The sequence below is a fragment of the Haematobia irritans genome, chromosome 1, assembly GCF_050003625.1.
Source record: "Haematobia irritans isolate KBUSLIRL chromosome 1, ASM5000362v1, whole genome shotgun sequence".
NCBI lineage: Eukaryota > Metazoa > Arthropoda > Insecta > Diptera > Muscidae > Haematobia > Haematobia irritans.
The window spans coordinates 25,763,335-25,835,423 of NC_134397.1; the positions used below are offsets into that span (position 1 = coordinate 25,763,335).

At 32.3% G+C, this 72,089-nt stretch overlaps 1 protein-coding gene across 1 annotated transcript; it reads right to left on the minus strand.

Moving 5' to 3' along the window:
• Positions 1-27,010: 27,010 nt before the first annotated feature.
• Positions 27,011-39,210, minus strand: LOC142237910 (synaptic vesicle glycoprotein 2B-like). Its single transcript, XM_075309371.1, has 10 exons — positions 38,690-39,210; positions 38,072-38,441; positions 37,819-37,997; positions 32,896-33,077; positions 32,592-32,830; positions 32,010-32,175; positions 27,731-27,848; positions 27,498-27,657; positions 27,298-27,425; positions 27,011-27,214 (listed from the first exon to the last, which is right to left on the minus strand). The coding sequence occupies exons 1-10, from the start codon at positions 38,751-38,753 to the stop codon at positions 27,165-27,167; spliced, it is 1,656 nt and encodes a 551-aa protein (XP_075165486.1). The 5' UTR covers positions 38,754-39,210; the 3' UTR covers positions 27,011-27,164.
• Between the last annotated feature and the right edge of the window lie 32,879 nt (positions 39,211-72,089).

A 72,089-nucleotide genomic window follows, 5' to 3' on the forward strand; every position in this document is an offset into this window, starting at 1 on the left:
TCAATTAATTTTTTAATTAAACATTTTAAAAATTTCAATCATTGACTTAATTAACTAAATGTTTCTATCATGATTAAAAAGTTAATTGTATCAATTAATTTATTAATTGAAAAAATTTTCAACTTCAATTAACTTTTTAATTGGAAATATTTTGGTGATATTTTTTTCTGTGTAGTTAAAATAAAGAACGTCTTTGGGAGGACATTTTTGTCCTCCCAAAGAGGACCGAAGCTGTTTTTTCGCCGTCGCCGAAGCCGAAGTCGATGCAAGAAGATCAATAATCGGCCGCTTGCTTGATTGGCCAGCAGAACTCAAGTGCCGCCGTTGATAATGGTGCCGTAACGTTAAATAGTCGCTCCCCGCTCATATTTATTGTCCTTGGATTAAAAATAAATACTGTCAAGGGTTTCAATACGAGTACTTCTAAAGACAGTATTGAAACCCTGGGCAGACAAATATTTCGGACGCAGGACATGTACATTCCAACAATGCTCAGCGCCATTGCACTAAACACGCGTTAACCAAGAATGGATTAAAAAGGAGGTTCCTCATTTAATTTCTACTGCACAATGTTTACAAACATTTTTTATGGAAATAAATTTTTTACAAAATTTTTTATGGAAATAAATTTTTTACAAAATTTTTTATGGAAATAAAATTTTGACAAAAATTTCTTTAGAATTAAAATTTTGACTAAATTTTTTATAGAAATTAAATTTTGACAAAATTTTTTATGGAAAAAAAACGACAAAATTTTCTATAGAAATAAAATTTTGACAAAATTTGCTATAGAAATAAAATTTTGACCAAAATTTCCTTACAAATAAAATTTTGACAAAATTTTCTATAGTAATAAAATTTTGACAAATTTTTTTATAGAAATAAAATATTGATAAAATTTTCTATAGATATAAAATTTTGACAGCATTTTCCCTCTGTTGGTTAAGCTGAAATCAAAGCAATACAATTTGGTAAAAATTTTATATTGAAATCATTTTTTTTTTGGTTTTGATTTCAGCATAAAACCATGCGTTGACTAATCTACAAGAGTAGCTTAACCAGGTAGAATATGTTTGGTACAAGTGCCAACCGTAGGCCTAATTCAATAAATTGTTACATTTTGTTCCCATTTATCATTTTTCACCAAAAACTTATCACTTAAAATATTATCTAAAACTTTTGATTTCATTGTTTACTTTTGATGTTTCCATTAGAAATTTTAAAATGTCTTTTCAGAGTTGTTACGATGGTTAACCGAAAATACTCAATTACCTCTACTTGATTTCCTTCAGCTTCCTTTACAAAATCATTTAAGGTTAAACAAACACAGAATACAGATGAGTCATGTGGGCAGACACATCTTAAGGAGAAGCCACAAAATAGTCACGTTCTTAAAAATGGCATTGTTAAAAATTTTGTACACAACGAACGTTTGTTTTCACTTCATACAATGTGACTACAAATGATTTTTTGAGGTGTTTCACATTTCATAAAAAATAATGAAAATTATTTGACAAATGGTTTATTCACAGAGAAATAGGTGCGCTAAGAAAGAGCAACATTGTGTTTAGCCATAGGTCAACCAATTTAAAAAATATTTTTTTTTTATTTAAGCCGATAGTCTTGGTAGCAAATGCTTTAAAATTTACTATTGTTTTTAAAATTCTAATAAATAATAAATGATTTAATAATGTTTTGAAATGTTGGGAAATCGCATGTCCAAATAGCAAACAAAAAAAAAACAATTTTGTTATAATAATTGTGATTTCTCGAAGCCGAAAAGCTCATCAACTACAACATAAATTTCTTACCAAATGAATCTATTGACTGTAAATATTATATATGGCATCGAGCATTTGATATCTTTAAATTACTTTTTTGTTAATCGAGAAGCTTGAAATGGTTTCGCTGTCAGTGTTCATAGATCTCAAGCCAATTATAGTAATGCTGTCGGTGTTTTTTTTCTTTTGCTAATTCGCAGAAAACCTCATTGAGTTTAGAGTACAATGGTGTCTCAATGTCTTTATTACCTTGGGACATCTTCGCACCTACAAAAGCCAATAACCGTGGTGCCAGGACAGTTATATGGTTGTTTTAAAAAATTAAGCACCTAAAATGTTATTGACATTTCTATAGAAATTTAAAACATCGGCGGCACTTTTTTCTTGGTAAATAATACCATGTCAAAAGATATAAACATTTTCTATAGAAATAAAATTTTGACAAAATTTTATTCGAAATAAAAATGTGACAAAATTTTCTATAGAAATAAAATTTTGACAAATTTTTCTGTAGAAATAAAATTTTGACAAAATTTCCTATAGAAATAAGATTTTGAAAAAATTTCCTATAGAAATAAAATTTTGACAAAATTTCCTATAGAAATAAAATTTGTACAAAATTTTCAATAGAAATAAAATTTTGACAAAATTTTCTATAGAACTAAAATTTTGACAAAATTTTTCTATAGAAATAAAATTTTGACAAAATTTTCTATAGAAATAAAATTTTGACAAAATTTTCTATAGAACTAAAATTTTGACAAAATTTTTCTATAGAAAAAAAATTTTGACAAAATTTTATATAGAAATAAAATTTTGACAAAATTTTCTATAGAAATAAAATTTTGACAAAATTTTCTATAGAAATAAAAATTTGACAAAATTTTCTATAAAAATAAAATTTTGACAAAATTTTCTATAAAAATAAAATTTTGACAAAATTTTCTATAGAAATAAAAATTTGACAAAATTTTCTATAGAAATAAAATATTGACAAAATTTTCTATAGAAATAGAATTTTGACAAAATTTTCTATAAAAATAAAATTTTGACAAAATTTTCTATAGAAATAGAATTTTGACAAAATTTTCTAAAGAAATAAAATTTTGACAAAATTGTCTATAGAAATAAAATTTTGACAAAATTTTCTATAGAAATAAAAATTTGACAACATTTTCTATAGAAATAAAATTTTGAAAACATTTCTGTAGAAATAGAATTTTGCCACAATTTTCTATAGAGATAAAATTTTGACAAAATTTTCTATAGATATAAATTTTGACAAAATTTTCTATAGAAATAAAATTTTGACAAAATTTTCTATAGAAATAAAATTTTGACAAATTTCCCTCTAAAAATAAAACAATTTTTTGTATAGAAATACAATTTTCTATAGAAATAAAATTTTGACAAAATTTTCTATAAAAATAAAATTTTGACGAAATTTTCTATAGAAGTAAAAATTTGACAAATTTTCTATATAAATAAAATTTTGACAAAATTTCTATATAAATAAAATTTTGACAAAATTTTCTATTGAAACAAAATTTTGACAAAATTTTCTATAGAAATAAAATTTTGACAAAATTTTCTACAGAAATAAAATTTTGACAAAATTTTCTATAGAAATAAAAATTTGACAAAATTTTCTTTATAAATAAAATGTTGACACATTTTCTATAGAAATAAAATTTTGACAAAATTTTCTATAGAAATAAAATTTTGACAAAATTTTCTATAGAAGTAAAAATTTGACAAATTTTCTATATAAATAAAATTTTGACAAAATTTCTATATAAATAAAATTTTGACAAAATTTTCTATTGAAATAAAGTTTTGACAAAATTTTCTATAGAAATAAAATTTTGACAATATTTTCTACAGAAATAAAATTTTGACAAAATTTTCTATAGAAATAAAAATTTGACAAAATTTTCTATATAAATAAAATGTTGACACATTTTCTATAGAAATAAAATTTTGACAAATTTTCTATAGAAATAAAATGTTGACAAATTGTCTATAGAAATAAAATGTTGACAAATTTTCTATAGAAATAAAATTTTGACAAAATTTTCTATAGAAATAAAATTATGACAGATTTTGTATATAAATAAAATGTTGACAAAATTTTCTACAGAAATAAAATTTTGACAAATTTTCTATAGAAATAAAATTTTGACAAAATTTTCTATAGAAATAAAATTTTGACAAAATTTTCTATAGAAATAAAATTTTGACAAAATTTTCTATAGAAATAAAATTTTGACAAAATTTTCTATAGAAATAAAATTTTGACAAAATTTTCTATAGAAATAAAACAATTTTTTGTATAGAAATACAATTTTCTATAGAAATAAAATTTTGACAAAATTTTCTATAAAAATAAAATTTTGACGAAATTTTCTATAGAAGTAAAAATTTGACAAATTTTCTATATAAATAAAATTTTGACAAAATTTCTATATAAATAAAATTTTGACAAAATTTTCTATTGAAATAAAATTTTGACAAAATTTTCTATAGAAATGAAATTTTGACAAAATTTTCTACAGAAATAAAATTTTGACAAAATTTTCTATAGAAATAAAAATTTGACAAAATTTTCTTTATAAATAAAATGTTGACACATTTTCTATAGAAATAGAATTTTGACAAAATTTTCTAAGAAATAAAATTTTGACAAAATGTTCTATAGAAATAAAATTTTGACAAAATTTTCTATAGAAATAAAATTTTGACAAAATTTTCTATAGAAATAAAATTTTGACAAAATTTTCTATAGAAATAAAATTTTGACAAATTTTCTAGAAATAAAATTTTGAAAAAAATTTCTGTAGAAATAAAATTTTGACAAAATTTTCTATAGAAATAAAATTTTGACAAAATTTTCTATAGAAATAAAATTTTGACAAAATTTTCTATAGAAATAAAATTTTGACAAAATTTTCTATAGAAATAAAATGTTGACAAGATTTTTTATAGAAATAAAATTTTGACAAAATTTTCTATAGAAATAAAAATTTGACAAAATTTTCTATAGAAATAAAATTTTGACAAAATTTTCTATAGAAATAGAATTTTGACAAACTTTTCTATAGAAATAAAATTTTGACAAAGTTTTCTATAGAAAATATGGAAATAAAATTTTGACAAAATCTTCTATAGAAATAAAATTTTGACAAAAATTCTATATAAATAAAATTTTGACAAAATTTTCTATAGAAATAAAATTTGGCAAAATTTCTATAGAAATAAAATTTTGACAAAATTTCTATAGAAGTAAAATTTTGACAAATAGAAATAAAATTTTGACAATATTTTCTATAGAAATAAAATTTTGACAAAATTTCTATAGAAATAAAAATTTAACAAAATTTTCAACAGAAATAGAATTTGTAAAAAGTTTTCTATTAAACTAAAATTTTGACAAAGAAGCTTTTTTTTATTAAAAACGACAAAAATATGATCAAACACTGCAAAATATAATTATAATAGATTACTTTTGGATTGGCTGATAACCGTTTTTGCAACACCCAGAAGGAGAAAAGAAAGAGACATTGTGAAAGAAATCGGTTCAGATTTAGAATTAGCTTCCATATAAATCTTTCGCCCGATTTAAATTCATATGACCCCAAGAAGCAAGAGCTTTACTCTAATTTGCTTCAAATTTCGTACAAGAACTACAAGTAATAGTTTTGCGAAAAGTCTCAAATTTGAATGAAATCGGTTCAGATTTATATATAGCTCCCATATATATCTTTTGCCCGATTTAGACTCCTATGACCACCGGAGGCCAAAGTTTCACTCCGACTTACTTGAAATTTGGCACATGCAATACTAGATATACACCTACATGACCACAGAATTCACAATTTTATTTAAAAATATTGTTTTTTTTTTTTCGCTACATGTGCCGCCATCGCTTGAAATCTACACAGATGAAGATTCTTGTCCCCTATGCATATCTCCTCCTATTCGTTGTATGACTCCAGGCGACAAATTTTCTTTACGCTTTTCTAACCAGTATGGAATGTACAAAATTTTTTCGAAATTGGGTCAGATTTTAACAGATGAGAATATTAGATCTATTAAATATATATACTATATGTATATATAATAGATCTAATGTTCTATTATATCATAAGCAAATTTGAAGGACCTTATATGCTATCGAATATTTTGTTCTACAGTATTGTGCAGGCCACCGACCGACTTTCCTTATTTATTTTATAATGATGAATCCACATATAAGTATTCTTCATTGAACATACTCATAAATCACAATTATCTAAGTGCAATCAATTACTATGGGAATAGGCTACATTTAATTCATCTATTAAATGTTTAAATCACTCGATTAAAAAATCACTTATAGTCCATAATTAAAATAATTGTGTTATTATATACGAGTATTTTAAACATTACACATCTTTGTAAAAAATTTAATTATTTTTTCACATTTTTTATCTTCTCATTGCATTCGTTATCACATTCATTATGCATTGTTTTCACATTCAACAACACAACTAGTCACATGCTATTGTCCTCTTCCCATTTTTTTTATTACCATGAATGCAATAGCAAGTATCTACGTGGATACCGGGATTACCACAACAGGAAGCGGAAAATATGCAAAAACATTCATTTTTTGTTATTATCATTGTGTTGAACAAATTACGTCCATACACACACACAGCAATGGGAAAACCTATATATTAAGGTGTGCAAAAAAACTATTTAATTTTATGTAATAAATACGCAATAAATCAGACAACTTTTCGAGTAGTAAACAAATATATTTGTTTATATTTAAAGGCAAAACATCCATATTCCACACACTCATAGAAGGAATATGATCACCCCAAACAAGTTTCAAGACCGAAATGTTATTTTGCTTGTCACCAAATCCACGTGAAATCTGTATATTTTCAAGTAACCCGACGAATTTCGTAAATGGTAGTAAAAATCCAAAAATGTCAGTAAATGTTCGTTACTTTAAATAATATCACAATTTGGAAATATAGTTTTGACAAAATTTTCTATAAAAATATATAATTTTGACAAAGTTTTCTATAGAAATAAACTATGAATGAACAAAATTTTCTATAGAAATAAAACTTTGACAACGATTTCTATTGAAATAATATTTTGGCAACATTTTCTATAGAAATAAAATTTTAACAAAATTTTCTAAGGAAATAAAATGTTGACAAAATTTTCTATAGAAATAAAATTTTGGCAAAATCTATATATATTTCTATAAGGAGCCACCGTGGTGCAATGGGTAGCATGCCCGCCTTGCATACACAGGGTCGTGGGTTCGATTCCTGCTTTGATCAAACACCAAAAGGTTTTTCAGCGGTGGATTATCCCACCTCAGTAATACTGGTGACATTTCTGAGAGTTTCAAAGCTTCTCTAAGAGGTTTCACTGCAATGTGGAACGACGTTCGGACTCGGCTATAAAAAGGAGGTCTCTTGTCATTGAGCTTAACATGGAATCGGGTAGCACTCAGTGATAAGAGAGAAGTTCGCCAATGTGGTATCACAATGGACTGAATAGTCTAAATGAGCCTGATACATCGGGCTGCCACCTAATCTAACCTTTCTATAGAAATAAAATTTTAAAAAAATTTTCTATAGAAAATAAATTTCGCAAAATTTTCTAAAGAAATAAAATATTGCCAAAATTTTCTATAGAAATATAATTTTGACAAATTTTTCTATAGAAATAAAATTTTGACAAAATTTTCTATAGAATTAAAATTTCGACAAAATTTTCTACAGAAATATAATTTTGACAAAATTTTCTATAGAAATAAAATTTTGACACAATTTTCCATAGAAATATAATTTTGACAAACTTTTCTATAGAAATAAAATGTTGACAAAATTTTGTAAAGAAATAAAATTTTGAAAAAATTTTCTATAGAAAAAAATTTAGACAAAATTTTGTATAGAAATAAATTCGAATAAAATTTTCTATAGAAAAAAAAATTGACAAAATTTTCTATAGAAATAGAAATACAATTTCGACAAAATGATCTATAGAAATATCATTTTGGCAAAATTTTCAAAAGAAATCAAATTTTGACAAAATTTTTTTAAAGAAATAAAATTTTGCCAAAACGATTTATAGAAATACAATTTTGACAAAATTTTCTATGGAAATATAACTTTGACAAAATTGTCTATAGAACTATAATTTTGACAAAATTTTCTAAAGAAATAAAATTTTGACAAAATTGTGTAAAGAAATAAAATTTTGCCAAATAAAATAAAATTTTGACAAAATTTTCTAAAGAAATGAAATTTGGCAAAATTTTCTATAGAAATAATATTTTGACAAACTTTTATATAGAAATAACATTTTGACAAAATTTTCTATAGAAATAAAATATTGACAAAATTTTCTAAAGAAATAACATTTTGAAAAAATTTTGACAAAATTGTCTATAGAAATAAAATTTTGACAAAATTGTCTATAGAAATAAAATTTTGACAAAATTTTCTATAGTAATAAAATTTTGACCATATTTTCTATAGAAATACAATTTTGCAAATTTTTTTAAAGAAATAAAATTTTTACAAAATTTTCTAAAGAAATAAAATTTTGATAAATTGTTGACTACATTTTCTATAGAAATATTGAAAAATCTTTCTATAGAAATAAAATTTTGACGAAAATATCCATAGAAATAAAATTTTACAAAATTATTTAAAGAAATTATGACAACATTTTCTATAGAAATAAAGTTTTGACACAATTTTCTATAGAAATATTATTTTGACAAATTTTGCTATAGAAATATAATTGTGACAAAATTGTCCATAGAAATAAAATTTTGCTAAATTTTTTAAAGAAATATAATTTTGACAAAATTTTCTATCGAAATAAAATTTTGACAAAATTTTCTATAGAAATAAAATTTTGACAACATTTTCTATAGAAATTGTATTTTGACTAACTTTTCTATAGAAATAAAATTTTGCAAAATCGTCTAAAGAAATACAATTTGGCACAACTTTCTACATAAATTAAACTTTGACAACATTTTTTACAGAAATTAAATTTTGACTAAATTTTCTATAGAAAAAAATTTGGACACAATTTTCTGTAAAAATAAAATTTTGAAAAATTTTTTAAAGAAATAAAGTTTTGTCAGAAGAAAAAAAATTTTGGCAACTAAAATTTTAAGAAAATTTTCTATAGTAATAAAATTTTGACAAAGTTTTCTATAGAAATATAATTTTGCCAAAATTTTCTAAAGAAATAAAATGTTGACAAAATTTTATATAGAAATAAAAATTTGCCAAAAATTTATATAGAAATAAAAATTTGCCCACATTTTCTAAAGAAATAAAATTTTGCCAATATTATCTATAGAAATTAAATTTTTGACAAAATTTTCTATAGAAATAAAATTTTGACAAACTTTTCTATAGAAATGACATTTTGACAATTTTTTCTATAGAAATAAAATATTGAAAAAAATTTTTATAGAAATAAAATTTTGACAAAATTGTCTATAGAAATAAAATTTTGCAAAATTGTCTATAGAAACAAAATTTTGACAAAATTTTCTATAGTAATAAAATTTTGACCATATTTTCTATAGCAATACAATTTTGCAAATTTTTTTAAAGAAATAAAATTTTTACAAAATTTTCTAAAGAAATAAAATTTTGATAAATTGTTGACAACATTTTCTATACAAATAAAATTTTGATAAATTGTTGACAACATTTTCTATACAAATAAAATTTTGGCAACATTTTCTATAGAAATGTTGAAAAATCTTTCTATAGAAATAAAATTTTGACGAAAATGTCCATAGAAATAAAATTTTACAAAATTATTTAAAGAAATCAGATTATGACATTTTCTATAGAAATAAAGTTTTGACAAAATTTTCTATAGAAATATAATTTTGACAAATTTTTCTATAGAAATATAATTGTGACAAAATTTTCCATAGAAATAAAATTTTGCTAAATTTTTTAAAGAAATATAATTTTGACAAAATTTTCTATTGAAATAAAATTTTGACAAAATTTTCTATAGTAATAAAATTTTGACTAAATTTTCTATAGAAATTGTATTTTGACTAACTTTTCTATAGAAATAAAATTTTGCAATATCGTCTAAAGAAATATAATTTGGCACAATTTTCTATATAAATTAAACTTTGACAACATTTTTTACAGAAATTAAATTTTGACAAAATTTTCTATAGAAAAAAATTTGGACACAATTTTCTATAAAAATAAAATTTTGAACAATTTTTTAAAGAAATAAAATTTTGTCTGAAGAAATAAAATTTTAGCAACTAAAATATTAAGAAAATTTTCTATAGAAATAAAATTTTGACAAAGTTTTCTATAGAAATATAATTTTGCCAAAATTTTCTAAAGAAATAAAATTTGACAAAATTTTATATAGAAATAAAAATTTGCCAAAATTTTATATAGAAGTAAAAATTTGCCAAAATTGTATATAGAAATAAAAATTTGCCAAAATTTTATATAGAAATAAAATTTGCCAAAATTTTATATAGAAATAAAAATTTACCCACATTTTCTAAAGAAATAAAATTTTGCCAATATTATGTATAGAAATTAAATTTTTGACAAAATTTTCTATACAAATTAAATTTTGACAAACTTTTCTATAGAAATAAAATTTTGTTGTTGTTTTTTATTTCAGCTTAAAACCATACATTGACTAAACTACATGAGTAGCTTAACCAACAGAGGAAAAGAATGTTTGTCAAATTTATTTGGGCAAAGCCCTATAGACTGCAAGATGGTTGGATGGACGCACGTTTCGGAATTACCACATTCCTCATCAGCATCCTCTACTTGCAGCAAAACTATCAACCAATTATCAGAATAAATTCAGGCAGTTTATTAAACCCAAAAAAACCACACTTGAACCCTCCGAAAAAAGGTTTTACATTGATAGCCGGCTTATGCCGAAATAAATTCGAAACAAACATATCTCTTTTCCTATGCCACTGTCAAATCATCGATTTGAATTCACATGGCTGGGTTTATTTTGAGCGTGCCTCCTCTTCTTTTTCCATTTGTTTTGTTTTGTTATTGTTGGTTTTGTTCTTTAAGCATTGTTGTTGTTTTTTATTTCAGCTTAAAACCATACATTGACTAAACTACATGAGTAGCTTAACCAACAGAGGAAAAGAATGTTTGTCAAATTTATTTGGGCAAAGCCCTATAGACTGCAAGATGGTTGGATGGACGCACGTTTCGGAATTACCACATTCCTCATCAGCATCCTCTACTTGCAGCAAAACTATCAACCAATTATCAGAATAAATTCAGGCAGTTTATTAAGGAGGGTTCAAGTGTGGTTTTTTTTGGGTTTAATAAACTGCCTGAATTTATTCTGATAATTGGTTGATAGTTTTGCTGCAAGTAGAGGATGCTGATGAGGAATGTGGTAATTCCGAAACGTGCGTCCATCCAACCATCTTGCAGTCTATAGGGCTTTGCCCAAATAAATTTGACAAACATTCTTTTCCTCTGTTGGTTAAGCTACTCATGTAGTTTAGTCAATGTATGGTTTTAAGCTGAAATAAAAAACAACAACAATGCTTAAAGAACAAAACCAACAATAACAAAACAAAACAAATGGAAAAAGAAGAGGAGGCACGCTCAAAATAAACCCAGCCATGTGAATTCAAATCGATGATTTGACAGTGGCATAGGAAAAGAGATATGTTTGTTTCGAATTTATTTCGGCATAAGCCGGCTATCAATGTAAAACCTTTTTTCGGAGGGTTCAAGTGTGGTTTTTTTGGGTTTAATAAACTGCCTGAATTTATTCTGATAATTGGTTGATAGTTTTGCTGCAAGTAGAGGATGCTGATGAGGAATGTGGTAATTCCGAAACGTGCGTCCATCCAACCATCTTGCAGTCTATAGGGCTTTGCCCAAATAAATTTGACAAACATTCTTTTCCTCTGTTGGTTAAGCTACTCATGTAGTTTAGTCAATGTATGGTTTTAAGCTGAAATAAAAAACAACAACAATGCTTAAAGAACAAAACCAACAATAACAAAACAAAACAAATGGAAATAAAATTTTGAAAAAATTTTCTACAGAAATAAAATTTTGACAAAATTTTTTACAGAAATAAAATTTTGAAAAAATTTTCTACAGAAATAAAATTTTGACAAAATTTTCTAATTCTAATTTTAACAAAATTTTCTAAAGAAATAAAATTTAGAAAAAATTTTCTACAGAAATAAAATTTTGACAAAATTTTCTACAGAAATAATATTTTGACAAAAAATCGTCTTTTTGCAGTTTTACTTTTGTTTCACTTAACAGTGGCAGTTTTACAAGGAAAATGTAGGTATTTTGGCTATATTAGCCCAATTAGGAAAAACATAAATATGGAACAATATCTAAATCTGAACCGATTGTAGCATACTTGGCGATACTACAAATTGTACTCCTTGTGCAAAATTGAAAGCAAATCAGGGTAAAACTCTGGCTTCTGGGGCCATGCGTATCGGACGAAAGATATGGAATATATATGGGAGCAACATCTAAATCTGAGCCGATTTCAATCAAATTTAGCACACTTGACTATACTACAAATTATACTCCTTGTGCAAAATTTCAAACAAATCAAGGTAAAACTCAATAGGGTTCTATTCTGATCCAAAACAGAAACTTGTGCCAAATTTTGAGTCGATTGGACTAAAACTGCGTTCTGGACTTTGATTATAAAAATGTGTTCAGTGACAGACGGACATGGCTATATCGACTCAGATACCCGCCCTGAGCAATATTGCTAAAGACGTCATGTGTCTATGTCGTCTCCTTCTGGGTGTTGCAAACATATGCACTAACTTATAATACCCTGTTCCATAGTGTGACGCAGGGTATAAAAAGCTATAATAGTCAAAGAGACCAGTTAATTGCAAACCTAGTCTCCTTGAATATTATATTATTGATTAGTTTTTACATATTACGATTTAATTTGTTTTAGAAAAATATATGGAGAATATTATTCGGAACACTCACATATAAATTAAACATAGTTAAACCTGTTTACATTTGATCTATTTAATATATATAAATTTTTTATGTGCCATTTAATTTTACTAAAAATTTTTTCTCGCATATGAATATTAGTTTAATTTTTTTTTCGTTGAACTTTGTCTATAGCTTCCATATGGACTTTAAAACTTTTTTCTTTGGATTTTGGTATTTGTCTTTGGCTTCTATATGGACTAGCTGGTAAAACTTTAATCTCATTTTTGGGAAATGCTCGACAGAAGAATCATATCTGTGATCAGTAGCGTGTTTATCATTTTAAATTAATGGTGAAAATATTAATTGCAAAAAAATATTTTAACAATTTGTTTAAACATATTTGTGCACATAGTATTTCCCAATTAAAATCCTTAAGTGTTTTAATTACCTTCATCATATAAAAAACCATGTTTGTCTTCTCTCCACTTTTCGCAAATAACATACAATATCATACCAACCACTCAAAATTCGTCATACATCGCCATTTATATTCTGCACGCATTAAAAATAAGAAAGAGTTTCATAACACAAAATATTTAATATGCGAGACGAAATTAGAACACAACGCTATTTGTCATGACTACATGGCTTCTTAAAATATTTTACTGTTTCCCTTCTAAGGTAGCATATGAATAAGAATTCTTTAAGCTTTCCTCCTAAGAAAACCATCATTTGGTATGCAACAAAAGATGCCTTATGTTACTTGTGACTGTGGCTTCCTTAGTCGTGTTGAAAAGCAAAAAAAAAAAAACTTTTTCATAATATGGCACCATAATGAATTACCTACCAGAGGTTTTAGCCTCTGTAACTAAATGGCTAAAACCATTCTAATGCATATCCTTGTGATTTACTAAAAATGTGCACAAGAATATTAAGTTTTGTTTTTGTCTTTATTCCATATTCTTGGATTTCAAAGAGCAAACTTGGCATTGTGCCTGAACAGAAGAAGAAATCCCACAAAATGAAGGCACATAATTATCTTAACAAAGACTTGAATAAATAAACCACGCAGATTGACACAAGTGGAATTATATCCATAGAGAAGAATACGAAGAAACTAAATAAACACAACAAATTATTGGACAATATTTCACAAAGATAGTTGGTATGGAGTTGTGGGTAAGTTCATTTAGCACTACCAGAGATCATAAAGGAGCATGAGGCTCCGGGAGGCACCGTGGTGCAATGGTTAGCATGCCCGCCTTGCATACACAAGGTCGTGGGTTCGATTCCTGCTTCGACCGAACACCAAAAAGTTTTTCAGCGGTGGATTATCTCACCTCAGCAATGCTGGTGACATTTCTGAGGGTTTCAAAGCTTCTCTAAGTGGTTTCACTGCAATGTGGAACGCCGTTCGGACTCGGCTATAAAAAGGAGGTCCCTTGTCATTGAGCTTAACATGGAATCGGGCAGCACTCCGTGATAAGAGAGAAGTTCACCAAATGTGGTATCACAATGGACTGAATAGTCTAAGTGAGCCTGATACATCGGGCTGCAACCTAATCTAACCTAACCTATGAGGCTCCGGAAATCAAATCAGGGGATTGGTTTATATGGGAGCTATATAAAAGGTGATATGGTCAATATAAACTTGACGTAAAAGGTGATATGGTCAATATAAACTTGACGTATTTCTTTCAATTTTGCATTTAAAAAACCTGAACACCCCTCATTTTGAAGGTGTGTGTGTGTAGAATGTTGCTCATATTTTGATTTAGGAATTCACTCTTCAGTTGTCAAAATGCCGTCCAAGCAAGAAGAGCAGCGTATCAAAATTTTGCTCGCGCATCGCGGAAATCCGAGCTACCCGCACGCAAAGCTGGCAAAATCGCTAAAAGTTGCCAAATTAACCGTTACAAATGTAATTAAAATGTTTGGGGAACGTTTGTCGACAGCCAGGAAGTCTGGATCGGGGGGAAATCGAAAACCGGAAGCCGCTGAGACGACAAAGAGAGTTGCCGGTAGTTTCAAGCGAGACCCTAACCTCTCTCTCCGAGATGCCGCAAATAAGATGGGTGTATCGTCTACAACCGTGCATCGAGCCAAAAAACGAGCCGGACTATCGACTTACAAGAAGGTAGTGACTCCAAATCGCGACGATGAACAAAATACGACGGCCAAAGCGCGATCCCGGAGGCTATACACGACGATGCTGACGAAGTTTGACTGCGTGGTAATGGACGACGAAACCTACGTCAAAGCCGACTACAAGCAGCTTCCGGGACAGGAGTTTTATACGGCAAAAGGAAGGGGAAAGGTAGCAGATATTTTCAAGCACATAAAACTGTCAAAGTTCGCAAAGAAATATTTGGTTTGGCAAGCCATCTGTACTTGTGGCTTGAAAAGCAGCATTTTCATAGCTTCCGGGAATGTCAACCAAGAAAATGACGCGAAAGAGTGTTTGAATAAACGTCTGCTGCCTTTCCTGAAGAAACACGGTTGTTCCGTACTGTTTTGGCCGGATTTGGCATCTTGCCATTACGGTAAAAAGGCCATAGAGTGGTATGCCGCCAACAACGTGCAGGTGGTTCCCAAGGACAAGAACCATCCCAACACGCCAGAGCTCCGCCCAATTGAGAAACAATGGACTATTGTCAAGCGGAACCTAAAGAAGATCAAAAAACTGCTAAGGTCGAGCAGCAGTTCAAGGCAAACTGGCTTTCTGCGACGAAGAAGGTGGACAAGGCGGCTGTACAAAATCTGATGGCAGGTGTCAAGCGTGAGGCCCGGCAATTCGGATTTGGAAAGGAGAAAGCCTAACTGAATATTTTTCCTGAATTTTATACTAATTGAACTTGAAAAAGAAATTTCATTTGATTTTTTAAATAAACGATTTCACCGATTTACACGCGTTTTCCCTTGACCAAATTTTGACCGTATCACCCTTTATAGCTATGGACCGATAAGGTTTTTAGAAGACATATAATAACCAGAGAATAGACCCTGTACACCATGCGGCATACCCCCATAAAGTATATATATTCTGGGTCGTGGTGGAGTTCTGAATCGATCTGAGCACGTCCGTCCGTCCGTCCGTCTGTTGAAATCACGCTAACTTCCGAACGAAACAAGCTATCGACTCGAAACTTGGCACAAGTAGTTGTTATTGATGCAGGTCGGATGGTATTGCAAATTGGCCATATCGGTCCACTTTTATGTATAGCCCCCATATAAACGGACCCCCAAATTTGGATTGCGAGGCCTCTAAGAGAAGCAAGTTTCATCCGATCCGAATGAAATTTGGTACATTGTGTTAGTATATGGTCTCTAACAACCATGCAAAAATTGGTCCACATCGGTCCATAATTATATAGCCCCCATATAAACCGAACCCCCGATTTGGCTTGCGAGGCCACTAAGAGAAGCAAATTTCATCCGATCCAGCTGAAATTTGGTACATGGTGTTAGTATATGGTCTCTAACATCCATGCAAAAATTGGTCCACATCGGTCCATAATTATATATAGCCCCCATATAAACCGATCCCCCGATTTGGCTTGCGAGGCCACTAAGAGAAGCAAATTTCATCCGATCCGGCTGAAATTTGGTACTTGATGTTAGTATATGGTCTCTAACAACCATGCAAAAATTGCTCCACATCGGTCCATAATTATATAAACCGAACCCCCGATTTGGCTTGCGAGGCCACTAAGAGAAGCAAATTTCATCCGATCCAGCTGAAATTTTGTACATGGTGTTACTACATGGTCTCTAACAACCATGCAAAAATTGGTCCACATCGGTCAATAATTATATATAGCCCCCATATAAACCGATCCCCCGATTTGGCTTGCGAGGCCTCTAAGTGAAGCAAATTTCATCCGATCCGGCTGAAATTTGGTACATGATGTTAGTATATGGTCTCTAACATCCATGCAAAAATTGGTCCACATCGGTCCATAATTATATATAGCCCCCATATAAACCGATCCCCCGATTTGGCTTGCGAGGCCACTAAGAGAAGCAAATTTCATCCTATCCGGCTGAAATTTGGTACATGGTGTTACTATATGGTCTCTAACAACCATGCAAAAATTGGTCCACATCGGTCAATAATTATATATAGCCCCCATATAAACCAATCCCCCGATTTGGCTTGCGAGGCCTCTAAGTGAAGCAAGTTTCATCCGATCCGGCTGAAATGTGTTACATGGTGTTAGTATATGGTCTCTAATAACCATGCAAAAATTGGTCCACATCGGTCCATAATTATATATAGCCCCCATATAAACCGATCCCCCGATTTGGCTTGCAAGGCCACTAAGAGAAGCAAATTTCATCCGATCCAGCTGAAATTTGGTACATGGTGTTAGTATATGGTCTCTAACAACCATGCAAAAATTGGTCCACATCGGTCCATAATTATATATGGCCCCATATAAACCGATCACCGGATTTGAGAGGCTCCGGACTCTTGGAAGACCAAAATTAATCTGATTCAGTTGAAATTTGGTACGTAGTGTTGATATATGGCCTCAAACTCCCATGCAGAAATTGGTCGGTATCGGTCCATAATTATATATAGGCCCCATATAAACCGATCCCCAGATTTGACCTCCAGAGCCCCTTGGAAGAGCAAAATTCTTCCCATTCAGTTGAAATTTGGTACGTGATGTTAGTATATGGTATCCAAAAACCATGCAGGAATTGGTTCCTATCAGCCCATAATTATATATAGCTCCCATATAAACCGATCGCCTGATTTGACCTCCGGTGCCTTTTGCAGAAGCAAAATTCATCCGATCTGCTTGAAATTTGGTACGTGGTGATCGTATATGATATTTAACAACCATGCCAAAAGTGGTCCATATCAGTCCATAGTCATATATAGCCCCATATAAACCGATCCCGAGATTTGGTTTTGGAGCCTCTTGTAGGAGCAAATTTCATCCGAGTGAGTTGAAATTTGGTACATTGTGCTACTATATGGTTGTTAACAACCATGCTTATATATACCCCTTAGATAAATCATACATAACTTTTATGTCTAATATATACAACGTATGGACTAACTCACAATTTAGAAAACGATGTTAAGAAGTTTTAATATACCACAACCCAAGTAATTCGATTGTGGATGACAGTCTTTCGTAGAAGTTTCTACGCAATCCATGGTGGAGGGTACATAAGATTCGGCCTGGCCGAACTTACGGCCGTATATACTTGTTTTTTCATTAAATTGAAGACACACATTTTGAAAATTTGCGTCCCTTCGTTAAAGTTGCATTCTTTAAACAAAGGCAAATTGCCATTAAAGTAAAGAAACACATTTTTGATTTAATAAAATCGTCCTTAAATTAACTGAAATATTGAAATATTTAGTTTAAGGATAAAAACGCTTCAAATTTAGGCTAAGTCTTATTTTGAGGATTTAGCATCTTTGGTTTAAAGTTTACTTCAAAGTATCCGTCATAATTTGGATTTTTAGCATTCAATAAATGAGATCTGTATCCTAATTTTAATTTTATAGATCCTAGATTTAAAACCAAATAGGTCGACAAAAAATTTCCTTATTTTAAAGAACGCGCATCTTTGGCTCGGAATCAATACCAAAATCCTGAAAGGAAGGTCAAAATCTTTGGTTCCAAGTAAACTTTTTTTATACCCACCACCATAGAATGGTGACGGGGGTATAATAAGTTTGTCATTCCGATTGTAACACATCGAAATATCGATTTCCCACTATATAAAGTATATATTCTTGATTGGGGAGAAATTCTAAGACGATATATGTTAAGCATGTCCGTCTGTTGTAATCACGCTACAGCCTTCAATAATTGTGCTATCGTCCTGAAATTTGGCACAGAATCGTCTTTTGTCTGCACGCAGGCCAAGTTCGAAGATGGGCTATATCGGTCCAAGTTTTGATATAATCCCCATATAAACCCACCTGCCGATTTGGGGTCTTGGGCTTATAAAAACTGTAGTTTTTATCCACTTTGCCTGAAATTGGAAATCTAGAGGTATTTTTGGACCATCAAAAAGTGTACCGAAAATGGTGCCTATCGGTCCATGTTTTGGTATAGCCCCCATATGGACCGATTACCCGATTTTGCTTCTTGGGCTTCTAGAAAGTGTATTTTCTATCCGATTTGCCTGACATTGGAAATCTAGAGGTATTTTAGGATCACAAAGAGGTGTGCCGAAAATGGGGTGTATCGGTCCATGTTTTCATATAGCCCCCATATAGACCGATCTCCCGATTTTACTTCTTGGGCTTCTAGAATCCGTAGGTTTAATCCAATTTACCTGAAATTTGAAATCTAGAGCTACTCTAGGACCCTAAAAACGAGTGCCGAAAATGGTGATTATCGGACCATGTTTTGATATAGCCACCATATAGACCGATCTCCAGATTTTACTTCTTGGGCTTCCAGAATCCGTAGTTTTTATCCAATGTGCTTGCAATTGGAAATCTAGAGGTATTTCAGGACCATAAAGAGGTGTGCCGAATATATTAAGTAACGGTACAGTTTTTGATATAGCCCCCTTATAAACCGGCCCTCCTATTTGGGGTCTAGATTCTAGAACTACAAATAAATGTGCTGAATACTGTGTGTATCCTTCCATGTTTTGGTATAGCCCCCATCACACTGAACCGGGAGTTCGGTGTAATGGTAATTTAACTCCTAGGGTAATTTAACTTCTAGAGATTGTAGTTTTTACTCGAATTGCCACAAATTGTCTCAATAAATTGAACTGAAATTGAAATTGAAAATATATTGGCATTTTAGACCCATAACAAAGTGTATATGATTTAGTTTTATCGGTCTATTTGGTAAGGCCTCTATATAAACCGATTTCACTTATTGAGGGTATAGAAGGCGCACTGATCTGCTTGGGAAAATATCTGTCATCACACCCCCCTGAAATTTTCAAAGGAAACTATTATATTTAATTCATGGTGGAGGGTATTTAAGATTCGGCCCGGCCGAACTTACTACTGTATATACTTGTTTCTATATCCAATACCTCATTTATTAGCATAGACCTATGTCCTGGAATAAAGTGTTTACCTATTGCAGTATTGTATATTTTCTACTCATTAATTTCGATCTTTAGAAAATTATTCATAACACTGCAGGAGGGATTAAGAATTCAAATTTATATTAAAAGCTGAAATTCGATCCAACTTGTCGTTATACGTACCCTTGTTTTTTTTTCCAAAATTTAAATATTATCATCTGTATAATTTAATTCATCTGCACAGGAGACATCAACGCAATACCGACTAAAAGTGAAAATAAACACACATTGCCAAAAGACTCCATCCAAGTATAACCTTGTTTAATGATTTCCAAGAAAAACAATGTCAAAATGAATGCCATCATGCTATCATACGATATGACAATCATGTGTAAATAAATTAATTTATTTTTCCCACAATGATGGAAATCAATTCCAAGTGTAACACAACATGAATAATGAATCTCTGGTAGACTTATCCATAAGACAAGGACATAATTAAAAATCTCCCATAATGATAACAGAAAAAAAATCCATTGGAAGTGTTGTTAATTAATCTATAGTCCAGTCCAAATCAAATGATTGACAGTATGATACTATAGGCAATTGACAAAAATAATTTCCTCGGAAAGTGGTATAAAATTTGCCACATAAAGTAGCAGGGTTTTGAAAGGCAATCGGTACCAATTGGTACACTGAAAAAATATTTACGTCATATTAAAGATTACGCAACCTTAATTTTCGAATGCGAAATTTACAAAATATTAAGGACAAATTACTTTGAAAGAATGAAATTTTAATTAAAATAAAGTTTATAGTCTTTGCTTCAATTTTTTTTTTTTGGAATTAAGAAAACATATTTTACTTTGAAGAATTCGTTATAATTGGGATTTTTAAATTGACATTTGTTTGTACGTGAGTACCTTTATTAATAAACCGCGAAAAGAGAATGACAATTTGATAAATGCGATCTGTATCCTAATATAAATTTTATTGGTCCTAGATTTAAAGCCAGATAGGTGGCGAAAAATTTCTTTATTTTAAAGAAGCCGCATCTTTGGCTCGCAATCAATACCAAAATCCTTAAGGGAAGGTCAAAATTTTTGGATCCAAGTAATTTTTTTTTTTTTTTTTTGAGTGTAGGATGCCATTCACTATAGTGAATTCTTCAGGCCAATTGACATAATTTGAATAGCAAACAAGTATATACAGTCGAAATTGCACCTGGGGGAAATTTTTTCTAGCCATCACCAGGGATTGCGTACAAAATTCCTATAAGGACGACAATAGCTTTACGGTAAATATGGGCTAATATTAAATATACTTTTGTGGTTGGAAGGGGGTGAGGGGATAAAACTGGCACTATGGACTAAATTTCAGGCGACATGAATGGAAACGAATAGTGTTTTCTTTGAAGAAAAAAGTGTTTTACCTTCATTTTTATACCCACCACCATAGAATGGTGATGGGGGGTATAATAAGTTTGTCATTCCGTGTCTAACACATCGAAATATCGATTTCCGACTATATAAAGTATATATATTCTTGATCAGGGAGAAATTCTAAGACGATATAAGCATGTCCGTCCGTCCGTCTGTCTGTTGTAATCACGCTACAGCCTTCAATAATAGCACTATCATCCAGACATTTGGCACAGATTCGTTTTTTGTTTGCAGGCAGGTCAAGTTCGAAGATGAGCTATATCGGTCCAAGTTTTGATATAGTCCCCATATAAACCGACTTCCCGATTTGGGGTCTTGGGCTTATAAAAACCGTAGATTTTATCCAATTTGCCTGAAATTGCAAATCTAGAGGTACTTGAGGACCATAAAAAGGTGTGCCGAAAATGGTGCCCATCGGTCCATGTTTTGGTATAGCACCCATATAAACCGATCTCCCGATTTTACTTTTTGGGCGTCTAGAAACTGTATTTTTTATCCGGTTTGCCTGAAATTGAAAATCTGGATTGAAAATCTGGTATTTTAGGACCATAAAGAGGTATGTCGAAAAAAGGGTGTATCGCTTCATGTTTTGGTATAGCCGCCATATAGACCGAACTCCCGATTTTTATTCTTGAGCTTCTATAAACTGTATTTATTACCCGATTTGCCTGAAATTGGAAATCTAGAGGTATTTTGGGACCACAAATAGGTGTGCCGAAATTGAGGTGTATTGGTCCATTTTTTGGTATTCCCCATATCCCGATCTCCCGATTTTACTTCTTGTGCGACTATAGACTATATTTTCTAGTCGATTTGTTTGAAATTGAAAATCTGGAGATATTTTAAGATCACAAATAGGTGTGTCGCAAATGGTGCTTATCGGTCCATGTTTTGGTATAGTCCCTATATAGACTGATCTCCCGATTTTACTTCCTGGGCTTCTAGAATTCGTAGTTTTCATCCAATTCGTCTGAAACTGGAATTCTAGAGGTATTTGAGGAACATTAAGAGGTGGTGAGTATTGGTCCATGTTTTGATATAGCCCCATATAAACCTCACTCCCGAATTTATTTCTAGGACTTTTGGAATCCGACTGACCACAAATAGGTCAGCCGAATATGGTGTGTGTCGACCCATGTTTTAGTATAGCCTCCACATAGACCGATCCCCAGTTTTAACTCCTTGGGCTTCTAGAAACCGTAGTTTTTATCCGATTTGCACAAAAATGTAAATACACTGGTATTTTAAACCCTCAAAAATCTGTATCGCTTTTTTGCCAGTCAATTTGGTAAGGCATCGATATAGACCGATTTAACTTCTTGAGGGTATAGAAGGCGCACTGATCATGAAAATTGTTTGAAACTGAATGTAAAATTTCCAGATTTTACTTCTCGTAATCATTTAAATAATGGGGATGAACATCTAGATATTTAAAATTTCAAATCAAGGCGTTATTTCATCATTTTCTTGCACACCTACAAGAGATGTTAATGATTCCTCTAAAACACAAACAAAAATTAGAGTAGTACATTGTAATTCGTTAATTTGGCCTTTTAAAGGCTTTGAAGTGCTTAAATAAATGGAAATAAAAGGTTCTTATAAATCCAGAGTCTGATATAGTCTTCATAGGTAAAATCTTATCTTCGGAAAGTGTACTAGTTGAACTGATCTATTTGGGAGAATGTCTGTCATCAAACCTCCCGAAAATTTCAAAGGAAACTATAATATTTGATTCATGGTGGTGGCTATTTAAGATTCGGCCCGGCCGAACTTACTGCTGTACATGTACATAGTGTATATATTTAAAATGCTGACAACAACCTAAAAATACTAATCAATTTAAAGGACAGAAAAGAATTGAAAGGAGTAAACAGGACGAACGTAAAATGAACTAAAAAAGGTAATAAAAAACCCTTAAGCCAAAAGACGCCCAAGTAGGCAACTTAAATCAAGTTTCAAGCAGATATATTAATTAGCGTGAATACAACAGACGACCACATGGACGGACAGAGATGGATAATAGATCGTCCCGGAATATAACCACCACCAGGATATATAGCATTATCACTTTAAATGAAAATTTTTATACCCTCAACCATATGGTATATTAACTTTTTCATTCCCTTTGTAATAGAGGTGTGCATGTGAGTAATATTTTACTCACGCACACTCTCGACGGAAAAATCGTGCTCAAGCACACTCTCGCACTATATTGTCTTTTAGTACTCACGATCACACACACTCAAGAAAACAAAATTTGTACTGACGCACACTCACGTACGAAAATGTCGTGACTCACGCAAAATACCATCACTCACGAATAATTTTATGAGTAATTTACCTGAGGAACGTGTCTGAAAACATGAACATGATTAAAATCGAGAGCGTTATTACACTTTTAACATTGTACGTGTCACTAAAATTGTAAATGAATCCAACTGGTAAGCCTTTTGTGTTCGTGAACGGAATTAATTTCGTGAGCTTATTTTACCGAAATTCGTTACTCACGAACACTGACGAAGATATTATTTTCGTGGCTCATGCTCACGCACGGCATTTGGTTTGTTAATCCCGCTCACGCACACTTACGTGAGTCATGAGAATTTTCGGGAGTCACGACAATTTCGTGTCACGTACACACCTCTAGTTTGTAACACATCGAAATATTGCTCTAAGACCACATAAAGTGTATATATATATATATATATATATATATATATATATATATATATATATATATATATATATATATATATATATATATATATATATATATATATATATATATATATATATATATATATATATATATATATATATATATATATATATATATATATATATATATATATATATATATATGCGTCCGACCCTCCGTCTGTTGAAATCACACTAACTTCCGAATGAAACAAGCTATCGACTTGAAACTTGGCACAAGTAGTTGTTATTGATGTAGGTCAGATGGTATTGCAAATCGGCCATATCGGACCACTTTTACGTATTGCCCCATATAAACCGCCCCAGGCTTGTAGATCCTTATAGAGAAGCAAATTTCATTTGATCTGGCTGAAATTTGGTACGTCGTATATGTATATGGCCTCTAACATTCATGCAAACATTGCTCCATATCGGTCCATAATTACATATAGCCCCCATATAAACCGATCCCCAGATTTAAACTCCAGAGCTTCTTGGAGTAGCACAATTCATCCGATCCAGTTGAAATTTGGTACGTACTTTTAGTATATGGTCTCTAAAAAATATGCAAAAATTGGTCCATATCGGTCCATAATTATATATAGCCCTCATACAAACGGGCCCACAAATTTAGATTTCAGTGCCTGTAAGAGCATCAATTTCCATCCGATCCGGGAGAAATTTGGTACGCGGTGTTACTATATGGTATCTAATAAACATTCAAAAGTAGGTCCATATCGGTCCATAAATATATATAACAGGTTGGCTGATAAGCCCCCGGTCTAACAAAGAAAAACACATTTTTTTTGTCAAAATTCGTTTTTATTATTCCCTTCCCTTCAAGAGCGATACAACGATTATAACGACCTTCCAAGTTTTTGATACCATTTTGGTAGTACTCCTTCGGTTTTGCCTCAAAATAGGCCTCATTTTCGGCGATTACCTCCTCTTTGCAGCCAAATCACCTTCTCTGCGAGCATCCTTTTGAGGTCTGAGAACAAGAAAAAGTCGCTGGGGGCCAGATCTGGAGAATACGGTGGGCGGGGAAGCAATTCGAAGCCCAATTCATGAATTTTTGCCGTCGTTCGCATTGACTTGTGGCACGGTGCGTTGTCTTGGTGGAACAACACTTTTTTCTTCTTCATATGGGGCCGTTTTGCCGCGATTTCGACCTTCAAACGCTCCAATAACGCCATATAATAGTCACTGTTGATGGTTTTTCCCTTCTAAAGATAATCGATAAAAACTATTCCATGCGCATCCCAAAAAACAGAGGCCATTACTTTGCCAGCGGACTTTTGAGTCTTTCCACGCTTCGGAGACGGTTCACCGGTCTCTGTCCACTCAGCCGAGTCGATTTGACTCAGGAGTGTAGTGATAGAGCCACGACGGATAAACTCGGGTGTATTACGAGTTAACAGCTGCAAACACAGCTTGACCAAAAACACGTTGTTGTTTTTGGTCAAATGTGAGCTCGCGCGGCACCCATTTTGTACAGAGCTTCCGCATATCCAAATATTGATGAATGATATGACCAACACGTTCCTTTGATATCTTTAAGGCCTCTGCTATCTCGATCAACTTCATTTTACGGTCATTCAAAATCATTTTGTGGATTTTTTGATGTTTTCGTCGGTAACCACCTCTTTCAGGCGTCCACTGCGTTCACCGTCCTCCGTGCTCATTTCACCACACTTGAATTTTGCATACCAATTAATTATTGTTGATTTCCCTGGGGCAGAGTCCGGAAACTCATTATCAAGCCAAGTTTTTCATTCCACCGTATTTTTTCCTTTCAGAAAACAGATTTTATCAAAACACGAAATTCCTGTTTTTCCATTTTTTCACAATAACAAAAGTTGCTTCACAAAAGACGCTCTATCTCATAAACTAATTGACTTACAGACGTCAAATTTTGGTACGAATCATTCGAAGGATGGTACTATATAAAAATAATATGCATTTAATACTAGCGACGCCATCTATGTGTCAGACCGGGGGCTTATCAGCCAACCTGTTAGGGCCCCATAAAAACGGATCCCCAGATTGGGCTTGCGGAGCCTATTAGAGAAGTAAATTCCATCCGATCCGGTTGAAATTTCGTACGTGGTGTTAGTATATGGTCTCTAATAAACATGCAAAAGTGGGTCCATATCAGTCCATAAATATATATATAGGCCCCATTAAAACGGATCCCCAGATTTGGCATTCGGAGCTTCTTGGAGGAGCAAATTTAATCCGATAAAGCCTAAATTTTATACGTTGTGTTAGTATATGACCTCTAACAATCAATTGAATGGTTGTTAGACACCATATACTATATATCGGTCGATAATTATATATAGCCCCCATATAAACCAAACATCAGATTTGACATCTGGAGCCTCTTGAAAGAGTAAATTCCATCCGATGCGTTTAAAAGTGTGTACGTTGTGTTAGTATATGGACTTTAATCACCATGCAAAAATTGATCGATATCGGTCCATAATTAAACGGACCACATATTGTACTTATTGAGCCTACTGGATAAGCAAATGTCATCTGATCTTGCTAAAATTTGATACTAATCACGCAAAAATTGGCCAATATCGGTTCAAAATAATATACAGCCCCCATATGGCTCTCTAATTATTATTAATTTTTCATAGACTCTCCTATATACACCGGTCAATAACTAAATTATATAGATATTTAATCTGCCTTTTATGAATCGAAATTTTTAGTTTCTACGCAATCCATGGTGGAGGGTACATAAGATTCGACGTGGCCGAACTTACAGCCGTATATACTTGCTTCAAATGATTTGTTTCATAGCGGTGGGTTTTTAAAATTCGGCTCCGTCGCACAACATTTCCGATGGTTAGGTTAGGTGGCAATCCGATGTATCAGGCTCGCTCACTTAGACTATTCAGTCCATTGTGATACCATATTGGTGAAATTCTCTCTTATCACTGAGTTATGTCTGATTAAGCTCAATGACATTTCCGATGGAAAAATTTTATGCGGATCAATGATACACATAATGTTGTAGGACATAAAATAAATTTACTTTAAATTTAAGATAAAAGATCCTTCTCAATACATTATTGAATAAAAATATCAAAGTAAACTGCACAAAAATTATGATAAAGAAAAAAAATATATTTTACAAAAATTTCCTAGAATAAGTTAATAAATCGTAAAGCAAGATTCTCTTTTAACCGTTAAATCTAAGTAAACGTTGACTTTTTGGGCAGTATAAAGGACAAAGCTCCAGCGACTATAAAATATTAAAAAAAAAAACAAAAAATATATTAACTCAATATCCCAATTCATAAATTCTCCCCCATTGCTTTAACTTACATATTAATACCGATCCGACCATGGCAAAAGGTGGTATACATCCCAATTCCATTAAAATTGGGAACATTAAATTTCCCGATAATGCCCCAAGACGACCAAACATCATTACCATTGACACAGTTATAGTTCTACAAAAATAAAAATGCAAACACAATTGCTTTCAAAAGTTTTCGGATAAAAATCTTCCCTTCCATACAAACCTTAGAGTTGTTGGAAATAGTCCAACTACCATTCCCAATAATGATGATGTTGATATTCCGCACAACGTTATAAATAATGATGATATTATCAATGTGATTAGACCACTACTGGACCAATATAAACTAAAACCCAAGCATCCCGATATGAAAAGACCACTGACTAAAGGGGGAAAGAGCCAAAGAGATAATGTGATTTTTTTTGTTATTGAGCAATTTGGTGAATTCACACTTACTCAATAATCTTTTAGTACCCACCACACGAACTATCGCACCAGCAAAGCAATATCCCACAATACCTGCAATGGATACGATGATGTTGTTCATGTACATGTCCATGGAAATATTTTTATTCTGAAATAAAAACAAATTTCATATTATAGAAAAATATCGGCCAAGCGGAATTTTAGATACCCTCCTGCTCCACTTACAGCGTTGATTTCGCCCTAGCGGTCCTTCCGTATGGACGAATTTATTTATCTCAGAACAAGTCGACCAGTTGCACACAATTTTCTTTTATATAAAAATACCCATTTTTTAAGTCCAATCACGGGAGCCACCGTGATGTGATAGTTAGCATGCTCTTCTTGCGTACAAAGGGTCATGGGTTCAATCCCAGTCTCAACCGAACACCAAAAAGCTTTTCACCAGTAAATTATCTCCTCTCACTAATGCTGGTAACATTTCTGAGTGGTTTCATTGCAATGTGGAATGCTTTTCTTACTCGGCTATAAAAAGGAGGTCCCTCCTTCTAAGTCGAAATAGTCGGAATAGAGATGTCCGTCCTATGCCATCCGTCTTTTACAATCACGCTAACTTCTGAACAAAACAAGCTATCGTCATGAAACTTGGTACAAGCAGTTGTTATTGATTAAGGTCGGACAATATTGCAAATAGGCCATAGCAGATCACCTTAAGGTATAGTCCCATATAAACCAATCGCCAGGTTGAAATTAGGTGAAAGTGATGTTATAGTATCACCAAAATTTTCCCAATTAAAATTTTAATTGAATTCTAAAAATGCCATCATTTTTTTTAATTGAAACAAAAAACAATTACTAAAATTGAAAGATTCAATTAAATTTTTTGTAATTGACGATTGTTATTGATACTATCATATTTATTGTATCAATTAATTTCTTGATTGACGACAAAATATTTTTTCTGTTTTGGTCAATATCGACCAAAACAGACTACACAGAAGAACATTTTAATTAAAAATTTAATTGATTCAAAAAAAAATTTTATTGAAACAAAAATCAATCACAAAAATTAATAGTATCAATTAATTTTTTAATTGGACCAATAAATTTTTATTATTGATATTTCTGTGATTGAAGACATTTTAATTAAAAAACAAGTATATACGGCCGTAAGTTCAGCCAAGCCGAATGGATTGCGTAGACACTTCTGTGAAAGACTGTCATCTACAATCGAATTACTTAAGATACCTTACCGATGGCAAAGGTATTTTAAAACTTCTTAACATCGTCTTCTAAATTGTAAATTAGTCCATGCGTGGTATATATTGGACGTAAAAGTAAGTAAGTCTACAAATAATTACGAACCGATAAGGACTTTTGCGCGGTAATTAGAGAGCCAGAATTGAAAAATGGGGGTGGCTTTATATGAGGGCTATATACAATTATGAACCGATATGGTCCAATTTTTGTGTGATTGGGCAACGATTTATCTGTGGGCTGTATATAACTATAGACCGATATGGACCTAGTTTGGCATGGTTGTTAGAGGCCATATACTAGCACAATGTACCGAATTTCAAATTTCCACGTACCAAATTTGATGAATTTTCCTTCTCCAAAAGGCTCCGGAGGTCAAATCTGGGGACCGTTTTATATGGGGGCTATATATAATTATGAACCGATACGGACCAATTTTTGCATGGTTATTAGAGACTATATACTAACACCACATACCAAATTTCAACCGAGAGAAGTAATGCTCCAAGCAATAGCGGCATTAATATATACTCAGACAGTCAACCTGCAATAAAATCCTTGGAATCTGTGTTCCTCAACTCGAAAACGGCCATCGACTGCCGCAAATCTCTCAATGAGATGGCTGAGCAGCACAATATTCACCTAATATGGGTGCCTGGCCATAGGAACATACCGGGGAACTGCGAAGCTGATGAGTTAGCAAGGCTAGGAACTACCTTACATATTCCAGGGGAACTAGAATCTGTTGCTATGCCTCTGGCTACACGCAAGCTCTTACTGCGTCAGAAGGCTGTCATGATGGCAAATGTTCGATGGGAGGATTGCAAGGGTTGTAACGACACCAAGCAAATATGGCCCCATTTAAACTTAAACCGCACACTAGATATGCTAGTGTTCTCGAGGCGCCAGATATCACTCCTGATATAACGGGTCGCTACCTGATAGACGATTTTGCAAAAACTATTGGCGCGAAATATAATGACTATTGTATGAACTGTCATGATGCGGAGGAAAAGGAATCAATAAAACACCGCTTGTGCGAGTGTCCTGCATTTTGTGCAAGCGTGGGCAAATTTTAGGGGCATATAGCTTTAGATTACTGGGGGACCTGGAAAACTTTAACTTAAGCGTCTGCTAATGTTTTTGAAGAGATCAAACCATTTACGGTGTTAGTTTCATACTCGAACCAAACGCGTATACGACAAGTATTGACATAGCATTAAAATACAAATAAAAAGAAATTAAGTGCACAAAATAAACAGGGGAAATTTTTTTTTTTTGTTCTTGCCTAAAATTTAACATTGTTTCAAGAAAATTAAGTTTTTCATTTAAAAAATAAAAACGAAAAACAAATAAAAACAAGTAAGTAAAGTCTATAGTCGGGCGGTGCCGACTATATTATACCCTTCACCCCTATGTAGGCCAAAAACTACTTCACATTTGCTGGAAGCTATATAACATAAAGGAGACAATTTTTTTTACTTCTACAAAATCTCTAGAATTAAAATTTAAATCGGCTAACGCTATCCAGTTAATTGGAGGACACTTCCATTGAAAATGGGTCTAAAATGTGTAACAGTCTACCATATTTCCCCAACTCTGGTGTACGTATATATGGGAGCTATATATAATCTCAACTGATTTTGACTAAATTTTACATATATAGTTAGAATAATAATTCTGCTATCTATGCGAAATTTCACGTAAATGGCAGTATAACTTTGGTCCCCTGGTCATATGAGTGCAAATCGGGCGGAAGATATATATGGGAGCCATAACTAAATCTGAACCGATTTCAACCAAATTTGGCACAATTACCGATACTACCAAACGTACTCCTTGTGCGAAATTTGAAGCAAATCACGGCAAAACCCTGGATTTTGAGGCCATATAAGTTCAAGTCGGACGAAAGATATATATGGGAGCTATATCTAAATCTGTATAGATTTTGACCATATTTGGCACATACAATAGTATCGTTAAAAGTACCGCTTGTGCAAAATTTGAAGTAAGTCAGGGTAAAACTCTGGCTTCTGGGACCGTATTAGTCCATATCGGGCGAAAAATATATATGGGAGCTATATCTAAATCTGAACCGATGTCAACCAAATTTGGCGCGCATAGCTACAATGCTAATTCTACTCCCTATGCAAAATTTAAACTAAATCGGAGCAAAAAATTGGACTCTGTGGGCAAATGAGTGTAAATCGGGCGAAAGCTATATATGGGAGATATATCCAAATCTGAACCGATGTCAACCAAATTTGGCACGCATAGCTACAATGCTAATTCTACTCCCTGTGCAAAATTTCAACTAAATCGGAGTTAAAAATTGGCCTCTGTGGTCATATGAATGTAAATCGGGCGAAAGCTATATATGGGAGCTATATCTAAATCTGAACCGATTTGGCTGATATTTGCAAGTTTTTCGAGACTCATAAAATATTCGGATGTACGGAATTTGAGGAAGATCGGTTGATATACACGACAATTATGACCAGATCGGTGACAAATATATATGGCAGCTATATCTAAATCTGAACCGATTTTTTCCAAAATCAATAAGAATCGTCTTTGAGCCGAAACAGGATCCTATACCAAATTTTAGGACAATTGGACTAAAACTGCGAGCTGTACTTTGCACACAAAAATACATCAACAGACAGACAGACAGACGGACATCGCTAAATCGACTCAGAATTTAATTCTAAGACGATCGGTATACTAAACGATGGGTCTCAGACTTTTCCTCCTTGGCGTTACATACAAATGCACAAACTTATTATACCCTGTACCACAGTAGTGGTGAAGGGTATAAAAATTACAAACATATATGGAACTAACATGGTAAATGCAACATTTGGTATGACGCAAGCCAATTTCCTATCTTCCTTAAGTTTATTGTCTTTGGCCTGCACCACCGTGGCTTTAGTCCACGTGAAGCAACACTATTAATATCACGATAACGAGCAATGGTACGATGAACAAAAGATTTATTCAGGGAATGTTATTTTCAGGCTCTCGACAATATTTTTTTTTTTTTCAGTATACTTACCGCTGTACATTCTCCATTATGATTGGCTATTACAGCAGCTGTTTTATTAACACTGTAGTCTAAAATAGCGCATAGGTTAGATGACACATCTGTATCAGCGTATTCGTGCTCAAATTCTGCTATGGAAGCAAATAATTGAGGTAACCACAAACGTATGGTATTGTAACTGAAAAACAAGGACATTTTAAATATTTAATAATAATAAGAAAAAATTGAAACCTTAAGTCGAAGAAAAATCTTTCCAAGAAAAGTGTTCACAGAAAAACAATTTTTTCTGATTCAATCATGCAATTCATTGATTTTTTAATTAAAATGACTTTAATCACAGAAATGATAGTATCAATTAAAAAATTAATTGAAGGTCAATTAAAAAATAATTGATACTATTAATTTTTGTGATTGATTTTTGTTTTAATTAAAAAATTTGATGAATCAATTAAAATTTTAATTGAATATTTTTTAAAACTCAATTAAAATTTTAATTGGAAAAATGTTCGTGAAATTTTCTTCTGTGTTTATAGCCATAAAACTTGGAATATTCCTAGCATTTAAAGTATCGATATACATACTTCCGTAGCTTACCCCAATAAAATGGAGAACTGCAATAAGTACACATGCAATGATTTGGTAAGTAATGGTTTTCGAAACATGGGCTTTGTTTGTATCCAGCCCTCTTGTAAGCTCTGCGATATGGTTCGATGCTTAATTCCAGGCATTTCTTTATATTGATCGTCGTTATTGGCAATTTTATGGTCTATGGTAAAAATTGTTTTGTCACCAGGTATCTCACGTGTTGGAACTTCCTCTACCAAATTATAGATCTGAGGAACGCTTATTAAAATTTGAGTTAAATTTACCCATATAAAAATCTAAAAGTTCAACTTACCGGATATGAGGATTTAGGTTTTCTAGTATTATAGGCATAGATTGCCTGAAATGCTTGCAGCGCCTCTTGATTTCGACCCTGAGACATAAGAAATTTTGGACTTTCTGGTAAAATTATTAGAATAAGGCTACTCAGGAAACTGGGTAATCCACAAAACAGGAGAAAAATTTGCCAGGTATGAACTAGAAAAGGTGTTAGCATGAAATACAAAAAAAGAAGTAAGAATGAGCTTAAGGGTTGGTAAAAAATAAAATTTTGTGTTCCGTTTTAAGAAACTTTGCACCATAGATATATGGGCGAAAGTTCAGTCAAATCATAGTCCATACGTGGTATATATTAAACTAAAAAGACCGATTAAATACGTATATAATTAAGTTTAAAGTTTCTATAGAAATAAAATTTTGACAACATGTTCTATAGAAGTAAAATTTGGAAAAGATTTTCTATAGAAATAAAATTTGGAAAAAATTTTCTATAGACATAAAATTTGGAAAAAATTTTCTATAGAAATAAAATTTTGACAAAATTTTCTATAGAAATAAAATTTTGACAAAATTTTCTATAGAAATAACATTTTGACAATGTTTTCTATAAAAATAAAATTTTGGTAGGTTATTTTTGGCTCGAGTGGCAACCATGATTATGAACCGATATGAACCAATTTTTGTGTGATTGGGGATCGGCTATATATAACTATAGACCGATATGGACCAATTTTGGTCCAAATTTGGTTTCAACCGGATCGGATGAATTTTGCTCCTCCAAGAGGCTCCGGAGATCAAATCTGGGGATCGGTTTATATGGGGGCTATATATAATTATGAACCGATATGGACCAATTCTTGCATGGTTGTTAGAGACCACGTACCAAATTTCAACCGGATCGGATGAATTTTGCTCCTCTAATAGGCTTCGGAAGTCAAATCCGGGGATCGGCTTATATGGGGGCTATATATAATTATGGACCGATATGGACCAATTTTGGCATGGTTGTTAGAGACAATATACTAACACCACGTACCAAATTTCAATCGGATTGGATGACTTTAGCTCCTCTAAGAGGCTCCGGAGGTCAAATTTGGGGATCGGTTTATATGGGGGCTATATATAATTATGGGCCGACGTGGACCAATTTTTGCATGGTCATTAGAGAACATATACCAACACCATGTACCAAATTTCAGCCGGATCGGATGAAATTTGCTTCTCTTAGAGGCTCCGCAAGCCAAATCGGGGGATCGGTTTATATGAAGGCTATATATAATTATGGACCGATGTGGACCACTTTTTGCACGGTTGTTAGAGACCCTGTACCAACACCATGTACCAAATTTCAACCGGTTCGGATGAAATTTTGTTCTCTTAGAGGCTCAGCAAACCAAATCGGGGGATCGGTTTATATGGGGGCTATATGTAATTATGGACCGATATGGACCAATTTCTGCATGGTTGTTAGAGACCATATACTAACACCATGTACCAAATTTCAGCCGGATCGGATGAAATTTGCTTCTTTTAGAGGCTCCGCAATCCAAATTTGGGGGTCCGTTTATATGGGGGCTATACGTAAAAGTGGACCGATATGGCCCATTTGCAATACCATCCGACCTACATCAATAACTACTACTTGTGCCAAGTTTCAAGTCGATAGCTTGTTTCGTTCGGAAGACGGACATGCTCAGATCGACTCAGAATTTCACCACGACCCAGAATATATATACTTTATGGGGTCTTAGAGCAATATTTCGATGTGTTACAAACGGAATGACAAAGTTAATATACCCCCATCCTATGGTAGAGGGTATAAAAATTGGAAGGTCGTTATAATCGTTGTATCGCTCTTGAAGGGAACTATGTTGAATAATTTTTTTTTTTTTTTTTGTTTATTTAAGCAATTTCTACAATCATACTATGCTTATATTAACTACAACTAGTCTCTTTATACAGCAGTGACTAACCAGTAGTTTAGTTAAGGAATTTTGTAATGTTAATTAATTAACGATTCATAAATTAAAAGCAAAATTTAACTGGTTGGAAAGCGAGTAATAAGGTCATGCGGCTTAAATCTTTGTAATCTTCTTCTCATGTTGCCGATTTGAGAAAGTTCTGCTGCTCCCATGTTTACATGTTGTTGCAGTCTTTCATTATGCCTCTTTGCGAGGTTTACTATTTCTTCCTTTACGGTTTTTACTTGCAGGTCCCGATGCAGATCGCTATTCCTAATATACCATGGCGCGTTTACCGCGTTTCGTAGAACTTTGTTTTGGAAGCGTTGTATTTTCTCAATATGGGTAGCTTTTGCACATCCCCAGAGTTGTATGCCATATAACCAGACAGGCTTTAGTACTTGGTTATAAATCATAAGTTTGTTGTCAAGAGATAGGATGGAATTGCGTCCAAGTAGCCATTGGAGTTCTCGGTATTTTGACTTCAATTCTACTAGTTTTTTGTCGATATGTTCATGCCACTTGAGTTTGGAATCTAATGTAATCCCGAGATATTTTGCTGAATGCGAATGAGGAATCTGGTTTCCATTTATGAATAGAGGATTATATGTTATTTGATTTAGAGCGAAATCTATGTGAATTGATTTGTTACTGTTTAATTTTAGATCCCAATCTGTCGTCCACTTATATAAGCTATTCAATGTTAATTGCAAGTTTTGTTTGGTTTCTACAGTGTTTAAACCAGTCGACATGATGACCGTATCATCCGCAAAGGTACCTATGAAACAGATTTCGCTCGTCGGAACGTCGTGGGTATACAAAAGGTATAACGTGGGGCCCAGAATGCTTCCTTGTGGAACACCAGATGTAATTTGATGTAACTCACTATATGAATTTTCGTAACGAACTCTAAAGTATCGATCTTCCAAGTACGATTGAAGAATATAACAAAATTTAAGTGGTAGTAGCGTACTAATTTTTTGAATAAGGCCAGCATGGTTCACTCTATCAAAAGCTTTGGAAATATCTAAGAATACTGCAGAGCAGACTTTTCTATGTTCAAAAGCCTCTTCTATGTAACTTGTTACCCTATGAACTTGATCTATCGTTGAGTGTTGTTTTCTGAACCCAAATTGATGATATGGAATAATATTCTTCGAAGTTATAATGGTTTCCAATCGGTTGCATAAAAGTCTTTCAAACAGTTTTCCAAGCACGGGTAGTAATGAAATTGGTCTATATGACTGTACATCGTGGGGATTTTTTCCAGGTTTTGGGATCATAATAATTACGGCAACTTTCCAACAAAGCGGAAAGTAGTTTAACTTCAAGGCGGCATTCATGATGGATGTTATGTTTGCTACACTTATGTATGGCAAGTTTTTCAGAATTTCTCCGCTAATTAGGTCGAATCCTGGTGATTTTTTGTTTTCGAGTTTATTTATAGCATCCCATACTTCCTTAAAGGTAAATCTTTCCAGGGACATTAGACTGTTGTTTTGAAGAGGATACGTTGGAGTCGTATAATCAGCGCCATTCGATTGTGAATTAGAAAAAGTTGTTTTAAGATGTTCGGCAAAATGTTGGACTTTCTCAGAGTTACTTTTTAACCATATTCCGTTACTATTGCGTAGTGGAGCTTTCTGATCAATTGGTCTGTTAGTTTGTTGTTTGGTAGTTTTCCAAAGAGAATAGTTAGTTTTACTATCATAGGTAAGATTGGATATAGTTTTATAAAAACATTCTTCATTATATTTTTTAATTATTCTGTTTAATTTCTTCGACGCATTGTTGAAAATTCTCTTGTCTGCTGGAGAACGTGATATTTGCCAGCTTTTGCGGAGTTTCCGTTTGGATTTTATTAGATTTATTATGTAGGAGGGATAAGTTCGTGTATTTGTTTGGAAGTTTGATGGTGGAGTACTTTTCCAAGCAGCTTGTTGGATGTTATTAGAAAATTTGAGCACTTCATCTTCGATTTCATCGATGTTTGTAATTTCAGAAATCATTGTCGAATTTCTAACTAAAAATTTGAAGTAGTTCCAGTCTCTTTTCTTGTTTGTCAGGGGGAGATTGTAGTTTTGGTTTATGTTTGCACTTTTGTAAGTTAAATATATTGGTGTATGATGAATAATAGAAACGAATTTTGACAAAAAAAAAAAAAACAAGTGTTTTTCTTTGTTACACCGGGAACTCATCAGCCAACCTGTTATGTGGCGCGGATATATCGAATAAGACCTATTCATATATTAATTGAAACTTCTTCATTATCTTTCCAGCGAAGTATGTTACAGATATGTGTGTACATGATGGTTAGGTAGGTTAGGTGAACTTCTCTCTTATCATCTTATCACCGTGGTGCAATGGTTAGCATGCCCGCCTTGCATACACAAGGTCGTGGGTTCGATTCCTGCTTCGACCGAACACCAAAAAGTTTTTCAGCGGTGGATTATCCCACCTCAGTAATGCTGGTGACATTTCTGAGGGTTTCAAAGCTTCTCTAAGTGGTTTCACTGCAAGGTGGAACGCCGTTCGGACTCGGCTATAAAAAGGAGGTCCCTTGTCATTGAGCTTAACATGGAATCGGGCAGCACTCAGAGAAGTTCACCAATGTGGTATCACAATGGACTGAATAGTCTAAGTGAGCCTGATACATAGGGCTGCCACCTAAACTAACCTAACCTAACATCTTATCATTGAGTACTGCTCGATTCTATGTGTACATGATGTACAACCGGTTTTATAAACGATTATTTACTTACACTTTAGAACCGAATAAACTGTTATCCGATTACTTCTGCCAGACTGTTTATCGTAATCTTCTTTTTTAGTTCTACAAACTATGAATTTTTTGAAAAAATTTAAGAAGTATGACTAAACCAGAGTTTAGCCGCATTCGTATTTTGGGGACAAGAAATATTTTTGCTTAAGGCGAAAATTAAGAATTGAAAAATGAAAAAGGTACACTGTATACTCACCATTAAAATCTCTCCACCGAAATTCCCAATCGTTTGGTAAAATCAACCATGCCATTACAGGTAAAAGTAAAGTACCAAACGATGTGATTACACCCAAAACCATTAGAACCCTAGGTCTATGTTTCGAGCCATGTAATTCTGTTAAATATGTAATCAATACAGCACTGGGACCATTTACTCTATGGGGGGAAAACACACACACAAATAACTTTTTATTTTTTCCTTGGCATTAAATATTTTTGAAATTACTTACATTAATCCTCCTAGAAATTTAAATGTTACTAACATGGCAAAATTTTGACTTATGGAACTGCAAAATACACATATAGCATCAGCTAATAGACCCCAGGCTAGAATTTTCTTCCTTCCTTGGGTATCGGCTAAATATCCCCATACTATAGCTGAGGAAATCATACCACCAAATGTGACTGCATTTAGAACGCCTTTATTAAAGAGTGACAATTTCAAATCACATTCTGCTATTGGTAAAATATACGCCATTGTTGTTGTGGAAAAGACAATTGCCAATTTAGCGGGTATTGCTGCCAAAAGCAGAAGAAGATTGAATGAACCAAATCCAGTTGCTTCGAGGGCTTTTTCAAAATCAGCCGGTTCAATGACATCTGAAATAAAGGCAAGTGACATTTTTCAAATCAAATGACAGTTAACACTACAAAGGGTATTAATTTAAAGTTTTCGGTCAAAAACCTTTGTTCTTAGCACCTAATTTTTTTAATACTTATTTTCATAATTTATTATGTTTGTAAATCTTGTAATAAATAAATAATAAATTTAAAGGTAGTGCAAATGTAAAAACGTCATAGGAAATTTATATGAGGATTTTCCAATATATACATAAATATATGCTTACTTCCATTTTTATTTTCAAACGATGAGTTTTCAATTTCATCATTTTTTATAGCTTTTGACTGCATTTTCAAAAATGTTCCTTTTGTATTATAATAATTAAAACGTCAAATATGTTCTAGACATATTCTAAATTAATTTCCCAATATAGAAAACTAATGAAGATATTGTGGTAGACTATTGATATTATTAATATTCGTCTATTTATTCCAAATCAAATGCTTCGATTTTCAAAACCATGTCCTTTTTACTTTGTTTAGCTTCACCACAAATGATTAATACATCAGATATGTTCTTGACATATTCTCAATTAATTTCTTAATGTAGATAATCAATGAAGTCAATTTTAGTGAAATAATAGTAGTAGAGTACACTAATTATGTTATTTGCATATAAATTAAATATTCTCGGTGTTTATCAATTGAAACTCATGCAACCGACACACGATGCTGTACACATATGGAACTGTGAATATTTAAGTGTTTGGCGCTAATTTTCTTATCTTTCTCACTAGATTTGTATCGGTTTGAATGTCACACGTTAACTGAATGCTGATGCTAATCCTCAGCAAGCTTTCACACCCACACTCAACAACATGAAAAACAACTAAATAAAGCCGAAACTCGGGCGAGACCGAATATGTTGTACCCTCCATTATTCTATATGACAACTTTGATCAAATTTTTGTGATTATTATAAAAAAAATATTTCTTCGGAAGAAAGAAATAATTTTTATTTCTTTAGAAAATGTTCTCAAAATTTTATTTCTATAGAAGATTTTGTTAAAATTTTATTTCTATAGAAAATTTTGTCAAAATTTTATTTTTATATAAAATTATGTCAAAATTTTATTTCTATAACAAAATTGACAAAATTTTATTTCTATGAAAAATTTGTATTTCTTTAGAAAATTTTCTCAAAATTTTATTGCAATAGACAATTTTGTCCAAATTTTATTTCCACAGAAAATTTTGTCAAAATTTTATTTCTATAGAAAATTTTGTAAAAATTTATTTCTATAGAAAATTTTGTAAAAATTTATTTCTATAGAAAATTTTGTCAATTTTTTTTTTGTAAATACTTTATTTCTATACAAAATTTTGTTAAAATTTTAATTCTATAGAAAATGTTCTCAAAATTTTATTTCTATAGAAGGTTGTGTCAGAATTTTATTTCTATAGAAAATTTTGTCAAAATTTTATTTTTATATAAAATTATGTCAAAATTTCATTTATATAACAAAATTGACAAAATTTTATTTCTATGAAAAAATTGTATTTCTTTTAAAAATTTTCTCAAAATTTTATATCTATAGAAAATTTTGTAAAAAATTTATTTCTATAGAAAATTTTGTCAAAATTGTATTTCTGTAGAAAATTTTGTCAAAATTTGATTTCTATTGAAAAGTTTTGTCACAATTTTGTTTCTATAGAAAATTTTGTCAAAATTTTATTTCCACAGAAAATTTGCCAAAATTTTATTTCTATAGAAAATTTGCCAACATTTTATTTCTATAGAAAATTTTGTCAAAAATTTATTTACAACGAAAATTTGCCAAAATTTTATTTCTATAGAAAATTTTGTAAAAATTTATTTCTATAGAAAATTTTGTCAAAATTTTTTTTATAAAAACTTTATTTCTATACAAAATTTTGTCAAAATTTTATTTCTACAGAAAATTTTGTTAAAATTTTAATTCTATAGAAAATGTTCTCAAAATTTTATTTCTATAGAAGATTTTGTCAGAATTTTATTTCTATAGAAAATTTTGTCAAAATTTTATTTTTATATAAAATTATGTCAAAATTTCATTTATATAACAAAATTGACAAAATTTTATTTCTATGAAAAAATTGTATTTCTTTTAAAAATTTTCTCAAAATTTTATATCTATAGAAAATTTTGTAAAAATTTTATTTCTATAGAAAATTTTGTCAAAATTGTATTTCTGTAGAAAATTTTGTCAAAATTTGATTTCTATTGAAAAGTTTTGTCACAATTTTGTCAAAATTTTATTTCCACAGAAAATTTGCCAAAATTTTATTTCTATAGAAAATTTGCCAACATTTTATTTCTATAGAAAATTTTGTAAAAATTTATTTCTATAGAAAATTTTGTCAAAATTTTATTTCCACAGAAAATGTTGCCAAAATTTTATTTCTATAGAAAATTTTGTAAAAACTTTACTTCTATAGAAAATTTTTTCAAAATTTTATTTCTATAGAAAATTTTGTCAACATTTTATTATACCCTAAATCACATAGTGGTCAGGGTATAATAAGTTTGATCGGCCAAAAAATGTGCCTACCAGAAATATTGATTGTATACCCCATAAAATATATACCGATCGACTCAGAATCACCTCCTGAGTCGATCTAGCGCTTGGTGTCCGTCCGTCCGTCCGTCTGTCCATGTTTTTGTTATTCACAGGATTCCGGTCGCAATTATTAACCGATTTGGATGAAATTTGGTGCAGGGTGTTTTTTGGGCACAAGGACGAACGCTATTGAATTTGGAAGAAATCGAATCAAATATATATGTATCGCCCGATTTCTACAAATGTAGTCACGTTGCGCTTTTTTACAAACCGATCGTCATCAAATTTTGCACATAGTAAACTTTTTCATCACCCTTTAAGTCTGCAAAATTTAATCGAAATCGGTTCAGATTTAGATATTGCTCTCAAATATATGTATCGCCCAATTTTCGCAAATTTGGCCATAAAAACCTTATTTATTAAGCGATCTTGCTCAAACTTGGCTTACTCTAATCTTTTATGGTACTGACAATATGTGGCAAAAATAATCGAAATCGGTTCAGATTTGGATATAGCTCCCATATATATGTATCGCCCGATTTTGCCAAATTTGTTCGTAAAACCCTTATTTATCAACCGATCGTAACCACGGTTGGCTAAATGTAATCTTCTATAGCTCTAACTGTATGTGCAAAATTTCATCGAAATCGGTTCAAATGTAGCTCCCATATACATGTATCGCCCGATTTTGAACAATTTGCCTCTAATAACCTTATTTTTGACCATAGGGGCCTCATTTATTAACTGATCGTACTCAAACTTTACACAAAGTGACCTTCTGTGGTATCAATCATACCTGCAAAATATTATACAAATTGGTTCAGATTTAGATATAGGTCACATATATATGCATCGCTCGATTTTGTCATATTTGGCCATAATATTCTTATTTATTAACCTTTGTTATTCAAATTTCAAATTTTGATGTACTAGCTGATCGTATTTTGACTTACATGTAGCTCTTACATAAATCTATTGCCCTCTTTGCAGAAATTTGAATCTCTCTTTTCCTTTTCCTCTGTTGGTTAAGCTACACTTGTAGTTTATTCAATGTATGGTTTTAATCTCAAATCAAAAAAACAACAACAAATTTTATTTCTATAGAAAATTTTGTCAAAATTTTATTTCTATAGAAAATTTTGTTGAATTTTTTTTTTTCATATAGAAAATTTTGTCAAAATTTTATTTCGATAGGAAATTTTGTACAAATTTTATTTCTATCGAAAATTTTGTCAAAATTTTATTTCTATCGAAAATGTTGTCGAAATTTTTTTCATATAGAAAATTTTGTCGAAATTTTATTTCTATAGGAAATTTTGTACAAATTTTATTTCTATCAACAATTTTGTCAAAATTTTATTTCTATAACAAATTGTGTCAAAAATTTGATTTCTATAGAATATTTTGTCAAAATTTGATTTCTATTGAAAATTTTGTCACAATTTTGTTTCTATACAAAATTTTCTCAAAATTTTATTTCTATATATAATTTTGGTGAAATTTTATTTCTAAAGATAATTTTGTAAAAATTTTATTTTATAGAAAATTTTGTCAAAATTTTATTTCTATAGAAAATTTTGTCAAAATTTTATTTCTATAGGAAATTTTGTACAAATTTTATTTCTATAGAAAATTTTGTCGAATTTTTTTTTTTCATATAGAAAATTTTGTCAAAATTTTATTTCTATAGAAAATTTTGTCGCAGTTTTTTTTCATATAGAAAATTTTGTCAAAATTTTATTTCTATAGGAAATTTTGTACAAATTTTATTTCTATAGAAAATTTTGTCAAAATTTTATTTCTATCGAAAATGTTGTCAAAATTTGATTTCTATTGACAATTTTGCCGCAATTTTGTTTCTATAGAATTGTTTTTCAAAATTTTTTTTTCTATAGACAATTTTGTCAAAATTTTATTTCTCTATATAATTTTGTTAAAATTTTATTTCTAAAGATAATTTTGCAAAAATTTAATTTCTATAGAAAATTTTGTCAAAATTTGATTTCTATAGAAAATTTTGTAAAAATGTTATTTCTATAGAAAATTTTGTCAAAATTTTATTTCTATACAATATTTTGTCAAAATTTTATTTCTAAGGAAAATTTTTCAAATATTTATTTCTGTAGAATATTTTGTTAAAATTTTATTTCTAAAGAAAATGTTTTAAAAATTTTATTTCTATAGAAAATTGTGTCAATATTGTCCATATACAGAAAATGGTTCATCATATCCTCTTGAGAATCTATATATTTGAAAGTTTTCAAAGTAAACTATTATATTTGATTCATGGTGGTGGGTACTTAAAATTCGACACGGGCCATTTATACCTGTTTTATCTCAATTTAGCTTTTATCTAATCTTGAATTTTTGTTCAGATCATCGAAAGGTGTTATCACTCAACTATTTAGTCTATATACTACCGTGTTTTTCTCTTGACCTTTTATCAGATAAGATGACAATATCATATGTGTTTTCATATAGTAAAGATTCTTAATATAATACGAAAATTTCTCTACAAATCATTTGCCTTAGGTCGACTAGAGTCCCACTCCTTTTTCTCATAACACGTGTTGTCAGTGGATTTACCTTCTCATCTGTAAAGATTCTTAATAAAATACGAAAATTTCTCTACAAATCATTTGCCTTAGGTCGACTAGAGTCCCACTCCTTTTTCTCATAACACGTGTTTTCAGTGGATTTACCTTCTCATCTGTTCATATAATATATAAATAATCTGCGAATCACTTATATTATTTTCAACAATTGTGTTTACAATGTGTTATATATACAGACATTGAATATTGATCATTTTTAATTAATTATTAAAAATGATTTGTTAATTTTAATGATGCACGTCGACGACAACGTTGGTAAGCTCAAATTTCATGGAAAATTACAATGCCTATTTTATGCTCAACTAACTGATTATGGCCACGATTACAATTAAAATTGCAACCACATTATGAAGCGAATATCTACCTGTATTAATTTTCAATGAAATTCTCGTAAAGTGTAGGTGTTTAATTAGGAGCGTCTGATTAAGAAATCATACATTAAAGTAATCACTTTACTATGAAAACATAAATCCCACACAAGTGTTTTTTTTTTTGTTATTACAATATCTGAGATTCCCAACATGGTCAATAATTTACGCCGTAGCCTATGCAAGTTGATTTCTCATAGTTGTTTCTCTCCACTACATAATTTATCTTCTTTCGGCAGGATTAATCCCATTACATTTGCGTTTTCAAACGAGGTTTCTAGGTCTTCCAGGCGGAAGCCTTGAAAAGGCAAATAAATCCTTCAGAATTAAGTCCCGTATATGGACACTGGCACAGAAAATCGGACGACGTTTCCTTCTAGAAATATCATCAGTTATTAAGTCAATCGTTTCCCATTAATGGTCTCGGATCATCTCTATGCGTCGCCATTAGAAATCCAAAGTTCTTAGTACTCTTGTCGTTCCATATCAATTTGGTTTGCCTGCAGCTCAACGTCCTTTCCATAAATAATTGTATTTAACATAGACTCTGTAAATTTATAAAGATAGCGGGTGCGGAAACGTCTGTAACGAAGTTATCCGTGACGCGTGCCGCTTCTTTAGCCAGCACATCTGCCTTCTCATTATCCATTATTCCATAAAGTCCAGATATCCAGCACATAGTAATAATATGCTGTTCAGTGAGAGTTCTAAGCTCTCTACGACAGCGGTCGACCTTGTGTTTACATTACCCAAGGCTTTTATTGCTTCTAGACTGTCGATAAAGAAGCTGATACCGCTTCTGAATATTGTCCTCATTAACAGGACTTCCGCAGTCTTTGCAATGGCAAATATCTTTGCCTGAAAAATGCTACATCCGCTGTACATCTTATATGACTCCCTGATTTCTAACTCTTCGCAGTAAATACCACTGTCAGTGTCTTCACTTCTTATAAACCTTCAGATCCCCAAAATGTAAGAGCCTCTCTCTCTAATCCTCCATACTTGGGATAATTGATTTCAACATGCCTAATTCACTTTTTTCTGTGTATATAAAATTCAATCTATGTTTGTTTATTTGTTTGTTTGTTTGTTTGTTTGTATGAACCGAGTTGGCTCCGAAACGGCTGAACCGATTTACTTGAAACTTTCAGAGATCATAGGGGACGTTCATGTGGTGAAAATAGGGTACCTCATTTTTTGACACCTGGTCGCGGAGGGGACCTCCCCTTTGTCGGACTTTTTGAAAATTGGACCAAAGTTGACCGATTCGCTTGAAATTTTCATTGAAGGTTGGGGTTGTCATCTAGACAAAGATCCGCTACTTTATATTTCGATATTTGGTGGCGGAGGGGGTCTCCCCTTTGTTTGACTTTTTTTTAAGTACAGCGAAAAAACTAAAATTCTCTAAATTATCTGAGATTTACAGAGAATATGCGGTGAGGTTATGGAATTAATATGGGGTACCTGATGATTTCATATGTGGAAGGGGAGAGACCTCCCCCTTGCCCTATTTTTTGAAACTTGGAACAAAATTATGCGATTTGCTTGAAATTTTCATAGAATATTGGGGTTGGCATCTAGACAAAAATTCGCTACATTATTTTTCGATATTTGGTCGGGGAGGGGGACCACCCCTTTGCCCGACTTTTTTTTTGAGTACAGTGAAAACAAAACTAAATTCCCCCGACTGAAATTTTACGGAAAAAATGGGTATGAAATTTATATCAGGTTCCTGATTTTTTAATAAAAATAAAAGGGCATAGGGAGCATCCGCTTCTCTTAAGTACATACAGAGAAACAATTAAACTGTACCGAGTTACTTGAAATTTACAGAGGACTGGGGAGAGGTTACGATATTAATAGTTGATACCTGATTTTATGATATATGATGACGGAAGAGAGGCCGCCCTTTAGGCTTATAATTTGCTTGACATTTTCTGCGACGTTTACAAAAGATACGCTACATCACTTTTCGATATTTGGTCGGGGAGGAGGTCCTCCTCTAAAACTGCAAAAAAAACAAAAATTCTTAAGTTTTCTTGAAATTTACAAAGGCAGTGGGGGAAGGTTATGAACGAAGAGGCAACCTTCCTTGCACTACACTTGAAGGAAAGTTTCAAGAATTTTCGGGGAAGGTTAGGGGTGCTATTCACTACGGTGTTTGTTAATATTGCGTCGGGGAAAGTGACGTCCCTTTAAAACAATAGAGCAAAATTTATACATCTCCGATCTACTTGAAATTTACAGGGAAGGTGGGAGGAGATGATTAAATTTATACATGATTTTTAAATTAGTATATGATTTTTCGATATCTGGTTGGGGAAGGGGAAAATTGAAATAAACTTTGTCGATTTACTTCGATAGAATTTATAAAGACCATTGAGTAGATGTGAAATTAATATTGGGTACGTGATAGTCCGATATCAGGTCGTAGTGGTGCTAAGGTGGGGAGGGGGTTCCCTTTTGTCCGTTTTTTTGTTTTTCTTAAATTGAAAGTAGAGGGTTACCCGTAAATGGGAACTCGGTACATAATTTTATGATTTTTGCACATGCTTCCGCCAGACTTCTATTTAGTAAAGAACTTAAATTTACATGGAATTAATTTACATAAAAATATTAATGTGGTAAATTTTTTTACTACTTTTGCTTTTTCCGATTTATTGGATGGGAAACAGTAATTCTTTGTATGTTATTATACTATAGTGCTTAATTTTCAGATATGTTAAGGAGAAGGATACCTTTCCTTGACAAGCCACACTTAAAATTCACAAGAAATATAGAAAATTGTCCAACTACTTGAAGACAGAACATTATTTAAAAAATTTGAAGGGTACACCCTCTCCCCGACATTTTTTAAAACGAACCGTTTTACATATGCATATCCGCCGTATTTGTACCTATAAACGAAAAAGCAAGTGGTCCGATTTTTTTGAAAGAATTCAAATCTTTTCGAATTTGTTTTCAGCGCGAAGGATATGGTTCACAAAGTTAACGCAAAATATTCCTACAAATACGCTTCGCAAGGTGCAGCGAAGCGGGCCGGGTTACGCTAATAATAAAATAAAATTACAATAATTTCCTAAATAGTTTGTGTTTTATTCAAAATCAACATCGGCCCTTGAAATTTTAACCACCCTTTAAGAGGCGTCCTGTTTATTCAAGTGAATTTCTGTATATGATGGTTGACCTTTACCAGATGTGTCATCTATAGGTAGCTACTGGTATTGTAATCGCTGTAAAGAGACAATGAAATATGGACGGCTTCAACGTTCCCAAAGCATCTTTTGGCACGCATACAGTGCCGCGTAAGTCTTATTTAGACGAGCAATTGTATTTTCTAGCCAGTTTAGTCTGGAATCCAAGATATCTTCCAAGACTTGGCCAATTTCGAGACACTCAATCTCGCTCCTGGAAATTGTGGGTCCTTATACCCGATAGTTTTTTATCCTCTTATGAAGAGCACTAGAAGAACATTCTTATGGTTAACTGCGGTTTGGTCGTTGTAAAGCCTCCCCATTTTATTAGAGAACAGCCTAGTTATTTTGGTTCTCTACATGTCAAGATTCGTGCCAACAAAACAGCATTTATGGGAATTTTTTAATATATTTAGAGAAGAGTGCAGCTTAATGGCATCGATTACCGTCCGAAGCTTATCGAGAGTGTGCCCTTTCGGTTTTAGCATGCGTGAGATAGTTTGAGCTTTCCAGATGTGGTGGTTTTGATGTGGAAGATAAAGAACGTCCAAGTTTGAAGTTGCTGAATTGGAGGCAATACTCGATGAGGACTCGTACCAAGGCGAACTTGCTAAATTATTCGAAGTTACACGCCAATTCATTTCCCGTCGATTGAAACTATTGGAAATGATTCAAAAGCAAATAAATCGTATCGAATACGCGCCGAGGCGTGGAAAGGCCATATTTCACTTGCGAACTGCTGCTCCAAAGAAAACAAAGGAAAGTTTTTTTCATCGCATCATTACTGGAAATGAAAAATGGGTCCACAACGATAGTTCCCAGCGAAAAAAATCCGTTACATAATTTTTCGGAATAAATTCCCAAAAATGTGAATTAGCACTCGAATAATTTATTGCTAAAATAGCGAAAATTAAATTATTTGCGAAGAGCGTTTTTGGATGTACATTAAATGTAATAACTGAGTGAAACTTCAAACTTATATTATTCATCTTTTCAACGAATATAGCATTCGTTTAAAATTTCTTCTTCTTAAAAAAATTTTCCTTTTGCAATCTGCTTTTGAAATTTAATTTTTGCAATATTTTGAAAAATCTGTTTGAAATTGCTGACACCAAATGAAATTTAATTAAAATTGAAATGCAACCAATTCATGAGTGAATTCTGTGAGAAACATTCATCATAAGGCCAGCAGCCAACAATCTCGTGCACAGATTGCATTTAATCTTCCTTTTGTAATCAAAAACTGAATGATATGAATGCTCTTAGTTGGCATGCAAACAGCTTGAACCCTCATTACTTTCAGAGTAAAAAGGTAAATGAACGTTGGATTAAAAATCGTGAAGTATGGGTGGTGGCTAAGGTGATCCATTTCAATTATCATAGATAATAGGGTAGGGTGAGTGCAAAATTTAATTACATAAATTCAAGCAAAAATTTCACGAAAAATTTTTTCAAGTAAAGTCTTAATTGCGTTACAAATTAAAAAAAAAAAAATCAATTAAAAATTGAATTTATTCAACAAATTTTTTAATTGAAAAAAATTTGTCAAAAATTTTGTTTCTTAAGAAAATTTTGTCAAAATTTTATTTCTACAGAAAATTTTGTCTCCCACATTCGGATTAATTGGATTCTGTCAAGGTATCTTCAAAATCATAAACCTATGCTTCTATTCGGCACAGATGAGCTCTCAATTCTAGATGCCTAGATGCCAATTCGCGGCCTTCATGACTATCGTTCTGCTCTCCTTGAGTAGTTTTCCAGACTATTTTGTTTTTCTGGGTCACCATATAGTATTTGCGTCGCCATTTCGACCATTTATCCAACTCATCTTCCATTGCCTTTATTGCCTTTGCGTTCTCTAATTTCACTTCACTCCATATCCTAGCTCTTATTGCCAGTTCAGTTGGCTTTACGTTACCTCTCATTCCAGCAGGTTCAGACACCCATAGCAAGTGTCGTATTCGGAGTATTCGCTGACAATGTCTTTGCATTCCAATACAGTATAAAATCGGACTATTATTTATTACCATCCGAAAATCCGTGAAAACGATAACGTTTTGTGCGTGGAATAGGATCTCATTACATGGGTCCTCCACATACTATATATGCACAGTCCCGTCCCCTCACCCATCATCGTTCTATCGGTGTAGCAGCTATTTCCAACTGGTATCTGTTCGGGGATCCCATTCTCATATGACAGTCTTAGTGGATCATAATGTCACACACAGCACAGCTATGACTACCTCAGTAGTGTGATCCACGGTTGCAACGGTTGGTAGAATTCTACCAAAAATTAGATTAGATTGGTAGATTGGTTTTGGTAGATTTTCTATACAAAATAAAATTTTGACAAAATTTTCTATAGAAATAAAATTTTGACAAAATTTTCTATAGAAATAAAATTTTGACAAAATTTTCTATAGAAATAAAGTTTTGACAAATTTTCTATAGAAATAATATTTTGACAAAATTTTCTATGGAAATAAAATTTTGACAAAATTATCTATAGAAATAAAATTTTGACAATTTTTTCTATAGAAATAAAATGTTGACAAAATTTTCTATAGAAATAAATTTTTACAAAATTTTCTATAGAAATAAAATTTTGACAAAAATTTCTACAGAAATAAAATTTTGACAAAATTTTCTACAGAAATAAAATTTTGACAAAATTTTCTATAAAAATAAAATGTTGACAAAATTTCCTATAAAAATAAAATTTTGACAAAATTTTCTATAAAAATAAAATTTTGACAAAACTTTCTATAAAAATAAAATTTTGACAAAATTTTCTATAGAAATAAAATTTTGACAAAATTTTCTATAGAAATAAAATTTTGACAAAATTTTCTATAGAAATAAAATTTTGACAAAATTTTCTATAAAAATAAAATTTTGACAAATTTTTTTATAGAAATAAAATTTTGACAAAATTTTCTATAGAAATAAAATTTTGACAAAATTTTCTATAGAAATCAAATTTTGACAAAATGTTCTATAGAAATAAAATTTTGACAAAATTTTCTATAGGAATAAAATTTTGAAAAATTTTTCTATAGAAATAAAATGTTGACAAAATTTTGTATAGAAATAAAATTTTGACAAAATTTTCTATATAAATAAAATTTTGACAAAATAGAAGTACAATTTGGCGAAATAACGTTTTTTTCATTGGTAGGTTTTCGGTAAGATTTTCTCCAAATGTTGGTAGATTATTTTAGCTCTACTGGCAACCGTGGTACGATCATGAATTATTGCGGCATCCACCACTACACCACCGTCTTCTCTATTATCCTTTGATGGATTGTAATGTTTCTGGTTTCCACCCATTCTCCCAACATTTTCAATCTTATCGCAGACATGACGGTTTGATCTGAACCTCTACTATGGTTTTAAGGTCAGCATTGCAATTCTAAGGCTCTGGTTGACGTCGTCTTCACGACTTCAGTCCTCTTCTTGAAAAAAAAAACTTATAAAATTCATTTAATTCGTATATTTTTTCCAAAGAAAAGAGTGCACTTGTTTGTGCCACCTTTTATTGTTAGTGACACTTTTCATGCCACCTTTTAGAAATTTTCAACGGTAATGTTGGTGATATCCTCCGGTTTTATTGCAATGCTATTTTCAATTCTGTATCTAAAAGCTACAAAAATGTCCTTCATATTTTGCAATCAATTTCGAGGATGTTGCCTTTTTTATTAGAATCGAGATCGTCATGTGGGCATTCTGTACATTATAATTTCAATTTCAAACTTCTAAGGTAAGCGAAACATCAACTATTGACCGAAGTCTGCGATCAAGCTCGAATAGATTTAATTGTATTTGATTTCATTAAGAACCCTATAATCTTCCTTCCACTCTATGATAAAATATAGGCATAGCATATAAATCCCTGTAGGTGGACACAAGGCATTCACTTTTCTGCCACTAGAAATATTGTAGGTTTGCCATAATAATCTGCATAAAACATTTAAGATTAGAAAAAATAGGGAATTTTAAAAAGTCCACATGTCCACCTACAAATTAAGCTGAATTTTATGACAAGAGAATAATTCGTCGGAGGCCAGGGGGATTGTTCATAGCATAATTAGATTGTCTGAAAGACTACTCATTAAGGCATCACTTTCTTCACTTTCTATAGGAACTTGCTATGATTCAGTGGGTTCCACTTATCCCATGAACTATGGCAACTAACTTTGACTTTAAGGACACCATAAGTTCCAAGTATTTATAGTGAGTAGAGAAACCTTATTGTTTCCACGAAGCATTAAATTTTCTTCTGGCTCATTAAATGCAATTTTATTTTGCATTTCTGCTAAGTTCATTTTAATTAAATTATACAGCTAAAGCAAAGCAGTCATAAAACGAGTAAGATTCTCAAGCAAAAAAAATCATATTTTTATTTACTTCAATCCAAAAGGGCATAGTAATTTTGTTTCATTTTTATTTATGATCCTAGAATAAAATTAAATCGTTGCCTTAGTAAACTGCAAACACAGCGTACATAAACATTAGCATAATCTGGGGATTAATAAATTTTAACGATGCTCTTTAAAATAAATATTCAATATCAAATTAAATATTGGGTGGTCACGACGCTTAGTTTAGGAGATATGGCCAAAAGAAGTTTTTCATAAAAAAATTACAGTTTTTTTAGGATTTGGATGGAATTTTCAATTTTTTTGGTGGTGGTCACGAATTCAAGGCCTTTTCGGTCTAGGACGCTTAATTTAGCAGATATGGGCAAAAGAAGTTTTTCATATAAAAATTTCAAAATTTTTAGAATTTGGACGGAATTTTCAATTTTTGGCGGGTGGCCACGATTTAAAGCCCTTTTCGCTCTAAGACGCTTAGTTTAGGAGATATGGGCAAAAAAAGTTTTTCATACAAAAATTTCAAAAATTGTAGGATTTGGATTGAATTTTAAATTTTTTGGGTGTGGTCACGAATTAAAGCCCTTTTCACACTAGGACGCTTAGTTTAGGAGATATGGCCAAAAGAAGTTTTTCATATAAAAATTTCAAAAATTTTAGGATTTGGATTGAATTTTAAATTTTTTGGGTGTGGTCACGCTCTAGGACGCTTAGTGTAGGAGATATGGGCAAAAGAGAAAAAAGTTTTTCATATAAAAATTTAAAAATTTTTAGGATTTGGATAGAATTTTCAATTTGTTGGGGGTGGTCACGAATTAAAGCCCTTTCGCTCTAGGAGGCTTAGTTTAGGAGATATGGCCAAAAGAAGTTTTTCATATAAAAATTTCACAAATTTTAGGATTTGGATTGAATTTTCAATTTTTTGGGGTGGTCACGAATTATCGTCCTTTTTGCTCTAGGACGCTTAGTTTAGGAGATATGGCCAAAAGAAGTTTTTCATATAAAAATCTAAATTTTTTTAGGATTGGGGTGGACGCTTAGTTTAGGAGATATGGCCAAAAGAAGTTTTTCATATAAAAATCTAAATTTTTTTAGGATTTGGGTGGATTTTTCGGTTTTTTGTGGATGGTCACGAATTATTGTCCTTTTCGCTCTAGGACGCTTAGTTTAGGAGATATGGCCAAGAGAAGTTTTTCATATAAAATTTCAATTTTTTTAGGATTTGGGTGGATTTTTCGATTTTTTGAGGGTGGTCACGAATTATCGTCCTTTTCGCTCTAGGACGCTTAGATTAGGAGATATGGCCAAAAGAAGTTTTTCATATAAAAATTTGAATTTTTTAGGATTTGGGTGGATTTTTCGATTTTTTGAGGGTGGTCACGAATTATCGTCCTTTTCGCTTAGTTTAGGAGATATGGCCAAAAGAAGTTTTTCATATAAAAATTTCAATTTTTTTTAGGTATTGGGTGGATTTTTCGATTTTTTGAGGGTGGTCACGAATTATTGTCCTTTTCGCTATAGGACGCTTAGTTTAGGAGATATGGCCAAAAGAAGTTTTTCATATACAAATCTCAATTTTTTTAGGATTTGGGTGGATTTTTCGATTTTTTGAGGGTGGTCACGAATTATCGTCCTTTTCGCTCTAGGACGCTTAGATTAGGAGATATGGCCAAAAGAAGTTTTTCATATAAAAATTTAAATTTTTTTAGGATTTGAGTGGATTTTTCGATTTTTTGAGGGTGGTCACGAATTATTGTCCTTTTCGCTCTAGGACGCTTAGGAGATATGGCCAAAAGAAGTTTTTCATGTAAAAATTTCAAGTTTTTTGGGATTTGGGATTTGGGTGGATTTTTCGATTCTTTGAGGGTGGTCACGAATTATCGTCCTTTTCGCTCTAGGACGCTTAGTTTAGGAGATATGGCCAAAAGAAGTTTTTCATATAAAAATTTCAATTTTCTTAGGATTTGGGTGGATTTTTCGATTTTTTGAGGGTGGTCACGAATTATCGTCCTTTTCGCTCTAGGACGCTTAGTTTAGGAGATATGGCCAAAAGAAGTTTTTCATATAAAAATTTCAATTTTTTTAGGATTTGGGTGGATTTTTCGATTTTTTGAGGGTGGTCACGAATTATTGTCCTTTTCGCTCTAGGACGCTTAGTTTAGGAAATATGGCCAAAAGAAGTTTTTCATATAAAAATTTCAATTTTTTTAGGATTTTGGTGGATTTTTCGATTTTTTGAGGGTGGTCACGAATTATTGTCCTTTTCGCTCTAGGACGCTTAGTTTAGGAGATATGGCCAAAAGAAGTTTTTCATATAAAAATTTAAATTTTTTAAGGATTTGGGTGGATTTTTCGATTTTTTTGAGGGTGGTCACGAATTACTGTCCTTTTCGCTTTAGGGCGCTTAGTTTAGGAGATATGGTCAAAAGAAGTTTTTCATATACAAATTTCAATTTTTTTAGGATTTGGATGGATTTTTCGATTTTTTGAGGGTGGTCACGAATTATCGTCCTTTTCGCTCTAGGACGCTTAGTTTAGGAGATATGGCCAAAAGAAGTTTTTCATATAAAAATTTCAATTTTTTTAGGATTTGGGTGGATTTTTCGATTTTTTGAGGGTGGTCACGAATTATTGTCCCTTTCGCTCTAGGAATCTTAGTTTAGGAGATATGGCCAAAAGAAGTTTTTCATATAAAAATTTAAATTTTTTAGGATTTGGGCGGATTTTTCGATTTTTTGAGGGTGGTCACGAATTATCGTCCTTTTCGCTCTAGGACGCTTAGTTTAGGAGATATGGCCAAAAGAAGTTTTTCATATAAAAATTTCATTTTTTTTAGGATTTGGGTGGATTTTTCGATTTTTTGAGAGTGGTCACGAATTATTGTCCTTTTCGCTCTGGGACGCTTAGTTTAGGAGATATGGCCAAAAGAAGTTTTTCATATAAAAATTTCAATTTTTTTAGGATTTGGTTGGATTTTTCGATTTTTTGAGGGTGGTCACGAATTATCGTCCTTTTCGCTCTAGGACGCTTAGTTTAGGAGATATGGCCAAAAGAAGTTTTTCATATAAAAATTTCAATTTTTTTAGGATGTGGGTGGATTTTTCGATTTTTTGAGGGTGGTCACGAATTTTCGTCCTTTTCGCTCTAGGACGCTTAGTTTAGGAGATATGGCCAAAAGAAGTTTTTCATATAAAAATTTCAATTTTTTTAGGATTTGGTTGAATTTTTCGATTTTTTGAGGGTGGTCACGAATTATCGTCCTTTTCGCTCTAAGACGCTTAGTTTAGGAGATATGGCCAAAAGAAGTTTTTCATATAAAAGTTTAATTTTTTTTAGGATTTGGGTGGATTTTTCGATTTTTTGAGGGTGGTCACGAATTATCGTCCTTTTCGCTCTAGGACGCTTAGTTTAGGAGATATGGCCAAAAGAAGTTTTTCATATAAAAATTTCAATTTTTTTAGGATTTGGGTGGATTTTTCGATTTTTTGAGGGTGGTCACGAATTATCGTCCTTTTCGCTCTAGGACGCTTAGTTTAGGAGATATGGCCAAAAGAAGTTTTTCATATAAAAATTTCAATTTTTTTAGGATTTGGGTGGATTTTTCGGTTTTTTGTGGGTGGTCACGAATTATTGTCCTTTTCGCTCTAGGACGCTTAGTTTAGGAGATATGGCCAAAAGAAGTTTTTCATATAAAAATTTCAATTTTTTTAGGATTTGGGTGGATTTTTCGATTTTTTGAGGGTGGTCACGAATTATCGTCCTTTTCGCTCTAGGACTCTTAGTTTAGGAGATATGGCCAAAAGAAGTTTTTCATATAAAAATTTCAATTTTTTTAGGATTTGGGTGGATTTTCGGTTTTTTGAGGGTGGTCATGAATTATCGTCCTCTTCGCTCTAGGACGCTTAGTTCAGGAGATATGGCCAAAAGAAGTTTTTCATATAAAAATTTCAATTTTTTTATAAAAATTTCAATTTTTTTAGGATTTGGGTGGATTTTTCGATTTTTTGAGGGTGGTCACGAATTATCGTCCTTTTCGCTCTAGGACGCTTAGTTTAGGAGATATGGCCAAAAGAAGTATTTCATATAAAAATTTCAATTTTTTTAGGATGTGGGTGGATTTTTCGATTTTTTGAGGGTGGTCACGAATTATCTTCCTTTTCGCTCTAGGACGCTTAGTTTAGGAGATATGGCCAAAAGAAGTTTTTCATATAAAAATTTAAATTTTTTTAGAATTTGGGTGGATTTTTCAATTTTTTGAGGGTGGTCACGAGTTATCGTCCTTTTTGCTCTAGGATGCTTAGTTTAGGAGATATGGCCAAAAGAAGTTTTTCATATAAAAATTTCAATTTTTTTAGGATTTGGGTGGATTTTTCGATTTTTTGAGGGTGGTCACGAATTATCGTTTATCCTTTTCGCTCTGGGACGCTTAGTTTAGGAGATATGGTCAAAAGAAGTTTTTCATATAAAAATTTCAATTTTTTTAGGATTTGGTTGGATTTTTCGATTTTTTGAGGGTGGTCACGAATTATCGTCCTTTTCGCTCTAGGACGCTTAGTTTAAGAGATATGGCCAAAAGAAGTTTTTCATATAAAAATTTCAATTTTTTTAGGATGTGGGTGGATTTTTCGATTTTTTGAGGGTGGTCACGAATTATCTTCCTTTTCGCTCTAGGACGCTTAGTTTATGAGATATGACCAAAAGAAGTTTTTCATATAAAAATTTCAATTTTTTTAGGATTTGGGTGGATTTTTCGATTTTTTGAGGGTGGTCACGAATTATCGTCCTTTTCGCTCTAGGACGCTTAGTTTAGGAGATATGGCCAAAAGAAGTTTTTCATATAAAAATTTCAATTTTTTTAGAATTTGGGTGGATTTTTCAATTTTTTGAGGGTGGTCACGAATTATCGTCCTTTTCGCTCTAGGACGCTTAGTTTAGGAGATATGGCCAAAAGAAGTTTTTCATATAAAAATTTCAATTTTTTTAGGATTTGGGTGGATTTTTCGATTTTTTGAGGGTGGTCACGAATTATTGTCCTTTTCGCTCTAGGACGCTTAGTTTAGGAGATATGGCCAAAAGAAGTTTTTCATATAAAAATTTCAATTTTTATAGGATTTGGGTGGATTTTTCGATTTTTTGAGGGTGGTCACGAATTATTGTCCTTTTCGCTATAGGACGCTTAGTTTAGGAGATATGGCCAAAAGAAGTTTTTCATATAAAAATTTCAATTTTGTTAGGATTTGGGTGGATTTGTCGATTTTTTGAGGGTGGTCACGAATTAGTTTTTCATATAAAAATTTCAATTTTTTTAGGATTTGGGTGGATTTTTCGATTTTTTTAGGGTGGTCACGAATTATCGTCCTTTTTACTCTAGGACGCTTAGTTTAGGAGATATGGCCAAAAGAAGTTTTTCATATAAAAATTTGGGTGGATTTTTCGATTTTTTTAGGGTGGTCACAAATTATCGTCCTTTCGCTCTAGGACGCTTAGTTTAGGAGATATGGCCAAAAGAAGTTTTTCATATAAAAATTTCAATTTTTTTAGGATTTGGGTGGATTTTTCGATTTTTTGAGGGTGGTCACGAATTTTCGTCCTTTTCGCTCTAGGACGCTTAGTTTAGGAGATATGGCCAAAAGAAGTTTTTCATATAAAAATTTCAATTTTTTTAGGATTTGGTTGAATTTTTCGATTTTTTGAGGGTGGTCACGAATTATCGTCCTTTTCGCTCTAAGACGCTTAGTTTAGGAGATATGGCCAAAAGAAGTTGTTCATATAAAAGTTTAATTTTTTTTAGGATTTGGGTGGATTTTTCGATTTTTTGAGGGTGGTCACGAATTATCGTCCTTTTCGCTCTAGGACGCTTAGTTTAGGAGATATGGCCAAAAGAAGTTTTTCATATAAAAATTTCAATTTTTTTAGGATTTGGGTGGATTTTTCGATTTTTTGAGGGTGGTCACGAATTATCGTCCTTTTCGCTCTAGGACGCTTAGTTTAGGAGATATGGCCAAAAGAAGTTTTTCATATAAAAATTTAAATTTCTTTAGAATTGGGTGGATTTTTCGATTTTTTGAGGGTGGTCATGAATTATCGTCCTTTTCGCTCTAGGACGCTTAGTTTAGGAGATATGGCCAAAAGAAGTTTTTCATATAAAAATTTAAATTTTTTTAGGATTTGGGTTGATTTTTAAATTTTTTGAGGGTGGTCACGAATTATCGTCCTTTTCGCTCTAGGACGCTTAGTTTAGGAGATATGGCCAAAAGAAGTTTTTCATATAAAAATTTCAATTTTGTTAGGATTTGGGTGGATTTGTCGATTTTTTGAGGGTGGTCACGAATTATCGTCCTTTTCGCTCTAGGACGCTTAGTTTAGGGGATATGGCCAAAAGAAGTTTTTCATATAAAAATTTAAATTTTTTTAGGATTTGGGTGGATTTTTCGATTTTTTGAGGGTGGTCACGAATTATCGCCCTTTTCCCTCTTGGACGCTTAGTTTAGGAGATATGGCCAAAAGAAGTTTTTCATATACAAATTTCAATTTTTTTAGGATTTGGGTGGATTTTTCGATTTTTTGAGGGTGGTCACGAATTATCGTCCTTTTCGCTCTAGGACGCTTAGTTTAGGAGATATGGCCAAAAGAAGTTTTTCATATACAAATTTCAATTTTTTTAGGATTTGGGTGGATTTTTCGATTTTTTGAGGGTGGTCACGAATTATCGTCCTTTTCGCTCTAGGACGCTTAGTTTAGGAGATATGGCCAAAAGAAGTTTTTCATATAAAAATTAAATTTTTTTTAGGATTTGGGTGGATTTTTCGATTTTTTTAGGGTGGTCACGAATTATCGTCCTTTCGCTCTAGGACGCTTAGTTTAGGAGATATGGCCAAAAGAAGTTTTTCATATAAAAATTTCAATTTTTTTAGGATTTGGGTGGATTTTTCGATTTTTTGGGGGTGGTCACGAATTTTCGTCCTTTTCGCTCTAGGACGCTTAGTTTAGGAGATATGGCCAAAAGAAGATTTTCATATAAATTTCAATTTTTTTGGATTTTGGTGGATTTTTCGATTTTTTGAGGGTGGTCACGAATTATTGTCCTTTTCGCTCTAGGACGCTTAGTTTAGGAGATATGGCAAAAAGAAGTTTTTCAAATAAAATTTCAATTTTTTAAGGCTTTGGGCGGATTTTTCGATTTTTTGAGGGTGGTCACGAATTATCGTCCTTTTCCCTCTTGGACGCTTAGTTTAGGAGATATGGCCAAAAGAAGTTTTTCATATAAAAATTTCAATTTTTTTAAGATTTGGGTGGATTTTTCGCTTTTTTGAGGGTGGTCACGAATTATTGTCCTTTTCGCTCTAGGACGCTTAGTTTAGGAGATATGGCCAAAAGAAGTTTTTCATATAAATTTCAATTTTTTTGGATTTTGGTGGATTTTTCGATTTTTTTAGGGTGGTCACGAATTATTGTCCTTTTCGCTCTAGGACGCTTAGTTTATGAGATATGACCAAAAGAAGTTTTTCATATAAAAATTTCAATTTTTTTAGGATTTGGGTGGATTTTTCGATTTTTTGAGGGTAGTCACGAATTATCGCCCTTTTCCCTCTTGGACGCTTAGTTTAGGAGATATGGCCAAAAGAAGTTTTTCATATACAAATTTCAATTTTTTTAGGATTTGGGTGGATTTTTCGATTTTTTGAGGGTGGTCACGAATTATCGTCCTTTTCGCTCTAGGACGCTTAGTTTAGGAGATATGGCCAAAAGAAGTTTTTCATATACAAATTTCAATTTTTTTAATATTTGGGTGGATTTTTCGCTTTTTTGAGGGTGGTCACGAATTATCGTCCTTTTCGCTCTAGGACGCTTAGTTTAGGAGATATGGCCAAAAGAAGTTTTTCATATAAAAATTTCAATTTTTTTAGGATGTGGGTGGATTTTTCGATTTTTTGAGGGTGGTCACGAATTATCTTCCTTTTCGCTCTAGGACGCTTAGTTTATGAGATATGACCAAAAGAAGTTTTTCATATAAAAATTTCATTTTTTTTAGGATTTGGGTGGATTTTTCGATTTTTTGAGGGTGGTCACGAATTATCGTCCTTTTCGCTCTAGGACGCTTAGTTTAGGAGATATGGCCAAAAGAAGTTTTTCATATAAAATTTCAATTTTTTTAGAATTTGGGTGGATTTTTCAATTTTTTGAGGGTGGTCACGAATTATCGTCCTTTTCGCTCTAGGACGCTTTGTTTAGGAGATATGGCCAAAAGAAGTTTTTCATATAAAAATTTCAATTTTTTTAGGATTTGGGTGGATTTTTCGATTTTTTGAGGGTGGTCACGAATTATTGTCCTTTTCGCTCTAGGACGCTTAGTTTAGGAGATATGGCCAAAAGAAGTTTTTCATATAAAAATTTCAATTTTTATAGGATTTGGGTGGATTTTTCGATTTTTTGAGAGTGGTCACGAATTATTGTCCTTTTCGCTATAGGACGCTTAGTTTAGGAGATATGGCCAAAAGAAGTTTTTCATATAAAAATTTCAATTTTGTTAGGATTTGGGTGGATTTGTCGATTTTTTGAGGGTGGTCACGAATTAGTTTTTCATATAAAAATTTCAATTTTTTTAGGATTTGGGTGGATTTTTCGATTTTTTTAGGGAAGTCACGAATTATCGTCCTTTTTACTCTAGGACGCTTAGTTTAGGAGATATGGCCAAAAGAAGTTTTTCATATAAAAATTTGGGTGGATTTTTCGATTTTTTTAGGGTGGTCACAAATTATCGTCCTTTCGCTCTAGGACGCTTAGTTTAGGAGATATGGCCAAAAGAAGTTTTTCATATAAAAATTTCAATTTTTTTAGGATTTGGGTGGATTTTTCGATTTTTTGAGGGTGGTCACGAATTATCGTCCTTTTCGCTCTAGGACGCTTAGTTTAGGAGATATGGCCAAAAGAAGTTGTTCATATAAAAATTTCAATTTTTTTAGGATTTGGGTGGATTTTTCGATTTTTTGAGGGTGGTCACGAATTTTCGTCCTTTTCGCTCTAGGACGCTTAGTTTAGGAGATATGGCCAAAAGAAGTTTTTCATATAAAAATTTAAATTTTTTTAGGATTTGGTTGGATTTTTCGATTTTTTGAGGGTGGTCACGAATTATCGTCCTTTTCGCTCTAGGACGCTTAGTTTAGGAGATATGGCCAAAAGAAGTTTTTCATATAAAAATTTCAATTTTTTTAGGATTTGGGTTGATTTTTCGATTTTTTGAGGGTGGTCACAAATTATTGTCCTTTTCGCTCTAGGACGCTTAGTTTAGGAGATATGGCCAAAAGAAGTTTTTCATATAAAAATTTAAATTTTTTTAGGATTTGGGTGGATTTTTCGATTTTTTGAGGGTGGTCACGAATTATCGTCCTTTTCGCTCTAGGACGCTTAGTTTAGGAGATATGGCCAAAAGAAGTTTTTCATATAAAAATTTCAATTTTGTTAGGATTTGGGTGGATTTGTCGAAGTTTTTCATATAAAAATTTCATTTTTTTTAGGATTTGGGTGGATTTTTCGATTTTTTGAGGGTGGTCACGAATTATCGTCCTTTTCGCTCTAGGGCGCTTAGTTTAGGAGATATGGCCAAAAGAAGTTTTTCATATACAAATTTCAATTTTTTTAGGATTTGGGTGGATTTTTCGATTTTTTGAGGGTAGTCACGAATTATCGTCGTTTTCCCTCTTGGACGCTTAGTTTAGGAGATATGGCCAAAAGAAGTTTTTCATATAAAAATTTCAATTGTTTTAGGATTTGGGTGGATTTTTCGATTTTTTGAGGGTGGTCACGAATTATCGTCCTTTTCGCTCTAGGACGCTTAGTTTAGGAGATATGGCCAAAAGAAGTTTTTCATATACAAATTTCAATTTTTTTAGGATTTGGGTGGATTTTTCGATTTTTTGAGGGTGGTCACGAATTATCGTCCTTTTCCCTCTTGGACGCTTAGTTTAGGAGATATGGCCAAAAGAAGTTTTTCATATAAAAATTTCAATTTATTTAGGATTTGGGTGGATTTTTCGATTTTTTGAGGGTGGTCACGAATTATCGTCCTTTTCGCTTAGTTTAGGAGATATGGCCAAAAGAAGTTTTTCATATAAAAATTAAATTTTTTTTAGGATTTGGGTGGATTTTTCGATTTTTTTAGGGTGGTCACGAATTATCGTCCTTTCGCTCTAGGACGCATAGTTTAGGAGATATGGCCAAAAGAAGTTTTTCATATAAAAATTTCAATTTTTTTAGGATTTGGGTGGATTTTTCGATTTTTTTAGGGTGGTCACGAATTATCGTCCTTGTTACTCTAGGACGCTTAGTTTAGGAGATATGGCCAAAAGAAGTTTTTCATATAAAAATTTGGGTGGATTTTTCGATTTTTTAAGGTGGTCACGAATTATCGTCCTTTCGCTCTAGGACGCTTAGTTTAGGAGATATGGCCAAAAGAAGTTTTTCATATAAAAATTTAAATTTTTTTAGGATTTGGGTGGATTTTTCGATTTTTTGAGGGTGGTCACGAATTTTCGTCCTTTTCGCTCTAGGACGCTTAGTTTAGGAGATATGGCCAAAAGCAGTTTTTCATATAAAAATTTCAATTTTTTTAGGATTTGGTTGAATTTTTCGATTTTTTGAGGGTGGTCACGAATTATCGTCCTTTTCGCTCTAAGACGCTTAGTTTAGGAGATATGGCCAAAAGAAGTTTTTCATATAAAAATTTCAATTTGTTTGGGATTTTGGGTTGATTTTTCGATTTTTTGAGGGTGGTCACGAATTATCGTCCTTTTCGCTCTAGGACGCTTAGTTTAGGAGATATGGCCAAAAGAAGTTTTTCATATAAAAATTTCAATTTTTTAAGGATTTGGGTGGATTTTTCGATTTTTTGAGGGTGGTCACGAATTTTCGTCCTTTTCGCTCTAGGACGCTTAGTTTAGGAGATATGGCCAAAAGAAGTTTTTCATATAAAAATTTAAATTTTTTTAGGATTTGGTTGGATTTTTCGATTTTTTGAGGGTGGTCACGAATTATCGTCCTTTTCGCTCTAGGACGCTTAGTTTAGGAGATATGGCCAAAAGAAGTTTTTCATATAAAAATTTCAATTTTTTTAGGATTTGGGTTGATTTTTCGATTTTTTGAGGGTGGTCACAAATTATTGTCCTTTTCGCTCTAGGACGCTTAGTTTAGGAGATATGGCCAAAAGAAGTTTTTCATATAAAAATTTAAATTTTTTTAGGATTTGGGTGGATTTTTCGATTTTTTGAGGGTGGTCACGAATTATCGTCCTTTTCGCTCTAGGACGCTTAGTTTAGGAGATATGGCCAAAAGAAGTTTTTCATATAAAAATTTCAATTTTGTTAGGATTTGGGTGGATTTGTCGAAGTTTTTCATATAAAAATTTCATTTTTTTTAGGATTTGGGTGGATTTTTCGATTTTTTGAGGGTGGTCACGAATTATCGTCCTTTTCGCTCTAGGACGCTTAGTTTAGGAGATATGGCCAAAAGAAGTTTTTCATATACAAATTTCAATTTTTTTAGGATTTGGGTGGATTTTTCGATTTTTTGAGGGTAGTCACGAATTATCGTCCTTTTCCCTCTTGGACGCTTAGTTTAGGAGATATGGCCAAAAGAAGTTTTTCATATAAAAATTTCAATTGTTTTAGGATTTGGGTGGATTTTTCGATTTTTTGAGGGTGGTCACGAATTATCGTCCTTTTCGCTCTAGGACGCTTAGTTTAGGAGATATGGCCAAAAGAAGTTTTTCATATACAAATTTCAATTTTTTTAGGATTTGGGTGGATTTTTCGATTTTTTGAGGGTGGTCACGAATTATCGTCCTTTTCCCTCTTGGACGCTTAGTTTAGGAGATATGGCCAAAAGAAGTTTTTCATATAAAAATTTCAATTTATTTAGGATTTGGGTGGATTTTTCGATTTTTTGAGGGTGGTCACGAATTATCGTCCTTTTCGCTTAGTTTAGGAAATATGGCCAAAAGAAGTTTTTCATATAAAAATTAAATTTTTTTTAGGATTTGGGTGGATTTTTCGATTTTTTTAGGGTGGTCACGAATTATCGTCCTTTCGCTCTAGGACGCTTAGTTTAGGAGATATGGCCAAAAGAAGTTTTTCATATAAAAATTTCAATTTTTTTAGGATTTGGGTGGATTTTTCGATTTTTTTAGGGTGGTCACGAATTATCGTCCTTGTTACTCTAGGACGCTTAGTTTAGGAGATATGGCCAAAAGAAGTTTTTCATATAAAAATTTGGGTGGATTTTTCGATTTTTTAGGGTGGTCACGAATTATCGTCCTTTCGCTCTAGGACGCTTAGTTTAGGAGATATGGCCAAAAGAAGTTTTTCATATAAAAATTTCAATTTTTTTAGAATTTGGGTGGATTTTTCGATTTTTTGAGGGTGGTCACGAATTTTCGTCCTTTTCGCTCTAGGACGCTTAGTTTAGGAGATATGGCCAAAAGAAGTTTTTCATATAAGTTTCAATTTTTTTGGATTTTGGTGGATTTTTCGATTTTTTGAGGGTGGTCACGAATTATCGTCCTTTTCGCTCTAGGACGCTTAGTTTAGGAGATATGGCCAAAGAAGTTTTTCATATAAAAATTTCAATTTTTTTAGGATTTGGTTGGATTTTTCGATTTTTTGAGGGTGGTCACGAATTATCGTCCTTTTCCCTCTTGGACGCTTAGTTTAGGAGATATGGCCAAAAGAAGTTTTTCATATAAAAATTTCAATTTTTTTAAGATTTGGGTGGATTTTTCGCTTTTTTGAGGGTGGTCACGAATTATTGTCCTTTTCGCTCTAGGACGCTTAGTTTAGGAGATATGGCCAAAAGAAGTTTTTCATATAAATTTCAATTTTTTTGGATTTTGGTGGATTTTTCGATTTTTTTAGGGTGGTCACGAATTATTGTCCTTTTCGCTCTAGGACGCTTAGTTTAGGAGATATGGCCAAAAGAAGTTTTTCATATAAAATTTCAATTTTTTAAGGCTTTGGGTGGATTTTTCGATTTTTTGAGGGTGGTTACGAATTATCGTCCTTTTCGCTCTAGGACGCTTAGTTTAGGAGATATGGCCAAAAGAAGTTTTTCATATAAAAATTTCAATTTTTTTTTAATATTTGGGTGGATTTTTCGATTTTTTGAGGGTGGTCACGAATTATCGTCCTTTTCGCTCTAGGACGCTTAGTTTAGGAGATATGGCCAAAACAAGTTTTTCATATAAAAATTTCAATTTTTTTAGGATTTGGGTTGATTTTTCGGTTTGTTGAGGGTGGTCACGAATTATCGTCCTTTTCGCTCTAGGACGCTTAGTTTAGGAGATATGGCCAAAAGAAGTTTTTCATATAAAAATTTCAATTTTTTTGGATTTTGGTGGATTTTTCGATTTTTTGAGGGTGGTCACGAATTATCGTCCTTTTCGCTCTAGGACGCTTTGTTTAGGAGATATGGCCAAAAGAAGTTTTTCATATAAAAATTTCAATTTTTTTAGGATTTGGGTTGATTTTTCGATTTTTTGAGGGTGGTCACGAATTATCGTCCTTTTCGCTCTAGGACGCTTAGTTTAGGAGATATGGCCACAAGAAGTTTTTCATATAAAAATTTCAATTTTTTTAGGATTTGGGTTGATTTTTCGATTTTTTGAGGGTGGTCACGAATTATCGTCCTTTTCGCTCTAGGACGCTTAGTTTAGGAGATATGGCCAAAAGAAGTTTTTCATATAAAAATTTCAATTTTTTTAGGATTTGGGTGGATTTTTCGATTTTTTGAGGGTGGTCACGAATTATCGTCCTTTTCGCTCTAGGACGCTTAGTTTAGGAGATATGGCCAAAAGAAGTTTTTCATATAAAAATTTCAATTTTTTTAGGATTTGGGTGAATTTTTCGATTTTTTGAGGGTGGTCACGAATTATCGTCCTTTTCGCTCTAGGACGCTTAGTTTAGGAGATATGGCCAAAAGAAGTTTTTCATATAAAAATTTCAATTTTTTTAGGATTTGGGTGGATTTTTCGATTTTTTGAGGGTGGTCACGAATTATCGTCCTTTTCGCTCTAGGACGCTTAGTTTAGGAGATATGGCCAAAAGAAGTTTTTCATATAAAATTTCAATTTTTTAAGGCTTTGGGTGGATTTTTCGATTTTTTGAGGGTGGTCACGAATTATCGTCCTTTTCGCTCTAGGACGCTTAGTTTAGGAGATATGGCCAAAACAAGTTTTTCATATAAAAATTTCAATTTTTTTAGGATTTGGGTGGATTTTTCGATTTTTTGAGGGTGGTCACGAATTATCGTCCTTTTCGCTCTAGGACGCTTAGTTTAGGAGATATGGCCAAAAGAAGTTTTTCATATAAAAATTTCAATTTTTTTAGGATTTGGGTGGATTTTTCGATTTTTTGAGGGTGGTCACGAATTTTTGCCCTTTTCGCTCTAGGACGCTTAGTTTAGGAGATATAGCCAAAAGAAGTTTTTCATATAAAAATTTCAATTTTTTTAGGATTTGGTTGGATTTTTCGATTTTGTGAGGGTGGTCACGAATTATCGTCCTTTTCGCTCTAGGACGCTTAGTTTAGGAGATATGGCCAAAAGAAGTTTTTCATATAAAAATTTCAATTTTTTTAGGATTTGGGTTGATTTTTCGATTTGTTGAGGGTGGTCACGAATTATCGTCCTTTTCGCTCTAGGACGCTTAGTTTAGGAGATATGGCCAAAAGAAGTTTTTCATATAAAAATTTCAATTTTTTTAGGATTTGGGTGGATTTTTCGATTTTTTGAGGGTGGTCACGAATTATCGTCCTTTTCGCTCTAGGACGCTTAGTTTAGGAGATATGGCCAAAAGAAGTTTTTCATATAAAAATTTCAATTTTTTTAGAATTTGGGTGGATTTTTCGATTTTTTGAGGGTGGTCACGAATTTTTGCCCTTTTCGCTCTAGGACGCTTAGTTTAGGAGATATAGCCAAAAGAAGTTTTTCATATAAAAATTTCAATTTTTTTAGGATTTGGTTGGATTTTTCGATTTTTTGAGGGTGGTCACGAATTATCGTCCTTTTCGCTCTAGGACGCTTAGTTTAGGAGATATGGCCAAAAGAAGTTTTTCATATAAAAATTTCAATTTTTTTAGGATTTGGGTTGATTTTTCGATTTGTTGAGGGTGGTCACGAATTATCGTCCTTTTCGCTCTAGGACGCTTAGTTTAGGAGATATGGCCAAAAGAAGTTTTTCATATAAAAATTTCAATTTTTTTAGGATTTGGTTGGATTTTTCGATTTTTTGAGGGTGGTCACGAATTATCGTCCTTTTTGCTCTAGGACGCTTAGTTTAGGAGATATGGCCAAAAGAAGTTTTTCATATAAAAATTTCAATTTTTTTGGGATTTTGGGTTGATTTTTCGATTTTTTGAGGGTGGTCACGAATTATCGTCCTTTTCGCTCTAGGACGCTTAGTTTAGGAGATATGGCCAAAAGAAGTTTTTCATATAAAAATTTCAATTTTTTAAGGATTTGGGTGGATTTTTCGATTTTTTGAGGGTGGTCACGAATTATCGTCCTTTTCGCTCTAGGACGCTTTGTTTAGGAGATATGGCCAAAAGAAGTTTTTCATATAAAAATTTCAATTTTTTTGGATTTTGGTGGATTTTTCGATTTTTTGAGAGTGGTCACGAATTATTGTCCTTTTCGCTCTAGGACGCTTAGTTTAGGAGATATGGCCAAAAGAAGTTTTTCATATAAAAATTTCAATTTTTTTAGGATTTGGGTGGATTTTTCGATTTTTTGAGGGTGGTCACGAATTATCGTCCTTTTTGCTCTAGGACGCTTAGTTTAGGAGATATGGCCACAAGAAGTTTTTCATATAAAAATTTCAATTTTTTTAGGATTTGGGTTGATTTTTTGAGGGTGGTCACGAATTATCGTCCTTTTCGCTCTAGGACGCTTAGTTTAGGAGATATGGCCAAAAGAAGTTTTTCATATAAAAATTTCAATTTTTTTAGGATTTGGGTGGATTTTTCGATTTTTTGAGGGTGGTCACGAATTATTATCCTTTTCGCTCTAGGACGCTTAGTTTAGGAGATATGGCCAAAAGAAGTTTTTCATATAAAAATTTCAATTTTTTTAGGATTTGGGGGGATTTTTCGATTTTTTGAGGGTGGTCACGAATTTTTGCCCTTTTCGCTTTTGGACGCTTAGTTTAGGAGATATAGCCAAAAGAAGTTTTTCATATAAAAATTTCAATTTTTTTAGGATTTGGTTGGATTTTTCGATTTTTTGAGGGTGGTCACGAATTATCGTCCTTTTCGCTCTAGGACGCTTAGTTTAGGAGATATGGCCAAAAGAAGTTTTTCATATAAAAATTTCAATTTTTTTAGGATTTGGTTGGATTTTTCGATTTTTTGAGGGTGGTCAAGAATTATCGTCCTTTTCGCTCTAGGACGCTTAGTTTAGGAGATATGGCCAAAAGAAGTTTTTCATATAAAAATTTCAATTTTTTTAGGATTTGGTTGGATTTTTCGATTTTTTGAGGGTGGTCACGAATTATCGTCCTTTTCGCTCTAGGACGCTTAGTTTAGGAGATATGGCCAAAAGAAGTTTTTCATATAAAAATTTCAATTTTTTTAGGATTTGGGTGGATTTTTCGATTTTTTGAGGGTGGTCACGAATTATCGTCCTTTTCGCTCTAGGACGCTTAGTTTAGGAGATATGGCCAAAAGAAGTTTTTCATATAAAAATTTCAATTTTTTTAGGATTTGGGTGGATTTTTCGATTTTTTGAGGGTGGTCACGAATTATCGTCCTTTTCGCTCTAGGACGCTTAGTTTAGGAGATATGGCCAAAAGAAGTTTTTCATATAAAAATTTCAATTTTTTTAGGATTTGGGTGGATTTTTCGATTTTTTGAGGGTGGTCACGAATTATTGTCCTTTTCGCTCTAGGACGCTTAGTTTAGGAGATATGGCCAAAAGAAGTTTTTCATATAAAAATTTCAATTTTTTTAGGATTTGGGTGGATTTTTCGATTTTTTGAGGGTGGTCACGAATTATCGTCCTTTTCGCTCTAGGACGCTTAGTTTAGGAGATATGGCCAAAAGAAGTTTTTCATATAAAATTTCAATTTTTTAAGGCTTTGGGTGGATTTTTCGATTTTTTGAGGGTGGTCACGAATTATCGTCCTTTTCGCTCTAGGACGCTTAGTTTAGGAGATATGGCCAAAACAAGTTTTTCATATAAAAATTTCAATTTTTTTAAGATTTGGGTGGATTTTTCGCTTTTTTGAGGGTGGTCACGAATTATCGTCCTTTTCGCTCTAGGACGCTTAGTTTAGGAGATATGGCCAAAAGAAGTTTTTCATATAAAAATTTCAATTTTTTTGGATTTTGGTGGATTTTTCGATTTTTTGAGGGTGGTCACGAATTATCGTCCTTTTCGCTCTAGGACGCTTTGTTTAGGAGATATGGCCAAAAGAAGTTTTTCATATAAAAATTTCAATTTTTTTAGGATTTGGGTGGATTTTTCGATTTTTTGAGGGTGGTCACGAATTATCGTCCTTTTTGCTCTAGGACGCTTAGTTTAGGAGATATGGCCACAAGAAGTTTTTCATATAAAAATTTCAATTTTTTTAGGATTTGGGTTGATTTTTCGATTTTTTGAGGGTGGTCACGAATTATCGTCCTTTTCGCTCTAGGACGCTTAGTTTAGGAGATATGGCCAAAACAAGTTTTTCATATAAAAATTTCAATTTTTTTAAGATTTGGGTGGATTTTTCGCTTTTTTGAGGGTGGTCACGAATTATCGTCCTTTTCGCTCTAGGACGCTTAGTTTAGGAGATATGGCCAAAAGAAGTATTTCATATAAAAATTTCAATTTTTTTAGGATTTGGGTGGATTTTTCGATTTTTTGAGGGTGGTCACGAATTATCGTCCTTTTCGCTCTAGGACGCTTAGTTTAGGAGATATGGCCAAAAGAAGTTTTTCATATAAAAATTTCAATTTTTTTAGGATTTGGGTGAATTTTTCGATTTTTTGAGGGTGGTCACGAATTATCGTCCTTTTCGCTCTAGGACGCTTAGTTTAGGAGATATGGCCAAAAGAAGTTTTTCATATAAAAATTTCAATTTTTTTAGGATTTGGGTGGATTTTTCGATTTTTTGAGGGTGGTCACGAATTATCGTCCTTTTCGCTCTAGGACGCTTAGTTTAGGAGATATGGCCAAAAGAAGTTTTTCATATAAAATTTCAATTTTTTAAGGCTTTGGGTGGATTTTTCGATTTTTTGAGGGTGGTCACGAATTATCGTCCTTTTCGCTCTAGGACGCTTAGTTTAGGAGATATGGCCAAAACAAGTTTTTCATATAAAAATTTCAATTTTTTTAAGATTTGGGTGGATTTTTCGCTTTTTTGAGGGTGGTCACGAATTATCGTCCTTTTCGCTCTAGGACGCTTAGTTTAGGAGATATGGCCAAAAGAAGTTTTTCATATAAAAATTTCAATTTTTTTAGGATTTGGGTGGATTTTTCGATTTTTTGAGGGTTGTCACGAATTTTTGCCCTTTTCGCTCTAGGACGCTTAGTTTAGGAGATATAGCCAAAAGAAGTTTTTCATATAAAAATTTCAATTTTTTTAGGATTTGGTTGGATTTTTCGATTTTTTGAGGGTGGTCACGAATTATCGTCCTTTTCGCTCTAGGACGCTTAGTTTAGGAGATATGGCCAAAAGAAGTTTTTCATATAAAAATTTCAATTTTTTTAGGATTTGGGTTGATTTTTCGATTTGTTGAGGGTGGTCACGAATTATCGTCCTTTTCGCTCTAGGACGCTTAGTTTAGGAGATATGGCCAAAAGAAGTTTTTCATATAAAAATTTCAATTTTTTTAGGATTTGGGTGGATTTTTCGATTTTTTGAGGGTGGTCACGAATTATCGTCCTTTTCGCTCTAGGACGCTTTGTTTAGGAGATATGGCCAAAAGAAGTTTTTCATATAAAAATTTCAATTTTTTTAGAATTTGGGTGGATTTTTCGATTTTTTGAGGGTGGTGACGAATTTTTGCCCTTTTCGCTCTAGGACGCTTAGTTTAGGAGATATAGCCAAAAGAAGTTTTTCATATAAAAATTTCAATTTTTTTAGGATTTGGTTGGATTTTTCGATTTTTTGAGGGTGGTCACGAATTATCGTCCTTTTCGCTCTAGGACGCTTAGTTTAGGAGATATGGCCAAAAGAAGTTTTTCATATAAAAATTTCAATTTTTTTAGGATTTGGGTTGATTTTTCGATTTGTTGAGGGTGGTCACGAATTATCGTCCTTTTCGCTCTAGGACGCTTAGTTTAGGAGATATGGCCAAAAGAAGTTTTTCATATAAAAATTTCAATTTTTTTAGGATTTGGTTGGATTTTTCGATTTTTTGAGGGTGGTCACGAATTATCGTCCTTTTTGCTCTAGGACGCTTAGTTTAGGAGATATGGCCAAAAGAAGTTTTTCATATAAAAATTTCAATTTGTTTGGGATTTTGGGTTGATTTTTCGATTTTTTGAGGGTGGTCACGAATTATCGTCCTTTTCGCTCTAGGACGCTTAGTTTAGGAGATATGGCCAAAAGAAGTTTTTCATATAAAAATTTCAATTTTTTAAGGATTTGGGTGGATTTTTCGATTTTTTGAGGGTGGTCACGAATTATCGTCCTTTTCGCTCTAGGACGCTTTGTTTAGGAGATATGGCCAAAACAAGTTTTTCATATAAAAATTTCAATTTTTTTAGGATTTGGGTGGATTTTTCGATTTTTTGAGGGTGGTCACGAATTATCGTCCTTTTCGCTCTAGGACGCTTAGTTTAGGAGATATGGCCAAAAGAAGTTTTTCATATAGAAATTTCAATTTTTTTGGATTTTGGTGGATTTTTCGATTTTTTGAGAGTGGTCACGAATTATTGTCCTTTTCGCTCTAGGACGCTTAGTTTAGGAGATATGGCCAAAAGAAGTTTTTCATATAAAAATTTCAATTTTTTTAGGATTTGGGTGGATTTTTCGATTTTTTGAGGGTGGTCACGAATTATCGTCCTTTTTGCTCTAGGACGCTTAGTTTAGGAGATATGGCCACAAGAAGTTTTTCATATAAAAATTTCAATTTTTTTAGGATTTGGGTTGATTTTTTGAGGGTGGTCACGAATTATCGTCCTTTTCGCTCTAGGACGCTTAGTTTAGGAGATATGGCCAAAAGAAGTTGTTCATATAAAAAATTCAATTTTTTAAGGATTTGGGTGGATTTTTCGATTTTTTGAGGTTGGTCACGAATTATCGTCCTTTTCGCTCTAGGACGCTTTGTTTAGGAGATATGGCCAAAAGAAGTTTTTCATATAAAAATTTCAATTTTTTTAGGATTTGGGTGGATTTTTCGATTTTTTGAGGGTGGTCACGAATTATCGTCCTTTTCGCTCTAGGACGCTTAGTTTAGGAGATATGGCCAAAAGAAGTTTTTCATATAAAAATTTCAATTTTTTTAGGATTTGGGTGGATTTTTCGATTTTTTGAGGGTGGTCACGAATTTTTGCCCTTTTCC

What these genes read in the sequence shown, in the direction of transcription:
- LOC142237910 (XM_075309371.1), bottom strand. Translation starts at nt 38,753, where the DNA reads ATGCAGTCAAAAGCTATAAAAAATGATGAAATTGAAAACTCATCGTTT. An exon ending in GTTTGAAAATAAAAATGGAA is followed by an intron (nt 38,442 to 38,689) that starts GTAAGCATATAT and finishes CCTTTATTTCAG; the next exon opens with ATGTCATTGAACCGGCTGAT. An exon ending in ATAATGGAGAATGTACAGCG is followed by an intron (nt 27,849 to 32,009) that starts GTAAGTATACTG and finishes TTTTTATTTCAG; the next exon opens with AATAAAAATATTTCCATGGA.